This window comes from Leuresthes tenuis, unplaced genomic scaffold (assembly GCF_036924035.1).
Source record: "Leuresthes tenuis unplaced genomic scaffold, fLeuTen1.0.hap1 SCAF_5, whole genome shotgun sequence".
Taxonomy (NCBI): domain Eukaryota; kingdom Metazoa; phylum Chordata; class Actinopteri; order Atheriniformes; family Atherinopsidae; genus Leuresthes; species Leuresthes tenuis.
The window spans coordinates 17,762,844-17,823,791 of record NW_027325359.1 but is presented as its reverse complement, the minus strand read 5'-3'; the positions used below and the strand labels follow the sequence as shown (position 1 = coordinate 17,823,791).

Here is a 60,948-nt window from a genome sequence, read left to right as displayed (position 1 = left end):
GATAACAAAAACCCTTTCGCAGTGAGCCCAGGAGATACTCTCACCCTCAGTACCTGTACCCGGAACACTCATGGGGCATCAGATCCCATGGGCCTGAGTCCACAGCTTGCGCCCAGCGTCAGTGCCAACTCTGGGTTTGATGAAGCCACCATCAAGTCAACTCCAAGCACAATTAGCGGCTGGGGTTTGGGCAGAGCAATGGGGTGGCTCCAAAATTTTGGATCCAACCAAACTTCAGACCAAAAGTAAAAGGACGAGTCAGTGACCTCTGCTGCATCAAGTAAATCACTGTAATACAGCCCGCAAATACTGATTAATAATGAATTCATGAATGGAAAAATCTTGCATGTTTTGTGTTGTTACCATCAAAGTCAATACCAGCAGAACCGAGCAAACAATAAACAATATTTTTCTTGTTTTACCCTCTCTGATAGTTTAATTGATCAGGCTTCCTTAAAAACCAAAACATGTTCCTGTGGTTTATCTACATTAAAGCCGAACTGATCTGCAGAACACTTTAGCTTCTTTCTGCTCATTGTCTTGATTTTGTGCTTTGATAAATAAAATAGATCATAAAAACTGAAGAGATGAAAATGACTTTGAGTTTTGAATTTTAAAAAAGCGAGCAGTGAAGTGAAAAATGGAGAAGATCAGTTGTGAAGTAATCTGATTCATGTAAAGCTAATTTGATATAAGAAATTAAGAAAACCATGTCACATCATTTGATACAATATCTCCAACATATCCTTTCAGCATCCTTTATATTGTATCACTCTGTTCCTCAATCTAGATAATTTTTTTACTTCCATTTTATAATTAAATTTCTCACACTTCCATCCGTCTCAAGTCTGAGTCCTCTATTCATGTTTATTAGACTTACAGTTAGTAGATGACCAGAAATACTGATGAGTGCTTTTTTTTTTAGTTACTGCTTGTTATACTGCCCCCAAGTGGCCAAAATATAAAGAAACAAATCGTTAAAAAATGTACATTTTAAATTTGTTTATATGTCAAACATAAGTCAAGTTCTTTAACATTTAAGCAAATTAGTTAAAAAAATCTTGGAACTGAAGTCTTTATGAGGGCTTGGTAGTATACTAAAAACATTTATGTTGATAGAATTGTTACTTGTTCAAAGTGTCAAGTTGTTAAAGTATTACAGATGGGCAATACACAGCAGGAATGAAAAAGTAAACAGAAACTGAAGTAAAAGTTGAAAGAAGACAGAAATATTGAACTCCTAATTTACTATCACCACACATTGTGCAAAGCTATTTACTGCTGCCACGAGCCAATCAGAAATGCTCAGTTTAACCCGTGGCCTGACCACACTGCTGTGCATACTACAGTCACATGTCACACAGCTTGTTTAATTGTAGTGAGATGACTCGCATTTTTTAAAATGATTTTATTTTCTATTCACAACTTACGAAGATGAAAATATCAGAGAGGAGAACTTGAGTCTTAATTACTCCCAAAGTTGATAGAAACTTCTGAAAGGATGCACAACAGGGTAGAGGAGTGGAACATCGCTTTCACAGGTTGTGGATTCAGGAGTATTTACTATGTGGGATCTCTGAGCTGTATCCTCGAGAGGCTCCCACAGCTGGTTCACAGGGCTTCTAAAATTGGGGGAGCTTCATCTGGCTGTCTCGTGGCAGCACCTCTGACACTTGGGATTCCCATGGGTGAGTTACATTTACGTACATTCCAGGTTAGAGATGGTGGAGCTCATTAAGAGCTCCCTTGAATGTTTATATGTATCAGAATGATCTGCTAATGCATGGAAAGTTTTATGTCCCATGAAAACATTCTACTATCTAATGAAATCAGGTACCTGACCCATGTTTTTCTATTTTGGGCTACTTTGCCATTCATAAAGGTCAGGGATATGCTATCTTAGAACAGTTGATCTGATTGATACGTGGAGTAAACATTGTACTCTGCAGGTTCACTGACACACACTGAGTTCATGCAATACTGAGAGCAAATTCCATAGGTCACATTATATTCAAAGTGAGTGAGCACAAAACATCTGCTAAGCGTTGTATTGCTGCAGCACAACAAAACAGTAAGGCCATGACACAGTTCATGTACTTGCTTAAGCATTTTTCCAGTATTTTGATAGTGACACCATTGTAAATAAGTCCCAACAGAAGAAGGGGTAGAAAGTTAGCTTCTTCAAAACAATCAAAATAAGTCAAATAGTTCAAATTGTGGCTTTAATCAACTGACTAATTAATCTATTTCCTTTTTTAAGGGAGTAGATACATTTTCCCTTCTATTCGCGTAAAAAGCAACTGTAATATATCACTTCGCCAAACCTTGATTTTCTGCTGTCAACCCTCAGAACAGCTCTGTTTCAAGATTTTAACCATGGCAAAAGAAGCCAGAAAACACACTCTGGGTGTTTTTCACCCGACCTTCAGTTTGCTGCAAACAGTCCGACACTATCTGCTGGAAAACCTTCCAGAAGACGCCCACCTCCGGGCCACTGGAAAGCTCTGTGTGTCCCTCACCAGACTGGCTGATGGGGAAAATGTTTTGGTGTCAGAGTTTGCCAGCAGAGATGAACTCATTCAGGTAGAACAGAGTGCTGATATCACGGCATTTGCAAAATATCAGAGGCTGGGGCTCTGATCTGTTAAATTCTGATGATTTAACCTGTTTTGTGTTCAATTTACAGGTTCTCATATGCAGCTGCTTTTTCCCTGTTTACTGTGGTTTCATCCCACCTTCATACCGTGGAGTGGTGAGTGGATGCCCAGTGCAATTATTTAGTTAGATTCGAGTAAAACAATTATTAGAAAAGGTGCTTTGTAGTGGGTTACGGTTTGCTTTACATTACCTTTAAATCAGAAATGATAAAATAGGTCAAGGTAAAATGTATTTATGGAGCATTTAAAGTTGACCAGAGACATTTACAGTCAAATTGATCAAGTATTTCTTTTTCAATTTAACTGCAAAACATAACAGAACAGCACATGGGAACAAAGGTTACAGAACTCTGAAATGATAACAAAGCAAACATGGAAGATAAAGTTGTGGTGAGTGCAGTTCTTGCTCATCCAAAGAGGTAATATACCATCTTTCCGAGTAATATAATATAATATAATATAATATAATATAATATAATATAATATAATATAATATAATATAATATAATATAATATAATATAATATAATATAATGGGTATACAATTATACTAATGACAACATTGCTAATAATTATAATATTGCTAAAAGGTTACAAAGCCTCAAATCATATCATTATATTTCCAAAAAGGTCTGTGACAATATTGATGACAATAGTCATGACAGTGATAATATGACGATATGGAGGATAATTTTGTCAATATAAAAAGGTAGGAAGAAGAAGAAAAAAAACATAAAGAATGGATAAATACACTGCGTAAAATGTAAATTGCAAATCTAAAAGCCCAATATTTTATTCTCAAAAGGAAATAGAAAGCATGTCAGATGTTGAAAGTTATCATTTTGTTATTCCATGAATAATAAGTTTGTCTTGACATTGATGGGAGCAACACATCTCAAAAAAGTTGGTACCGGGCAGCAAAGGGCTCGAAAACAGAAGTTCTTAAAATAAACAGCTGTAGAACATGCTGCAGCTCATTAGGTTGATTGGAAACATGAACTCTGGCACCTTAGTGAGGCAGAGTCTCTGGGGTAAAGATGGGCATAGGTTCAGCCATCTGAAAAATAAAAAACATCTACAAATTGTAGAGCAATTTCAGAAAAATGTTAATCACAAACACCCACCCACAGTATATAATACCATCTAAAGATCCAGAGAATCTGGAAACATCTCTGTGCACAAGGGACACAGCTGAAGATCGCTACTGGATGTCCGAGAACATGGGGCCCTCAGGCAGCACTGCATTAAAAACAGATATGATTCTGTCATGGAAATCACTGCAAGGGCGCAGGAACACTTCCAGAAATCATTGTTTGTGAACCGTTCACCACATGTGAATACGATCCAACAAAGGTGTAGTTTTCTCTATGGTTAATTTAAAATGGGGTGAGACAAAGTGGAAAAACTGTTCGGTGGTCAGACAAACCACATTTTTTTAATTTTTCATGGAAATTATGGACGCCGCATCATCTGGAGTCTAGACTAAAGAGGAGAAAGACCACCTGGCTTATTATCAGCATTTAGTTCAAAAGCCTTTTTCTCTGATGGAAATATGGTGCATTAGAGCATTTTCTTTTTTTAGACATGTTGCTGGCATCAAATTTGAGATGAGCTAGTCTTAGTTATGACACTGTAGGATGTCTCACTTTCAACATTGAATGTTTTCTGTGTTCTATTGTGAATACAATGTCGGTTCATGGGATTATGAGGTTTGCAAATGGTCGTGTTCTGTTTTTGTTTTACGTTTTATACAGCGCCCCAACTTTTTTTGGAATCAGGGTTGTAGGATAAGAGTGCAACACAACACAAATGATCTACATAGGCCGCATACTCTATTTGAATCCAAATCAAGGAAGAAGTAGTGAAACTTGTGTCGCGATTTGATTATTTCCAAAGTCTGAGTGGTGCATGTTAGGACAGGTAGATTGTGCAAAACATTTGGGGCAACCACTGTAAAGGTTTGATCTCCTCATGTTTCAGTCTAGATTTCGTAACATCCAAGAGCATCCAGCTGACACCAGTGTGGATTAGAAGAAGCTTTCTTAAATAAGATGATGCCGATCCATTTAGAGCTTTAAAATGCAGCATTACAGGAGAGACTAGGATTACGTGTTCATGCTTTTTTTTGTCCCAGTTAAAAGATGAGCTGCCATGTTTTGAACTTAAGTATTTGCAAACAATACAGGGAAGGCTTGATCTAGATCCAACGTAAAAAATTTGTAGCCGTCTTCAAGGGAGAGATAAGGCTTCACCTTGGCACCCTCAGTCAGAGAGAGCTTGATTTGGAAACTGTTGATTGTTAATAGCAGAGTGACTGTGTGGAGCAAAAGGGCCAATAGTGCCAGATTTTCCAAACCAAAGGCCTGTAGTTTTATTTTCATTAGGATGAGAAAATTAAGCTTCATCCAGACTTCAGACTCACTTAATGGGCAAATAGACCTAGATATCACCATCAAAGCAAAATAAAGGAATAGTCTATTTCCTAAAAAAAAGACCCTAAAGGCAACATATGCATAAACTTTATAAGACTGTCGGACCTGAAATTGGATCTAGAGTAACCCACAAGTGAAAGGGGGGCTGCAGACAAGAAACATTCCAGAGTGATAACAAAAACTTCTCTTTTTCAGATATCACTAAGTCAGAACCTTTGATATCAACAAACTATTCAGAATGTTATAACCCACCATTTCAAAGGCAGCAAATAAATTTGAACAGACCAAAAATTTCCCTGCATAGTTTCCTTCATTCCTTATCGTTGGCAAGAACAGTTGGCTCAGTTTATTTTCTCTTTTTGATAGCAAATACCATTCCACTGTAATTAAAAACCACAGGTATTTTTTTTAGTTTTAAACTGTTCAGATTCAAACTTTAGGTGCCATTCAGAAACAGAGAGCTGCCATTCCACGTTTCACACTTTATTTCTTTAAATTGCAGTATGAATCCCAGATTTGATCTGTGTTGCATCTTTGCAGTCTGGCTTCTCCATTCCTTCCATTCCTCTTTCCTCTCAGCGCTACATGGACGGGGCGCTAAGCAACAACATGCCTCTGTTCGAGCACAGAAACACCATCACTATGGCCCCTTTCTCAGGCGAGAGTGACATCTGCCCCAGAGAGGCTACCTTCAACTTCCTTGAGTCCCACTACGGCAATGTTAGCATTCAGGTCAACACTGGCAACGTGTATCGTGTCTGTACATCCTTCTTTCCTCCTAAACTGGAGGTGAATCACTGTCCAAAATTCTTGGATGTAAAGTTGGTTGAAATTAAACAGGATTTTAAAGTGAGAGCTAAAATTTCCACGACTTCTCTTTCCTTCTCTTTCTTTTTTTTTTCATGGTTTTGGATAGAAGCTCGCTGAGATCTGCCACATTGGCTACATGGATGCTCTTTCTTTCCTAAAAAAAAGAGCTGAGTACCTTAATCTCCTTGCTCCCAAGTCAATCATTTTCCTGTTTTACTCTATGGTGTCATCAGTCGACTATTCGTTCATTTAGATCTGCTAAGTGCCGAGTATAATCCCCGCTGCGTGCTGGTGGATGTGAGCAGGATCACACCTGCTTGTTGTGAGCTGGTGAAAACAGTGGCTCAAGCACACGAGGGGAGTAAGAGGGAGATGCTGCTGAATGGAAAGCCCCAGACGGAAGATCATTGGTGGCTAGAAAACAAAGTCATGAAGAATCTTCCAGTGGATATCACGAAAGGTAAGGAGGTTCATTTTAAGTTTATTTAGTTAAGATGTAATTAAACTCCCTGTGATGAATAAATAGTGATGTTAATGTTTATCCCAATCACAAAATCTCCTTCTGGCCATATGATACGGACTCGAGAGCTCATCTTTGTATTTCTGTGTTAGTGCTATGTGAGGCTTGCAGGAATACTCATGACGCGGGCATGTGGGGGTCACAGATCGCTGACTTCCATCCAGTGAAGCTCATCTTGTATCTGCTGACCCTCCTCCTCCACCTCATCCAGCTGACCTAGTTACTTACCAAAAAGTAAAGCGCTTTCGTCGAGCTATCATGCACGAATCTAACTATTACTTCAATGGGAAATAACTATGTAGTAACAACATCTGACACTTGAATTATTGTACAACATAGTCTGTGACATATTTGAGTTTTTATTCTAACTTTATGGGTATCAGGTTGTGCAGCGGCAGGTCTCTGCAGGCGCAGGTGGTGCATCAGAGGTGACGACCCCAATAAGTGAGTGGATTTGCATTTTGACAGTTGGCCATTCGACTCTCATTTGTCTCTATCTCCTGAAACAGAGCAGCTGCTGTTAAACAAGAGATTCTAAGGAGATAACATCACTGCAAAACACATGCTGACTATGATGCTCATTTTTACCTTTATCTCATTGCATCTTGAAAAAAAAGCACTGCAGCAACAATTCCTCTGACGCAGACCTCAGTGATCTGACATTAGATTAGACGAAAGATGCAGCCGTTAACCTCAGCAGCGGAGATTACCTTAAGACCTTTTCCACAACCCCGTTCCAATAAAAGTTGGGGTGATAAATGTCAATGAAAACAGAATATATTGTTTTGGAAATAATTTGAATTCTTTCTGTCATTCTTAATAGTGCAAAGACGGCATCAAATGTTAAAATACAGATGCCAGAATCAGGTTTTAAGAAGGTGGGATGAGGACAACACTACTTTCAAAAGGTTTGTATGATATCAAAGAAAAAAAAAACCTCCCGGACACCTGATGGAACATCCATTGGAGGCTGATTCTGTGGTAAAGGTTTAACACAGTGTTCGCGACTGGAAAGTATGACAGAGGAAAATGGGGGAAAACATTCGACTTTGGTAACTCCAACAGTTAGTCTGCTGAGTTTACAAATGATCAGTGTTGGTGAAAGAATGCAACATGGTGGTAAAAGAACAGTGACTACATCCCAGTCCCAACTGAAAAAAAACAAGAAAATTAACAAATATTCAAAATAAAAGATTTTCTGATATTAAAAAATTTGATGCGTCGTCTTTGTTCTACTTCTACTTAAAGATAGTTTAAATTATTTCTATAGTTTTATATTCACAGCATCTCACCCCCAAAACGTCTGAATTTCACTGAGTCAATGGGACCGTGTAGACCTCCTTCCTGGAATTCCTGAGGATACCTTACTTTTGAAAACAATTAATTTCATCAGTTCTCATGAAGGGTTATCAGGTACATGCAGCCATTAACAATAATTTTTCAAAATCTGCGTATGAAACGGAGTTTCCGGCCTTTTCCAGAGTACAGAGTACTATTAGAAGTTCTCTGCTTCAGGTTACGAGGATGCGGAATTCTTCACCAGCAAGAAGGCTCCATTCAGTATTGAATTTTTTTCCAAGTTGTATTCCATCTCCAAAAAACTAAATGAAGACACAAAGTTGTCGTATCTACTAATTGTGTATGTAAATGAAGAGCAACCAAAAATGTATAAAAAGCATAATCAGGACATTTTAATAGACAAGTGTTTCATAAAATTCCTTGTGAGTGAAATTTTTATAAACTCCTAAAAGAAAAAAAAAAAACAACAAAAATCAAAAGGAAAAACATTTTGAGTTGTGTAACATTACATTGAAAGGCCAGAAGTTTCCCCCGGTGGGATGTCAGACATCCATGAGTCTGCTTTTATCGAGCGATCATTTTGCATCTCATCAGTTCATAGCACCATAATTGTAAAAACAGTAATGCTAGTTAAATCCTCAGTGCAAACAGAGGATCGTACAGGCTCACACTGATCCGTCAAGAACAGAAAATAACCAGTTTGATCTACTGTCCAAGCAGTAGACATGAATATTGACACTTACTGCAGCACAGTGCAGTACAGTACAGTAGAGTAGAGTACAAGGACAGAAAAAAAACTGTTTAAATACATGACCTTCTCCAAAGACAGTCAGTCATCAGTGTCCCTGATTTCACATATTCAAAGACTGCCGTGAAGACAATCGTCATGTTTAAAAGACCACAGGCAAAATAAAATGTGCAGAGAGAACGTTCTGCAAAATTTCTAACGAGTTCTAAATGTGGTCATACTCCACTCAGACACTACTAAAAAGGAAAAATCTAAAACATGACAAAATGAGGTAAAAGACTGAGATGGCTGCCGTCTCTGCGACACGCAGACACCTTTTCCTCATATGCTGCCGTCTTTTGGTCCACCACCGATGTCTGGAATCTGATCAGCAAAGGACTGAGTCATCCACTGTCCGTCAGGGAGCTGGCCTTCTGCTGACAGGGACACGGTCGTCTCCTGTGCTCCCTCTGAAGATGGAGAACACATGAGTGGAGTCGCTGAACTAGTGATGTTGTTCTGTTACACCAATGATCTCTCTAGGACAGTTTGTTTGGATGTGTACGAAGTCCAAGTACAGATTCAACTTCTTGCTCAAAATCTTTGTTCCAACTTTGGAACCAAATTTGCCACCATTCTAACCCAAACTATCAGGAAAGTGAAAGTAATAGTTAGTGTTAGTCCTCAGTTTGTAGGAAATGCCACTGTTGGCTTATTTTACCAGTCAAATTAATGGAGCACGTTACATCTATGAGACATCTGAGCGTTTTTCAGCTCTATTTTCCTGAGTTCACCACACATCCAAAAGAAGGATGTGACTGTGAGTCTGGCATGGCCTCGGGCTCATGTGTCTGTTCAAGGTTACCTGTGTTTTCAGCTGAAGAGAATGTACAGAGACCGTTGGTCTGGCCCTCAGCCTGGCCTTCTTCAGGTCCTCTCGGCACATATGCTCCACCATAAGCATCTTCATAACCGGGATCATACTGCTCCTCCTTTATTGCCAGCCTCTTGGCGTCCTCTGTTGGCATAACAAGGGAAGAAATAAGCTACATACCAAATGGGATACTTTTTGGATCTGCACACAACAAACTGTAGGTATTTAATATCATTAATGTTGTTTAAAGTAAATGATGCAACAACCCTCAGTGGCTGTAAGAGTGTCTAAAACGGTTTTATTATCCGAGCAGTGGGGAGAGCACTTATTTAGACTTATTGTTACATCACACTTTAAAAATGAAATTTTCAGCTCCTTAAATACACTTAATCAGCCATGATCAAGCTTACCCTTAGCCAGCTTGAGGTCAAATGAGTACTCAACCTCCTGGACCTCGGTGCTTTTTTGGACGCCCTTGAGCTGATCTCTGAGTTCTCTCAGCTTGATGTAGAAGTGAACTTTGTCCTGAGCACGAGGGAACTGGGCGCATCGAGCGCTGGATGAAGGCATCAGATACAGAGCCTGTATAGGCAGAACGGCTGTTAAGTCACCTCTTGTTAACACGTACATACGATGACCGTATGGTGTTTTTTTTTTGTTTTTTTTACATTCAGAGACACACATCACGGGTAACTAAAAAAAGAAACAGTCAGTGACATGGCTGGGTGTGTCTTTCTTGAAACTGCAGTTCACCAATGAAGAGAAGAACTTGTGGGGATCAGGATTGAGGTTTATCCAATATTAGTGGCACATTTTTAAGTGTTCGCCACTTGCGTAATTAAGAGCTTTGTGTTAAGTTGAGGGTGGAGTTCGAAGCTGGGCTCATTAAAAGAGGCAAACTTAGAATTTTACTAGCCATTTACAAAAACAATAGAACTGACGTAATTCCATTCAACAAAAATCTGTGGTTTTGGTTGTTTTCATTTTCTAAACCTGGCTGTGATTTCCTTCTCACTGTTTAACCAACAGTACAGTTACTTGACTAAAAAGCAGAGATTCAGCATTCAGCTTGGGGGTCACTCAACAGACTCTGTTTCAGTCAGTTAATGTGTGGGTTTCATAAAAGCCTTAACACAACAAAAAGGTTGAAGCCAGCAGAAATTACACGGATGTGTAATTTCAGCCTGTTTGGGAACGTGTTCATTCCATTAATAAGGGACGGAGTCGGGCTCTTACCACATCACAGTCTGGGATCTTGTGTGGCTGCAAACCAAAGTCAAGCTTTTGGGGTTTTTTGCCAAATAGCTCTCTGCAGAACATTTCATAGATACCTGGGGGGAAAAAAAGAGAAAAAAATCCTACATTAATTTGGTGAATCGGGGCGTTTTGTTGGAACCGTTTCTCTGTAGAAGGTGAAAGCTTACATTTTCCGTTAAACACAGCAATAAGTGGTTTGTATTTTTTCAACTTCTCCACGAGAATTTTGCCTCCTTCGCGTAATTCTTTACTGGGGAGAAGAAAACAAACAAAAAAGGGCTACAATACAGCATTTGGGCAAAATTCTGACTGTAAAAGCAACTGAAATCTCAGCATTTCATTGTCAGCTATTATGCTTTTTTTTTTTTTGTTTAACTTAACAACACTGATGCATTTCATTTTGCCCAAAGTCTAGAGGCTTACCTTGAGAGGTCTTTGCTCCCTGGTGTTGCTCTGGCCACCATGTTGGTGAAGCCCATTTTGTACTTGACAGGCAGGTCTGTGTCATGCATGTGATTGAGTTGTTCATCGGTAAATCCTGACAGAAACAGGCATTTCCCTGGAATCAAAGGGTTTCCTTGTTAGTCATCCCAGTAGATAACAAAAACAAGTGCCTTTCTTTCAAATAAATTAAGTTGGAAAAAATGTCATTAACTCTTGATTCAATTCTGATAAATGTGCTGTGTGCTTTGATTTCACTTAACAGTCCACAGTATAGAGGTCTAAAACTCAACAGGGTTTTACAAAGACAGCACAGGATGGCATACTTTTGTATGACTGTCTAAAATCTTTTACTGGTTAGTTTATGTTTCAGTTGAACGAAAACTGCTGAACAAGACGTCTGCAACAAAGAAAAACATCAAAACTTTACTGCGAGGCAGCCGCATTGGGAACTTTTTAGTCTTAGAGGCATGACCCTTATAAACTGGGAACTGTGAGCATTCTTACATCCTTTGAATATTTTATTCCCGAATCGTAACTTACAAAAATGATTTCCAGGACCCGGAAACCACCGTCCGATGAAAGCTGCCATCAGTCCCGGATTGATACCAATCTGAGAAACAAACAAGATATTTCTTAAGCTGACAAACTCAAATTATTACCCAATAGAGTTAACCGTTAACCAGCTATAAAGTGAATCTCACAATGACGTAGTCCAGGTTGTAATCCAGCAGGTCTGGCAGAGTCTTTTTCATGACTTCCTCCTCTGACATCCCTTTGAATCGGTCCACTTTCCTCTTCACCTTCTTAAAGCTCTCATCAATCTTCTCCTGTTTTCCGTCGGCCTGAGCCTCAGCAGCCTTCTTAGGCTTCGGACCTGGCTTTGCTTTGGGTGCATTTGGGTCTTTGGGTGGCTTTGGTGGCTTTGGTGCCTTTGGTGCCTTGGGGACTTTTGGTGGTTTGGGTGCACGCGGTTCCTTGGGTTGTGCCGGTCTGCCTCTCTTTTTGGCTGGGGCTACAAGATCAAGAAAAAGCCAAGTCATGAAGAGAAACGTTAGAGCCTTTACTGTGGAGAGTTACTTTTTTTTGCCTGCCTCATGTATCAATACATCAAGCTAAACACAGTAACACTTAAAACAATTTCAGAATGCCAAATATATTTGGTGTAATCCTGTAGACCAAGAGTTGATAGTCCTAAATTAGCTCTATATACTGTGAAGATGCTTATTCAAAAGGCGTCACAGTACGTTTTGCCAGGTTAGCAGGCTCCAGCTGATCTGTCATGGGTTCTGGTATCGCCATGTGCTCCATGGCTGCCTCTCCAGTCGTACCCTCTGGGTAGTGAAACTGATGGTTATGGTTGAAGTTCGAGTATTGTGCTTGGAGAGCTTGAAACTGCTGGGCGGACCGCACCCTATTGTGGAATAATAACAATAATAATAAAGTATTAACACATCAAGCCAAATTAGAGTGGGATGTGCTGTGGATGGTGAGCCGAGTTAAACCTGTTTGCCATGTTATCTTTTAACTTTTCTGTGTGTTTTTAATCATAATCAGAAACTTCCAATCAGCACTGCAAAAACAAATGTTACATATGTGCAATAAAGCTGTAGTCTGCTGCATCGGGCAACATTCAGTGAAGCTACTGCAGGAAGAAGTAATGAGAATCTGCATACATCCACAAATAACAGAGGAGAATATAAATATAATTCTAGCAGTGGCAGAGTTACTTGCAACTCATTTTTAGGCTGCATGACAAAGCTGGACTTTAACTTGACAGTCAGCAAATGGTTAGTGAATCAATGCTTCTCGTCTTGTAAAGGGAAAAGACCAAGTGCATTTCTTTGGTTCCCCCAGTATTGATACAGATTATTACACAGCAGGACAAAAACAGAGCAAAATGTACAGCTGCGAGAATCGTCGTTTATGGTTCACATCCCAAATATGAAAATGATGAGGGGAAAACAAAGACAAAAGGGCAAATAGATGCACATGCTTTCATTTCATTTCATCACACTTTGCCATTTAGAGGTCTGTTTACAAAATCTGACCACACTCTGGTCACACTGTGGTGAGGAGAAAGACTCACCACTGATGAAGATACTCCGGGGAGACAACAGGCAGTGATCCATTCAGCTTTTCTTCCATCTTTTGGGTGGTTTGACTTTATCAAATAAATTAACATGTATGTTGAAGGACACACAGCCTGGGGTTGTACATGTGGTTTAGCATACAAGACTATGGCATAGTATGAAACTGAATGCATGTGCTAACGCCTTGTAATCAGAATGAGGAGGTGCAAGAAAACATAAAACTGAACATAAACAAAAACAACAAAGGGACATTTAAATGATAATGACAGAATAAAACGAAGTTATATTATTACTTACTGATCCAGTAAGATAGAACTTTCATATTAGTTGGTATCGTAAATACTAGTTTCAGCAACACACCTGCTAAAATTCTTCTTCTTTAATAAAAGACTTTGCTAATTGACAAGCTAACCCGCCTGAAACCGGTTTCCCCCAACTACCGTACAACGGGATTGCAATACAATGTAAGCAATAAACGGTACCAGTTTGGGCCTTTGCCAGTTAAAATAAATATTTTTCATATTCAGGGTGATAGAATTAACTTCACTGTTAAAAACTCCTTAGTTACAGTGCCACAAGTACAGCTAATGTTAGCCAACAGCTAGTTAGCCGGCTAACTTAGCATGGATGAATGGTTTCGCGTCCACTGCGTTTTCCCCAAAATAAAGTGTATATAATTAACAGCGATTTATAAACTTAACATACCTGTTGTGGGTAAGGTTTGAATTGGTCTCTTACGTTAAGATAACTGCTATTTTTCCATCTATTCCACACTTCAATTCACAAAATCTACAGCGCTACAGAGGCAACAAAGACATGACAACACTGTCAACTTTGACACGGGAAGATCCCAAGTTTAAGAAAGAGGGGCAACTCGAACAATCGCCTTCCCTATTTTAAATAAAATTGACTTGACAAACGAATTTCGACGACTGAATATTTAAAACATTCGTTTTCAATTCTGTTTTATAATGTAAACTTTACGACAACTTCGTCAACAAATAAAACACGAGACCACCTCTGTTATCTTTGGTATGAGCTGCTCGACTTTAAAACACCGCGAGGTTCTTTACAATTGGCTGATTGTCGTGTTTAAAGGGCTAAGTTTGCAGTTGGGTGAAGTATTTTTCAGCTTTTATTTAAACTAATACGATACACGAGTAAAATATGTATTACTAAATACCTACTACAGAGTCTCATATAAAGCAAAAATCACAGTTTAATTGGAATTTTTACCGAATAGTGATAATAATGTGGGTTTTGTTTGAGTCTTTCAGCAATGATGTCTACACGACACAGCTTAACATATGTAACGTTAGAATTTAATTGTCTCATGATTAACAAAGTCTATCAGTAAAACTCAATAAGGTATAATAAAGGAAAGCAGAATCTTCCTGCTTTCTCTACAGAGCTTTGTAAATGGCTTTCCACTCAAAAATATGCATTAGAAATTTCTTCGAGATGCTTGTTTCTGCATTCTCTCACATTAGAGATAAGACTGTATAACACAGCTTCCTGTAAATGACTCAAACAACCAGACAATAAACATGGCAGCTTTAGAGATTTAATAAAGCTGTACTTACAAATGAGAAATTACAAATGAGCCCAATTACATTTTTTACACAACAGATAAATGATAAAATACCAGTTTATCAAAGTAGAAAATAAGTAGCTGGAATCAAATATACAAAATGCAATAAATAATAATAAAAAGTAACATAAAACACATGTGCATGACTGAGTGTTAAATATAACAGTGTGGGCTCTTTATCTCTTGTGCATCCCATGGCACTGCCTCACGAACAGCACGGCCCCTCTTCTCTCGTGGTGTCGTTTCATATTCTCACTCATGTGCCTTGCTACAAGTTCAGCTGATATTTGGTTATCTGTTGAGCAAACAACCCCAGCTGTGGTGGTCCTTTGTCATGTTGTCCGCCGGCTGGCCTACAGTGCTCATTTCTGCAAATGAACACAACACAGATGGATTATACTGCTTTCATAAGTCATTTATGAGTCAGTAATTACACCAATTACACTACCTGAGTGCTACAGCAGACATGCCTGCTTTTCCTCCTCTCCTCCATCTTAGCTGCTTTGCTTCACTTCATCGCGCAGACCACCACAGCTTTCATACTCTGGATCCACTTGCTCTTCTTTGATTGCAATCCTCTTTGCATCCTCTGCAGAACAAAGACATGTTAAAAAAAAAAACAGCAAAGATATGCCCGCTTATGCAAATCCCCAACAAGCAGGTTTGTTTTCCAGCTGTTCCCAGTAACTGCGGGGAGTTGTGCCATTTACCTTTAGCTAGCTGCAGGTCAAAAGAGTATTCCGTCTCTACCACCTCGTGGCCAGTTGCCGAGCCTTTCATCTGGTCTCGCAGTTCCTTCAGCTTGATGTAGAAATGCACTTTGTCTTGTGCACGCGGAAACTGGGCACAGCGGGGGCTTGATGATGGCATTAAGTAGCACACCTAAGACACGTGAGATATGTTTATTGTAAGTATTCTTATAGAATACTGACAGTATATCTCAAGAGTCACTGTTTCCACATACTGTTTCAGTCTCTGGGATTTTGTAGGGCTGTAGGCCAAACTCGAGATTCTTGGCCTTCACGCCGAAGGTTTCTTTGCAAAAGATTTCATAAATACCTAAAAAAAGAAAAAAAAAATTGTTATTTCTTAACCTAACCAGTGTTATTTAAAATAAATGTATAAAACACCTCAAACACAGACAAAATGTGGTTGTTTCAGTGTTGAAATAATTCTACCTTTGCCATTAAAAGCTGCTATTAATGGCTTGTATTTCTTCAGCTTGTCAAGTAGCTGTCGGCCTCCTTCACGAATCTCCTTACTGGGTGGGAAGAAAAAAAACAAAACAAGTTACAGACAGCAGACAACTATTCTATGTTTATTATATTATTATAATATGTTTATTTTTTTTCCCATACACAGCATTCTGTACTGATGACCCTGGAATTTTGCCACAGTCTACTAATACCAATACATTTTGCGCCCTGAAATGATTTATCAGTTCTTTCCGTAAGGTGATCTCCATCGTTGGTTTATCTTTAGTCTAATGCCAGCGCGTTGACGTTGGTCTTGGTGCGGGATGCTCTTTGCCAGTGCCCATCGAGCTTTAACTGAAATGACATTCTTATAGACTGTTTCCGCTGTTGTGGGTTTTTTTTTTCTCCCCCCTCCTCACCTGGAGAGATCTTTGCTACCAGGTGTGGTCCTCTCTACCATGTTAGTGAAGCCAATGCTGTATTTCTCTGGCAGACTCTGGTCGTATGTGAAATTGAGCTGCTGGTCAGTCAAACCGGACAGAAACAGACATTTCCCTGGCAAGAAAGAACAGTTAAGCATTAAATCCATGAAGCATTCAATTTCATGACGAGGCTGTTTCACTGCTGAACATCACAAAGAAGAAAGGTCATACAAAGATGTTGAGGAACTAGAGGTAAAAAAAACCTCTCATTTTCAAACGTGACAGGTGAAACTTAAACCTCAAGGGGTGACTATTCTGAAAAATCTTAATATCTCCCTTTGATGACCTAACAGTTTTAACACCGCACAACTGTGCCATGCACCGAGCATGTCTGCTTGTCACGATTTCTGTGCCGATTGAACATTTCAAGCCAAAACCACAATTTTTGTGTCAACATACAGAAATGGTTGCCAGGATTCGGATAATGATGTCCTTTGAAGGCTGACAATAGTCCTGGGTTAATTCCAATCTGAGGAGAAACGTGAAAGCTGTTACCATAACAACACACCTGAAAACCTAAACCATAACTCATCCATTCCCAGCAACTAACTCACGATCAAAATGTCAAGATTGTAGGTGATGATGTCGGGCAGGGTTTTGGCCATAACTTCAGCCACCGACATGCCGTTGAAACGATTGAGAGCCCTCTTGGCTTTTTTCGCTGCCTCAGTTTCATCTTCCTCCTCCTGCGTCTCACCGTCCTCCGCCTGCTGTTTAGGAGGTCGTCCTCTCTTCTTCTTCACTGGTGTCACAGCTGGGATAGCAAGGAGAAAGTGGCTGAGGTAAGACAGTGAATCGAAAAAAAATAATCTACATAAAAACATAAGAAGCCCACAGCAGAATAAGACATTAGGATTGGCATTTCATGATTTCTCCTCATTCAAGTTATTCAAACATTCCACAGAGTAGAGAACCATTTGGCAAGTTCCTCAGCACAGGGAGAGCAAACTAAACATAGGGTGGATTTCACAAAGGAAGAGAATTACTCTAATCAATAACCTCTTCCTTTACCTTGAGGCGGGCCAGGAGGCTGAGGCTGGAGCTGAATACTTGTCTCCTGCTGCTGTGTCGTATGTTGATGCTGAGGGGGGTGCAGGACCGTAGGATGCTGCTGGTGCTGATGCTCCCTGAAACTCTGCTGGCACGCCTGCTCCTGGTAGGGGTTTGGGGCCGGGGGGCAGCTGTGGTAAAAAGATTCCTGGTAAAGCGCTGGGTCCCGGTGGACGGACAGCTCGGTCATGACGGGTTCTTCCTCAATGGCACCATCGCTGTAATGGCCCATGTTGTGATACGGCATCACATGCTGCACTTGAGGGTGCTGCTGACTAGACTGGTACCTAGAAAAGAGGAGGAAGAGGGAGGAGGAGGAGGAGGAGGAGAGAGGAAGGACAGAGAAGGTGAGTAAAAACAGAAGATATCGGATCTGCAGACGGCGAGAAAAGCCAAATTATGTCTTGTGTTCAATGGAGTATGTGAGGAAGTGGGTGTGAGGAAAACTTGCACACAGTTACACAAGACAAAGTGCTTACAAACATACATGCACATGATGTACACCACTCTGTACGCTGTGCATTATATTCAATCCTTTAATGCATTTCATGTATGTTGGAGTACCAAATTATCTCCCTTGTCTTGAGCGTATATCTGTCTGTCTCCAGATGTTCCATCATGCTTTTTGAATGAAATTACACAACGTGACTATGCAAGCACAAGTTGATGATTTAGTGTCAACTACATCTCGAACATAAGCACTTTATCTTACTATATCCACTCTAAGCTTGAAAGAACGGTCTGAGGAAAAAGTTTTTTGCATGGTGTGTATATATTTTTAAAGTTCTTAGCAAACACTCTGCAATAGGTGACAAATGGGGAAATGTTGCTTTGACTGTTAAGTGGCCCAACATTATGTAACTTTCTGCGCACACGCTGCCTCTCTCTGCCCAGCAAGACTTTCAGATCCTTTCTTAAAACTTAAAAGCTGTTGGAAATGTTTGATGTGTTTCTCCAACTACTTATTCACATTTAATATAGCACTGACAATCAATAATTGTACTACAGCATCTTCTTTTATATGCAGTGTCCTCTGGCCTTGCACTTTTACCAGATGTGCAGCATTTAGTTCTTCAATCACTGTTTGCAAAACACTTTTTAAGGTTGTGAATGCAAGTGCCACACAACATTTATTATATGATTGTTACTATTATGCCCTATAGAATTGACCAAAGAGGCTATAATTCATGGCCAATTCTAACATTTACTGCTGCATACTAAAATTGTAACTCAACTATTTTAGTTCTAACAAGCAACAACGTCTAAAAAGCTATAATCCATCATAATTACACTGTGAAAAAACTAAGAGCATACATGTAAAATGTACAGATACGTATGATGTCGTTCCTCTGATGATAGCTGTTTTTTCTCCATCATGCATGAAAATGAAGACGTCGAGGTGCCCCCCACACCTCCCCCAGCCCAATCCTACCAGCTCCGACTCAAACTCACCACTGCTGAAAATAATCCGAGGGAACCGTCAATGATGTAAACTGGTTTTCCTCCATCTTAACTGTCGACTTATTTCAATACATTAACATCCATTCTACTGTCAAAAGGTCCTTATTAAAAGCCGGAAAGTTTAACAGTATTCCACTTACGACTGTATTGCATTGCGGGGCACAAAGACGAATGGACGCCACTGCAGGAAGATTTAGCTAATAGTATGCTAACAACATTACCGAATTCCACAGCCGTCTTTAATCTGCAAGTGACCTATACATTAACGAAACAGAAATGCATTTGAATATAGTGACATACCTGTCGTACATTTTTTCTTAAGGTTTAAATTAAGGAAACGGGGGACTCCCAAAACAAAGACCATTTAAACGCTCAACATCGCGTTTAAAGCAGGCTTACTGAACGCCTTCTGCCACCTTGTGGTAATGAGCTGTATTACATGGCTCATAGTCAAAAACATTTTTAAATGCCTAACTCTATTGAGCAACATCAACATATACACGACTTTTAAAGACTAATCAAAACAGTATATGTTATTTAGTAATTCAAACATGGGAGAACACACGAGGAATTATACGGCCGACTACATGGACTGCATGAATTCAAACAGCCTACCACTAGACGGCGAAATATATATAATTCATGAATGCACCAATGTGAATTCGTGACGGAGAAGAAGGTCATAGACAAAGATAGTATATTTTTGAACACCAATCACCCTACAGGAAATAATAGAGCCTGTACAAATTCGGTGTAACTAGTTGACACTCCAAATCTGAGTCTTTTCATTCAAGTGATTTGAGGTTAGTTCACACTTCTCCGGTGTATCAATCTTACAATTTTATATGAAAGGTAAATTATCACATTAATATGCAGCCACTGCTCGTAGCTTTACATATATATACATATAAAAGGCAAGTACACTCTATGTCACCAGGCATTGATAAATGCGGAGTGAGAACTCTTCATATTTTAAAATCATGTTTTTGTTAGCTTCACAGTGTGACCTGCCTGTGTGTCCCAATGACAGACGCTGTGGTTTGAGATCGTAGAAACAGTTTAACATCGCGCCTATTAACCTGTTTGTTGATGAAGTAGACAAGGTAAGATTTACAAGCTTCTCTTCAGGTCAGTTTATGTGTGGTTCTTTATTAAGTATCTCTGCACTCGTGGCTATTACATCATGAGTAATCGCTGATGGTAGTCTTCCTGTGAAGTAAACAGCAGCCTGTTACAGCACATGCACTTATGAGTAGATGTATGTCAGACATACATTGTGTGAAAACTTTACATCATTAGAAAACCCGGCTTGATAACCCATGTCCATAACATACCAGTTTTCATTGTGGTTTATGGCAGCTGTGGTTCAATTGTAAGTTAGTAAGTAAGTATAATGTATTCATAAAACACATTTATACTTCACCCTGACCACAGTGCCATGGAAAGGGTTATAAGCAGTTAATCAAGTAAAGGTATGATAACATGAGACTTGTAGCTAATTTGCAAATGGATCCATGCAAATGGATTATATTATTATGATAGCAATTATTAGATTTGATTCTTTCTTTCTTTCATTCTTTCTTTCTTCTTTTTGTCAGTTTCATCTCTCCTCCAGGCTGAATCAGATCTCATAAGTCTGTAAGATGCCAGCTGGTGTGTCGTGGCCTCGGTACCTTAGGATGATGGGAGCTTGTATTCTGGCCATGTTTGCAGGAGCACAGGTCGTCCACCAGTACTACCTGCCCGATCTGGTGAGGAAACCAAAATCTCTTTTCACTGTAAATGGTCTCTGGTTTTTTTTTGTCTGCAAAATGTTTGGATGTAAAGGAAGAAAGTGGCTTAAGTGGCTCAAACTGTTTATTTTTATTTTTTATTAATTGTTATATTAGACTTCATCAATACTTGACCAATCATGAACAGAGATGAAAAATATCGAACAAACATGTTTCATAATTTGTGAATCGGTGCTTGCTGTTTTTCCATATTTCAGAGTATACCAGAAGTTCCTCCAAAGCCTGGTGAACTTCGGACAGAACTACGGGGCTACAAAGTTAGAGAGGAGGCTGTCGCCACCATAGAGCAACTGAAAAAGGGACAAAATGCGGACTGATGTGGAATTATATTTCCTCTGCATGGACAGTCTGTGGAGTGATAAAGCTATATGCTGCAATGTACCTGGAAACAATCATTTTTGGGATTTCTGCAAAAAAAAAAAATTGATAATTTCTTCGGATGGAATAGGCAAGGATTGTGGCCATGTAGATTCTCAGTCATCCAGGTCATGGTAATCCGAAAAGAGTTGTCCTTATTATGATCCTTGTTTATCCATCGTCATCCTTTTTGAATGTGTCTTCTGGAGGAGTAAAAGGAAGAATAAAACAGCGACAGAAAGCTTCATGAACACATGTAACCAAGGAGTGGGTGGTTCTCACAAAGATGGTGAAATACATTTTTAATAAAATATATTAAACTAGAATTTTGGCAGTAATTGGAGGCAAATGTCTGTGTTTTTCAAATTATTATTAGATGGCTGATTATTTAAAGTTTCACTCTAAGCCATCCTTCTTAAAAATTATTTATGTCAATCAAAATGCAAAATATGCACACATTAGAGCCGTTATTATGCGAACATTTTCTTTGTATTGTATCACTGCAATCGTGTCACTGCACGTTATCTTAAGCAACCTCACACCTTTATCATCAGTTTGTCCCTGGGACAATTTACTTACAGTTACTTTTCATGTTATTGGTTGGTCGTTTGTGTTAATATTGACGGAAAGCGGTGACGCGCGGTATAAACGACGGTTTGAGCGCGCGTGACTCGGTATCATAGCAACAAGTTTAAACAGAAGTGGAAAATATGGCGACTCAGCGAGAGAAAGATGCTGCAGAATATCTCAAAAAACACAAAATTATCGAGCTGATGGACAACCTGACCAGCATGCTTTTCTTTTACAGACCTGGTTGGAGCTCATTTCGTCTCTACAGATAAAACATTCTACTGTTATGGAATTGGAAAATGTTTTGCTATAGCTAGCAAGCTAGCAAAGATGCTCGCTTTAAAATGATGGAGGCTGGTGGTTAGCTGTTCTGTAACTAACTACCTAATTTAGGCTGGTGTTACATTAAACACTTCTGGTGATAGATGCTAAGGAAGAGAGCTATCACTGGATAAACTGCTTGGCCAGTTAAAACTATTTCACTATTAAATTTTGAAGCAAAGTTTTTTTCCTAATGGCTGTTAACACTAATTATTTGATGGTTTTAAACCGCGTTAGAAAGGTATAGAATGAACTTTGTTCTCATTTTTGTAGTTTGCAGTACTATTCTTGCTATAGCAGCTGTTTTAAGCAGCTATACCTCATCATATGTCAGTCGCATACAGCTCGCTTAGCTTTAATCAGCTAAATAATGAATTGGCTAAATAAGAGTCTTTACCCTTGACTGTTTTCAAAAAAAGTTGTAAACATGTCTTAAAGAAATGTCACCTCTTGTTAACTACAGAGCCGTTCCTTCCCTAGTGTACTGATACTGGTTGTGTCATGCAGAAAATCCCAGAGAGTTTCTTATCGAACAGCTGGGGCAGCTCAAAGATTCCCAACAAAGTGGTGTGAAAGGCCCAAATGTGTTCAATAACTCTGACCTGGATGCAGTCTTCGGGATACTGGACCCCGCCAATAAAAAAAACATTAGTTTTGCACAGTACAAGCATGGTGAGTACCGGTCACCTTTAGTACTGTTCATTCTGTCTGTGAAACAAATAATAGTTCAAATGTGCTGTTGTGCCAAAAAAAAAAAAAAATCTTTCCAAATACCTTTTATCCCCACAGCTCTGACCACACTGGGCATAAAAGATATCAATGAATGTCCTGAAGGTGTAAATGAAGACAGAATATCGCATGAGACGTTCAAAACAGAAGCGTAAGAGCAGCTTGTAAAATTGAACCTGAATGCCGTAGCTTTTGTTCAGCATATTGTGAATGTAACGTTGATCTCATTTTCCCGTTTACAGGATGCAAGGGCTTCGGAGATATTCGGCTACATATACACAGCTTTGAACCTTGATGTTTTATTCCACTCTTTTAAAGCTGTTCTGTTATGTCACTTGGATCTCTGCTGAGTAAAATGAGATTGTAAAATGAGTAGAATTGTAGCCATTAAATTGATTTAGATTCTGGCATCGGGCTTTTTACAAAGTCAAAACAGAAGGCATCCTTTCTCACCGTTGCAGCTCTGTTAGAGGATTTTTGAATTCTTATTCTAATACTGAAATAAAACAAAAAACGTAAATGGACTATCTATCCTGGTCAAGTTGTCATTGAAAAGCTGTTCTGTTACTGGTTTAAACAGTTATAGCTTCCTGGGAGTTATGCTCACAGGAGACCTTCTATGGTCTCTTTACCCTGGTTAAAAAAAGGACATGGAAATCTAGAAGGCTAAATTCCAGTGCCAGGGTCTTGGTAATCTTTTTACAAAAGAAATAGAAATATCAGACAGTGCTCTCCCTGGTCACAGTTTATGACCCTTCTGTTGTGATTTGGTTATTAACATATATGTAACTTTGTTTTTGTGAATAAACGGACAACAACTGCAATTTTGTGATGAAGTTGCATCACATGTCCAGAAAAGGAATGCCAAAAATAAAGCACTAATGTAGATCCTGTTATACACAGTATAATCTCTATATGAACATCTATGTTGCTGTGTAGAATTGTTCTTATTGTTTAGGATAATAGGAATTCTGTAACATAACCATTACAGTAGAGGTATAAACGGTGGAATACATCTAACTATTGAATAAAAATCCCTCTAACTTTCTCCTTTGTGCAGCCTCGGTGTGTTGAATGCGCACCAGCAGAGGGCGTGGTCAGGAAGTGACATGGCCGCCTCCTTATACGGAGCTTCCTCGCCACTCTCCGGTGACTTGTAGGTTAAATTAGTTTGCCCTGTTTCTACGCAAAGTTCCCCTAATACTTTCCGGGACAGCGCAGTGCGGAGCTCAGCATGGGCACCGTCCATGCCAGGGTAAGAAAAAGTCCGGTGACCGTGTTAACTGTGACTTTGACCTCTCTGAATGCTCAGCGTGAGATGTCTGACAGGGCGCCTGCTGTACTGCAAGGAAAGGCCCAGCACTGCTTTCAACGAGACACAACTGGGCTTAGGCGTTCAGCTCTCTAACAACAAAGACTTCCAGCTCATATTTGTGTCAAATCTAACGTAAATACGCAATGTTTAGACTCGAGTCAAATAGTATTTGATGGAAGCTAACGTGTTGGCGCCTCGCCGGTGCTGCAGTCATCACACTGTATAAGCAACTTGTGTTTACCGCATTCAATAGTTTATTGTGGTCTAGTCTGTTGTGCCATTATCTTGTACCAGGCTGTCCACAGGCTCCTGAGCTCATACAACTGGACACACAAGTGCTATTGTATATAAAGAATAAATTATATTTGTAAATTATATTATTAGTATATAATATTGTCCTCTTCACTCTTTTTCTGGAAACATGTTAGATGAATAACCTAATCCTAATTTGTGTTTCACCGTTTACTAATGTTTAGCCTATAGCCAGGAGACGGGCATGTCATATTACATTTAAAACTGAAATGAAGTTAATTTAATCGGAATCAGAAACCAGTGTTATCTCTGTTTTTGTTCCTTTGGTCCATGAGATATTCCCCTACTTTAGTCCTGTTAAAACTTCTGTAATTACATTCAACATCCCTTCCTCTTTGCTTTGTAAAACACTCCATGTGGCATTTGGCATTTTAAAATGCCCTTTTCTTGTTTTGTATTGCAGAGCCTGGACCCTCTGCCCATGCACGGGCCAGAATTAGGAGTTCAAGCAGATGACATCGAAGCTCCAGGGATTGAGCAGGAGTCGAAGCAAGAAGTTCTTGAAAACAAAGATGTAATATTTATGTTGTTTCAGACATATATTAGCTGAATGTTGTTGTTTTTTGTCTTTTCTTCTATGAAATAAACACTTGTTTTATTTGAGCGTTCATAATGTCTCTAGCGCTGTGTTTTCCTCTTGTTTTTCAGGTTGTAGTTCAACGAGTGCACATAGACGGACTCGGAAGGACCAAGGAAGACCTGCTGACTTATGAAATCGCGGAAGTGTTCAGAGCAAAAAACTTGATTGACGTAAGCGTAAATGAATTTGCCTGCACCGATTAATGCTTTTTCAGTGCCTTCTTGTGGAAGGCCTCGACTGGCAACAACACATTGATTATTTTATTGTACAGGTAATGCGGAAGTCCCACGAAGCCCGGCAGAAGCTGCTGCGTCTTGGTATCTTCAGAAAGGTTGAAGTTGTTATTGACACCTCACGAGGTACGGTCAGTCACTGCGCCATCTGGGAACTTTGTTGGTCCACCTTTAGCTTTGATTACAGCAGTGTTTCTCTGCCCTGCACGTTTTCGGTGTTTCCCTCCTTCACCACACCTGATTCAAATGATCAGCTCGTCGTCAAGCTCTGCAGTGGCCTGATAAGGAGCCATTCATTTGAATCAGGTGTGGTGGAGGAGGGAAACATCGAAAACGTGCAGGGCAGTGGGTCATGAGGACCGGAATTGAGAAACACTGGATTACAGTATGCATTCACTGTGACATTGTTCCAAAAGGTTATCAGTGTCATAAGTTTCTTTATTAATGATGGGAATGTCGGACATCTGTAAAGTCTTCTCCAGTCCATCCCAAAGATTCTGAATGGGGTTAAGGTCCAGTGGTGGCCAGTCCACGTATAAGGCATGTTTCATGCTTCTTGAATGACTCGTTTACAATTTGAAACTAATGAATCTTGGCTTTGTCATTTTGGAATATGCCCATATCGTCAGAAAAAAAAAAAAGAATCTTTTGATGAAAAAAAAAGCAAAGCAACTGGTCATTCATTATATTCAAGTAGCACGCTGACCTAATTTCATAATGACCAGGCAATGAACTTCTTTAGACTGTGCAGGTTATTAATTTTCTGCATTCACATTCTATTGGTTTGTTTTCTGTTGTCTTTAGGTAAAGATGCTCTTCCTAACGGGCTTGACGTGACCTTTGAGGTCACTGAGCTGAGACGTATGACGGGCAGCTACAACACTATGGTTGGAAATAATGAAGGAAGCATGGTGAGTGCTGTGAAGGGTCCTGCTTCAACAGACTGTTCTTCTTTTCAGATCCTTTCCTTTTAGTTTTTTTCTTTTTAGAACCCACAACAATTTTTTTCCCAGTGTTTTTCATACATATGTTGCATTAGTTTGGTTACCTCTAAATGAAAATGTAATATTTGGGATTGCCAGATCAGTTCTGATTCTCTTTCATCACAGGTACTCGGCTTAAAGCTACCTAATACTTTTGGTCGGGCAGAAAAACTGACATTCCAGTTCTCTTATGGAACCAAAGAGACATCCTATGGCTTGTCCCTCTTTAAACCCCAACCAGGAAACTTTGAACGAAAGTAAGATGATAACAGCATCATTAAACAGATTTGTTTTTGACGTCGAATGAAATCTAGACACACATTCCCCATATGTATACAGGTGATAGTCTAATGCTGCCACTGCTATCCACAAAGGTTTTGATCCTGATTAGCAATAATGTAGAAAAATGGCAGAAATTTGTAGTGCAAGCAAGAAATCCTCATTTATATGAAGTTGTCATAAGGCTTCCTCTTTTGCCTAATGGGTGAAGTCGGCACTTTTGATACTTTAGGTTCTACCCTTAATGTTTGATCAATCTATGCAGAAACTATCAAGGGTGTATCTTGAAATTACAAAGGAATCCTAGCAGTAAACCTGTCTTTCCTCTTCTTTTTGCTTTCAGTGTCTCCGTCAATATGTACAAAGTAACAGGTCAGTTTCCATGGAGCTCACTGAGAGAGACGGATCGAGGCATCTCTGCAGAGCTGAGTGTAAATGCTTTTTTAAGTCCCATTGTTTCCACTTTTTGTGCATTTAAATTAGTGTCCGTAAAGAAAATATCTTCTGTCATTATCCTCTTTGTGTTCTGACATGAGTGGGGGGTGGAAATGAGTAGAAAAGAATCCTAACCTCATGCTTGAAAAGGTTCTGTTGTGTGACATGAAGTCCAGCTCCAAGCTGGAGTTCCTCAGAAACAAAGAGTTTGGAGTTAGTATTAGACTTGCTGTTGTGTGCCAATATTTACTAATCTGGCATTGTTGGGACTATCGTTACTAAAAGAAGCCCTTCAAAGACTTTGACAGAACCATTGGTCTTCCTGTATCGTAAGGGAGATCATTTCTCATCACCCTTTGTATGTCATATACATATTTACTGCTTGAGATCTGTAACAACTTTCTGTCTTAATGAAATTTATCAACCACAGTTCCCTGTGTGGAAGACCAGCCAAACCCTGAAGTGGGAAGGAGTATGGAGAGAGTTGGGCTGTCTGGCCAACACTGCCTCTTTTGCCGTCCGTGAGGAGAGCGGCCATTCGCTTAAGTCCTCCCTCTCGGTATTTGTCCTCTATTTTACACAGGATATTTTACATTGAGCTCTGAAATTGCCATGCAGTTTAATGATGTCATCTGTCAGGGAATTGAAATGACAAAGCTAGTATTAATTTTTTTTTACACAGCAAATTTTGATATCCTGTGGACAGATGGCAAATGGTTAATTTTGATTAAGTTGAAAATTGGTAAAAGACTAAATCTTCAAAAAGACGCCCACAAGCATTTACCAATATTTAGTGTGTCGTTTTGTCTTTCAGCATGCCATGGTCATCGATACCAGAAACTCTTCCATCCTTCCCAGGAAAGGTGGTTTATTGAAGATTCATCAGGTATGTTTACAAAAAAAAGAAGAAAATTGGGATTTTTTTTATATAAGATACCTAGAAAAGCTGACACTTGTGTTTATGTAGGAACTTGCTGGCTACACCGGGGGTGATGCTAGTTTCCTGAAGGAGGATTTTGAGATGCAACTCAACAAAACGCTCTTCTGGGACTCGGTGAGTTTTTCTGTGTCATTAAAAAGCACTTTCATTATTTAATAAAGGTATATTGGGCCAGAGTGTGATTATCAATGAGAGGATATAGAAATGTTCTGTTTTGTACGAATAGAAATGTAACCATATGCTATTATTGCTTTTTAATGTTAAAAAAAGTAATGTATTTTTATTTGGTATGTTTTGTTATCAGTCTGTACACAAGTCAACATTAAAACCTTTATCTTTTTCCTACAGATCCTTTCTGCCTCAATGTGGGGTGGCTTGCTTCTACCTCTTGGTGAAAAGCCAACATGCATAGCAGACAGGTACAGAAATGCACTGCACCGGACTATAAACTTTACTAATGTAGAGGCCACCTTGATTTTAATGGGATAAGTACACTAGAGGTTTTCACACAAAATCAACACCACTTTAGTCTGCTTTTTTGCCCAAAGTTAAATTTTTTTAGCAAATTTGCCAGTTGTTATGTATTTTCGATTTAGTATTTGCACTTTCTACACACTCAAGTGGATTTAAAGATGGATAAAATTGTGTTATCTGGGCACTGACAAACAGTTTCTAAGGCAAGTTCTGTTTTAACCGAATTTCAAGCATCTTTTTGCTTTGACATGTATGATGAGGCATTCACTTACTGTGGACATGGAGGGTAGTGTCATTAGAGAGTGAAAGTCACCAAGTATGAACATATTTATATCATAAACATGTTTGTCAGCAAATTCAATTGATGCATGCTGCTGATATCAGTGGTGCAGCGCTTAGAGCATTTCTCTGTCTTTTCTGATTTATTTCTTACTGGTAGCTGATGTTGCACCCAGATAACTTCATCATTTACGCTGTTATGTAGCTCGACTAATATAGAGCCAGTGGTATGTATCTGCAGACACCATGCATTGTCAAACTAGACACGTCCCCTGACATGCAACACACCATGCTTCAGGATTTCCCTTTATACTGTCCTATTAAAGAAGAATGCCACCCAGCGTGCTAAAAGGAATTTGACTATACAAAACTATCAAATATTCTCTCAGAGTTCTAATTCATATTAGACAGAATTAATGTGCATCAAATAATTTCCATTTAATTGTCTTTAGGTGCACCTTACAATTTGAAAAGCAGTTGATTGTAGTCATAAAACAAGAAAAACAAAACAAAAGCAGCACTAATTGAATAAAAGGCTCTGAACTGTATTGTTTGGTATCTTTGTCGAACTTGCAGGTTCTATCTTGGTGGCCCCACCAGTATCAGGGGATTCAGTATGTACAGTATGGGCCCGCAGAGTGATGGTGAGACATGACTTTGGATAAGTAATTCTATTGAAGTTTGGTCATTTATCGAAAGGCTTTGATATTGACAGTACTTGCATGGCAGGTGACTACCTTGGAGGAGAGGCCTACTGGGCTGGAGGGCTCCACCTCTACACACCTCTGCCCTTCAGACCAGGCAGGTCAGGCTTTGGTGACCTCTTCAGAACCCATTTCTTCCTCAATGCGGGAAACCTTTGTAACCTCAACTACGGTGAGAAGTTGAGAACATAAAGAGCACTAATTATAGATTATAGGTTTCGTGGATCGTGTCTCGACAGTTAAATCTAATTAAAATAATGTAGCCCGAGTTCACGTTTGGAAGATTTATGTTTATTGGACAAAGCAAATCTCAAATCATGCACACAGACATCTGGCCTTGTTTTCTGTTTGGATGTGCTGACATGAGGTTTTTCCCCAGGTGAGGGTCCTCATGCACATTTGAAGAAACTGGCAGAATGCATCCGTTGGTCATATGGACTGGGCATTGTACTGCGTTTGGGGAACATTGCCAGACTGGAACTCAATTACTGCATTCCCATGGGAGTCCAGAGTGGAGACAGGTATTGGTGGTTGGGTTACCCAGTGTCAACTAAGCAGATTGTGAATTACACACATTAGATCTATCTTTAAGCAATAATAAAGTTACAATTGAAGATGAATAAATTGTTAGAAATGTATCTTAGCAGTTCCAGATGTGATAAATAACCAGCGTCTGTGTGTTTCTTAATCAAAACTGATAAGCGTGACATTTGATATACACTTTGTATTTATAATCATGAAGATGCAAATGATAATGGAACTTATGTACTCTCAGACTATTCCTTATATAGAGTTCCAGTAAAAATCTTTGACACACATACTCGTTGAAAGTAAATGGATAGGAGGGTCAGATAATTTGAGCTATTAGCTGATTCTTGGCTCGCTTTGATTTTGATTTCAGAAATATTGTCTATTTCTCTTGCAGGATATGTGATGGGGTCCAGTTTGGAGCAGGAATCCGATTCTTGTGAAATCCCGTTTCTGTTACCCATATTATTGGAAGAGGAAATTGTACAGAGTTGTTGTTGAAACATGTTCATTCAATAAAAGCCAGTCAGCCAGGTTACGATTGTGATGCTTCTTTCTTATCATTTTCTGTGAAGGTGAAGGCATTGAGTCTGCCACCAGATGGGTACTTATTTAACACTGGTATGCGTTCAAAATACTGTATCAGGAACATTATAAATATGAAGAACGATGCTCTGAATGTAAAGACTGATGTTTTAAAAGTTGATCAATAACTTTGTCCTAATCCAGATTGAACCCAGGAAATATAATTGTGTGTATGCATATTGTTTATATGATTTTTTTTTTGTTTGTCATTGTATGATAGAATTTTAACTTTTATTTGTGGATGTATTCCTGAGCCCATGAGGTCATTTCCACTACAGGAGTATTTCTATTACCATTCCACGTCAGGTACCTAAGATCTGAGACAGTTGTTGTTTTTCTGTTTTCTATCTTTAAATGATATTAGGTACCGAGGATAATGAAAACATTAAGTGAATAGTGTCATTCATACAATGTTGAACTAGTTGCTCAACTTGCAGTCTTTAGTAGAGTTGGGAATTCTTGCAAGACAACCTTTCTGGGTTTACTTTGTTGTTTTTACACCTGGTGTTATTTTGTGCATGACAAAAGTAATTTGTTGGCTTAGTCAATGCATTTTTTTGAGTGTCATTCATGATTAACATATCTTTTTCGAAGGGGTCGAGAGGTCTGTCTAAAATATTATTGAGATTGTGCAGAGTTAAATTTGAGTTGGCTTTGGTTCACATATATTGGCTTCTTTTTTAGTACAGCAAAGCAAAAACATGACTATGAGTGATTATATGAACATGTAGGGGGCTGAAAATGTGATAGAATACAAATTAGTATAGAAGGCTACAGTAATTTTAAGCATTTGCAAGCACACGCATCTGTGAGCACGTCGCTTTTAACGGTCTTCATTGTCTCACTGCGCATCAATCAGGCGCACGCTGGAGTCACGTGCACCGTGACTCTCCGCTCGATTGACTAAACAAGCGCATGCTCAGTGCACATTGTTCCGTAGCATCGTAGCCTGCACGCCAGGTAACATTGCGGGAAAACGGAGCGCAAGAGCTGTTCATTCACTGGCTTTTCGAAATTGCATCTCCCCGTCCCCTTTACACACAACATAGTACTTGATAACACAGTGTTGTTCGTTCTGTCGTCGTGTGAAGCTGAATCAAAGCGAGCAGACAGGGGATTCCTTCTGAGGTTCAATCAGCGGTCTTCTCTGAGAGCGGCAGGCACTTGGACACACGCTGATGGCGGTCACCATCGAGGATCTCTATCGAAGCTACGGGGTCCTTGCTGATGCTAAGGACAACCTCAGCCAGGTAAAGAAAGACCAGCTTGCTCCGTTTTAAACGCGGTTTAAATGTGAACGTTGTTTATATTGGCCTCAGTAACATACTTTACTTTTAACAAATCTGATTTCATAACATTGTGCGTGCAAGGCTAGCTGCAGCTAGCTACAGTAGTGGAAAGGCTAATGTTGATAGCCTCGGTATGGCGACCCTAACGACAGACGGTACAGAGTGAACCCGTGAGATTATTTTTTTTAAATTTAAACCACGCAAGTAACTATTTGTTTAATTTGGTTTTGCTTGTTTTATGAAACCCACCGCGACAATTTTCATTGAAGATGTCCTACTTGCAATGGAAACATTTGGAGTGATCAACTCGTTAGTTCGCGGTGCATTACAAATATGACAGACTTTACCTCACATCTCACTCTCGGATGAGTTGCAGTTAACACTTGCAAGTTGTAAGCAGTGCTAGTCAAGGTATTGTTTAAAATAAAAACGACCCCCCCACCTTTAGTTTCGGCTTGGTAAGACGATCTGGAACATTTTTCACGGTTTTATCAATTATCAGCCTTGATACTTTAATGATTTGTAAAGGAATTAAAAATGCACACATTCTTTTCGTGTTGAGTTTTTAAGCTCAAATAATAAAATCGATAATGAAACTGATCATGAGATATTTTCTTTTAATCTGTTTTATGCTGCTTTCAGAAGCAGACAGGACAGGATACAGCTGTTTTTCACTTTCTTATAAATATTCTCCACAATTATCAACCTGACACTTATCTGCAAATTAACTGCATTGGACTGAGTTTTCTACATAAATAGATCTACTGATGTAAACCTGTTGTTTGGTCTACAAGTTTACATTTGTTGCTACAAGATATATTCCATATTATCATGTGAGCTCCAGGTCCAGCATATAATGCCAAACGTCCTCACTGTTTTGCTTCCCCTTTATTCTGCAGCACAAAGATGCCTACCAAGTAATCCTGAATGGCGTGAAGGGTGGTCCGAAGGAGAAGCGACTGGCAGCGCAGTTTATTCCTAAATTCTTCAGCAGCTTTCCAGAACTGGCTGATTTAGCCATTAATGCCCAGCTTGATCTCTGTGAGGACGAAGATGTGTCTGTAAGTACCAAACAAAACTGATGTTCCTAGGTGCTTAACCATTGTCAGTGGCAGTTTGACTGTTTCATTAGGCTTGTCAGGGTTGAATTAAAGGTTCTAGATTAACGGTGCGCTGATCTGATTGAAGCTGGTTCTGTCGATACTGACCACACAGCCTCTGATTTGTCATATAATGATGTTTCTAAATTTACTCATCTTTTTGACAATATAACATATATTTAAGAGTTTAGTGAAATAATGAGAATGTATCATAATTTGACACCTGATATCTTCTACATTATATTCCTCTCTTAAACCACAGCAGCCTGTGCTTACTTTTTTTGGAATAGCTTAGATGTCATATGTAGTTTCCTCTGTCACAGTTTAAGAATTACAACAAAATTTATATGTGCGCAACACACCAAGTTAACAAATTTTGCTGAGACAATAACATGTGGGGAGGTGTGCAGGTGAGAGTTTGTCTTTTCTGCTGATGCTGCTGACCACTCGCTCCCTGCTAATCATATGGACCCAGTGAGGAACCTCATCTGCTATTCTCAACACAGTGTAACATGTACTGTCTCCTGTGCACTCTGGACACACATTCTCCTGAGCCCCCTCCCTTGCATTCCCTGCTGGGAGGGCGCATCTTCAGCAGAAAGCCTCCCACTGATGTGCTCGTGTGAACAGCAGCTGCGGAAAAAAGATTAGGTCAAATTTTCTGCACATTTTCCCGAACATCTTTGGTGGTCATGTGTGATGACTGTAGTAGTGATCTAGAGCAGCATCTGAGTGTTAACAAGTGACCTTTCCTGCTAACAGCAAAGCTTCTGGCATCCTTGGACACTGTATGCAGATTGAAGACAAATGTGTTTAATTTAAAAGGGGTCGGATGTTTAAGTTCCATGTCTCATCATCGCTCATTTTATACATTGAGAAACGGTTATTGAGCTTGTGGCAACTCGGGCTGCCACAAACGATTATTTTAGTAGTCGACTAATCACCGTTTTTTTTTTTTTTTTTCGATTAGTCGACTAATCGGATCATACGTATATTGAATGTAAAACATACAGATTATTGCATCAGGATGCAGCTGCTCTTATATAACCATCGTTAGCTTTCAGCTTGGAGTGTTTTAGGTATATGCTAACTAAAAAAAAAAAGACAATTAATATCATAGTTATCATTAACCCTTTGATGAAATATGCAGCTTGTTGCAACAAAACAATTATTTAACTGTGTAGCAAACACACAAAAATAAATACTTATGGTTTTTGTTTATTTTTTAGGTTTTTCTTTCCTTCATTTGTCTCTGGCATCAAACATAGCTGCATTTAAATCAAATGAGCACCTGAAACTAAGGAATTATTCACAAAAAGTTTTGTTCTCATTGACTCAACTATAACACCAACATGTTCAGTATGGACTCAGTCAGGACATTTGCTTGCTGAGGTGTGCATGTCGCTAGCTTTATAACAAAGCCGTCCATTGAAGATGAACATACTTTTTTAGCACTGAAATATAATGTTAGAGAACATTAGCATTTCTATTCAAACACATCACTGTTATAACGTTACAGGAAACATGAAATATGTGTGCTAAGGCTAATTAATCCAATCATAAATTGCTAATGTTAACGTTTACAGCTATCAATATGAGTAAGTAGCAAGTTAACTCTCTGTTTTTACACTAATTTTAGCAGCTAACTAGCCAGTTAGCTTACCAAGATGACAGTCCCTCTTCACAATCAGTCACAACAACATGCTTCCTTTTCAGGTGCTTGTGCATCGTCGTTGTGCTGCCGTGGAAGGCTAATTCTGCTTTACAGATATTGCAATTTAATAGTCAACCTATTCGTGGCAGCCCTTGTGGCAACACGACAAGTTGTTGGGATGAGTTTGTTTATGATTTTCCTACCTGTGATGTAACCCACAAGTCCTTTTTTATTTCTTCATAAAATGCTCTCTGTGTTTCTTTGTCTAGATTCGACGACAGGCCATTAAGGAGCTTCCACGGTTTGCAACTGGTGAGAACATCTGCAGGGTTGCAGATATTCTCACCCAGCTCCTTCAGACAGGTATTAAACGTTTTGGCTCCCATATATCATTCGGTGGGTCACATGGCTGATGGCTGAGCAGTAGTAGTTATTTCTGGATATGGTTGTGTTTCCAGATGATACGGCAGAGTTCAACCAAGTTAATGTAGCACTGATTTCTATCTTCAAGATGGATGCCAAGGGTAAGTGTTGCTTCCCCCTCCTGTTGATGTTTTGCATGTTTGTTTTTTTGTGAAAGAAATAATTACTTTGCCTAATATTTTATCCATCACAGAGCTATATTTGGAAGATTTATTTAATTAAAGAAGTTATCCAATCTACCTTTTTTAATTCTTTTATTAATCCAGGTACTCTTGGAGGCCTGTTCTCTCAGATCCTCCAGGGTGAAGACATTGTGCGAGAAAGGGCCATCAAGTTTCTTTCCACCAAGCTGAAAACTCTAACGGAGGATGTCATGACAAAGGAGGTGGATGAGTACGTCTTCACAGAGACGAAGAAGGTTTGTAAATGGGGTAGAATTTATTAGTGATCTTTGATAATAGATTTAATTGGTGTACATTTATTTTGAGTGAATTATACTGGGTGAAACTCAAACGGCCTGGTGCTGCCCTTTAAGAAAAAAGCCGACTTTGCCACAGTGGACTAAGAGAGGTCTGCATTTGGTGGATGTTGGTCTATGTGTGCAAGCACAGACAAGAGCCCAGATTGATAGAGAATTCCTCTCCCCTGTTGCCTCATCAGGTGATGGAGGATGTGACCGGAGAGGAGTTTGTGCTTCTGATGCGTGTGGTGTCGGGTTTGCGGGTGCTGCAGACCGTAAATGGGCGACAGCAGCTTGTGGAGCTTGTGGTGGAGCAGGCTGACCTGGAGCAAGCCCTCAACCCAGCAGACCCAGACACTGTGGACCGCCTCCTGCAGTGCACACGCCAAGCCCTGCCGCTGTTCTCTGTGAGTAGAGCCAGATACGCCCAACTAATAATAATAATGTTTAAAGGCACAATTGAAGCTTAGTTGGGAGTTACATGTTGTAAAAAGACTGTAATGATGAGAGATAAGCACGTGTAAGCTTGGATGAAACACGGTTGTCTCTGTTTTGTAGAAAAATGTCCATTCCACCCGTTTCGTCTCCTACTTCTGTGAACACGTCCTGCCCAACCTCAGCACCCTGACAAGTCCTGTGGCTGAGCTGGACATTCAGTTGGAGGTGAGTTACCCTTTTCACAGTAGATGACTGGCTTGTAAAGGCCCTTGCTCTTTAAACAAGTTTAGATTGTAAGATCAGTTCTATCCATTGAACTATCGTGTCTGCTATAACGTGCAGTTGTTATAAGATTTAATGCCATTTTTAGTGTTTTTCCATTTTTCCACAGTTAACTCTTATTATGGTTTCTGTTCCTTTTTTTTAGAATTCCACCTCTGTGTGCCTCCTGCCACATTGTAGTTTATCTCATTTTCAGTGTCTGTTTATTGATGCTAAAGAGAAATTTTAGTGAGATGTTGCCCCGTATATGTTATTTAGCTGAAGAGAAGAATTTGTCTCCACTTAATTTGTATCCTACTGAAAATGTTATAAAAAAAACTTCCACAAAAACAGCTTTTGAGTAATGCACATGAGGGGTCCACTAACCTGACGTGCTGGGTGAAATCCAGTCATTACCCAAGCAATGCTTCTTTCACATTCACGATTCTTTAGTTGAATGTGGTGCACATCTTGTCTGTCAATTAATTTTTTCTCATCTGATAATATTAGCACTTAATACACAGTGATGATAAAGGTTAGATTATTATATGTGTACTGACTCAAAGACTTCAGCTAGACTGTAATCGATGTAGGCTGCTTCTAGTGATCAGTTCTAATTGGAACATCCTCTATTGTATACTCTACATCAACAATTACCAGCAAGTATGCCATTACAAAAAATAAATAAATAAAATTGGATTTATTCTGCCTGACTCAGCACTGAGAGGCTTGAGAAGTATGGCTACTAGTATGAGGTCGGTACTCCTAATGTGTGACATTTGGTGAGCGGTTCTAGTAGTAAACAGAGTCAGCGTGGCAGCCACCTGTCAGCGGCGCAAGCCAAATGCATGTTGTTAACGGGTTTGTAAGTCAGCACCATGTAACGCAGTTTCTCCTTCGCAAGATGCATTATATACTCTACTTCCCAAAAAGATCTGCTAAGATGTGCATGTGTCTGTTTGTAGGTGCTGAAGCTGCTGGCTGAGATGAGTCCGTTCTGTGGAGACATGGACAAGCTCGAGTCCAACCTCACCATGATGTTCACCAAGCTGCTGGTAAGCAAGCTGTAAAAAAAAAAATCAAGATTGATAGTTAGAGATTTTGTTGCTTCGGGGTTTTACTTGCATGTTTACAGATATCCCCTTCTAGCATCAAAATAGGGGGGATTTAGAGTAATGAGAATATGTCATGGGCTGGCTCTTTTATTTACTGTATATATTAAATGTTTTGTTTTTTGTTTCTTCTTCCGGTTTAGGAGTTCATGCCACTGCCTCCAGAGGAGGTTGAAAATGGTGAGAATTCAGCAAGTGAGGAGCCCAAACTGCAGTTCAGCTATGTAGAGTGTCTCCTATTCAGCTTCCACCAGCTTGGCAAGAAGCTGCCAGACTTCCTGCTCGACAAAGTGGATGCCGAGCGCGTCAAGGACTTTAAGATCAGGTGAGTGATTATGACAATGAGTGAATCAAACTTTGATTTATTCTTTTTGTGTGTTTTGAAATGCGACATCAGATCTTGGTCTTCAGAAAAGATTACATTAGTCGTTTTGTCTGAAAGTGGCCACTTAATGTGGAATTGGATGTGCTTTGGGTTCAAACAGGCTACAGTATTTTGCCAGAGGCCTACAGGTTTACATCAGACAACTGCGAGTCGCACTGCAAGGAAAGACCGGAGATGCTCTCAAGACCGAAGAGGTAAACGACTGCTGATGACATATTGCTCAGCTAAAGCAGAGACTTCACTGATCATTCTGTTCATTTTAAACACGTCCAACATGTCTTCTCTATCTAAACAGAACAAGATCAAAGTGGTGGCCCTCAAGATCACAAACAACATCAACATCCTCATCAAGGTAAGGACCTTGGAAAGGGACCAGGCACAAAATAGGAATATTTCTTTTCTTAACAATGGTCACCGGTATAATTTTGTCTTAAATAAACACAAAATATGAGCTATATGAATACATATAGTTGCCATTAAGTTGGTTGGCAACTGTTAGGTTAAATGGAAGCCTGACTGAAATTACTTGTAGCTAATTAGATTAGCATTGGCTTTCACAATATGTAGTTGTGCTGTTGAAAAAAGTTAACTCTTATTTATTTTTTTTAAATAGTACTGGAGAAAAATCTTTCACCTGTACTCCGTCACTATTGTTTACGTTGCGTATTAGTGACGTTAGATGGGTCCTCCTCCCCCAAATAGCTCATTACAGTATAACTTCCATTCAACGTTTTTCAGTTTGAACCTGAAGGCAGCAAAGAGGTGAAGAAAAGATTAAGGGGAAAAAGGGAATGGACACAACTGCTACAGATGTTTTGTGTCAAACATGACTTTCAGTCAGTCGGCTAGCTCTCAGACTGCTCATGGCTAGCAGTGAGCAAAGTCATGGTCATTTAAAAAAAAAAAAAGGGGGATACTCTTGGGATACAACAAGGAGCTGCTGTGTATGCTTGAGCTCCTGTTCCCATGGGGAGCGATGATGGCATGATGTGTAGTTGTAGACTCGTAACAACAAGCAACATGTGTGAACTCTTTCCTTTTAACACAAGTTAAATAAGGTATCAAATAAATCAGGAAAGACATGGTGAAAGAACAACTGTGGTTAGTCAGAAAGCTTTATTTGCTCCATCTGTTATTTAGGAAAGCTGCGGTGTATCGTTTACTTCCTCTGTTGCCTATTAAATGTCATATGTATTTCATATATTTACAACATATTTTGTATCAAAGGGTAATTACAACATATTAAAGCCTATAAGTCTTATCAGCTGGGACTCCTTTTAAAATGCATTGCTCTGGCCAGTTTTCAGCCACTCGAAACTAATAGGGCGCTCGCACCAAAAGTGACTTGAGCCACCGCGGCGGCCAGCTGCCATTCATTTTCAAAGTACGATGAACAACTTGACCGAGGCGTCGACAGTTGAGAGAGACTTTATGCAAATGAGCAGTGGCGCGATGGCGGCGACAGCCAATTGTGGCCCGATCTGGATTCCAAAGGCAGAAAGAGAGGAAAACAATGGAGGAGGAATTAATCATTGCAGTCTCCGGTTTCCCAGAGCTGTGTGATACAAGCCTGTTTGTCTACAGAGACGATAAAAAAAAAAAAAGATGCTTGATAGCACCAATAGCGCTGGAACCAAACATCATCAAAGCAGAGCTCCTGAATGAGCCGGAGAAATTCTCCGTGGAGAGGACTGTTTCTCAGGACGTTATGGACCCAGATGGACCGACTGCAACGGGCCCTGAGTTTCCATCGCAAATATGCAGATGCAACACAAAGAGGGCTGCCCAGAGTGCGGTCCATGGTGAAAGAGGGAACCGATGTATAGATGGATTATTATATATGCCCGCTGTTTGAATGACCCGCCCCTTTGGTCGCTCAAGTCGCTTTTGGTGTGAGCGACCACAAGCGATTTTGTTGCTTTTGACGTGAGCGCCCAGTAACAGTTAAAGGCGGCTTTCTTATGTTCTGAGAGATCCCTTAAAGCTAAGTCATGGTTTCCTGTGTGAATTGAACTTCATCATCATAGGCACTCCTCAAGAGTGCACTGGGTTCCTCTGCGACCCACCGCGCACATCCCTAATATTCGTAACTGTGTGGACTGAACGTCTGTGCTTATATATTAGCTGTCCGTGAGTACATCCTTCTGTAAATATAATTATTCCGGCTCTCTCCATTCGCCATGGCGCTCCGATTCGATGCAGAAGATGTCAGTGGGCAGTGATCTTTCAGGGTGCGCTGTTGTTCATCCAAAACAAACTTATTTCTCCGTTGCCTGCGTGTATTTCCATTATAGCGCGTTTCAGCAGCGAAGCTGGAATAAAAGCAAATTAAAACAAACAAACAAAAAAGTAGCCGATGGTGATTAACATGACGTTTACGAAAGCTACAGCAATAGTGGCGTCCTTAGTAACCACCATAGCAACGATCTAAACAAAAATAAACTTTACAGGTTAATAACTAACAAACTAAAGCTTGCATACATTCCCTGAAGGAAGATTGTAAAAATAAAAAGTAAAATTTTCGCTTTCAACAATGTATTATAATGTCGAAACTATTTTAAAATGTTTATATTCCCTCTGTGAATAAACTGAATTATTTATGTTTTCACATTTATTTTCACTTCAGGATCTCTTCCACAACCCTCCATCATACAAGAGCACAGTCACTCTGTCCTGGAAACCTGTCCAGAAGACGGAGGCAGTCGCGTAAGTCAGCTCCCACTTTTCACCAGTTTTCCCCTCTGTTTGGAGGAGATGAAAAGTCCTTAACTTAGCAGCCAGGCACCATTCAGTTGCTCTCTGCATTCGCTTATTGGTCTTTACCAACTTTTGTTTGTAGGCCCAAGCGTCCATCAGGTGAAGAGATGGGATCCAGTGGAAGCACAAAAAAACAGATCCCTGCTTTGCCCCGAAGGGACGCACGACAAATTTACAATCCCCCCAGTGGAAAGTACAGCGCCTCCATAGGCAACTTTAACTACGGTAAGGATACGGTGGCGCCTTTTTCTGTTTATTGTCATCTTTTAATTCCTAATTTCATAATCCACATCAGACTTTCACTCATCTTTAATTTGGTCAATACCATCAGAAGTTACAGTGGGTTTGAATTCAGTTAAATGGTTACAAATGGCAGCTCTAATCTCTACATCTCCGTTTTGTACACCTTTGCTCTGTAGGATTATTGAACACATCACGTTGCCAGATAGATATTTACAGGTGAGGGTGATGAAATGCGATTGTGGCGATAGAAAAGTCAGGTTCACTGAGTCCTCCTGATTCATGATCTGACATTACAAAGGAATGACTGGTCATGTCAAACTGACTTTACTGGATTGAATGATAAATTATTCTTCGAGTGAAATTCTAGTATTGCAGTACAAATAAATAAGTCAATTGTGATTATAAATGGTCATTGCTTGGGCTATTGTTGTGGGCAGGACTGATCTCCTGGTCTGTTCCTTATTTCAGTGAAGCTGAAGAAACCAGAACAAGACACTTGAGTGTCGTGTAGAGGCTGTGTTGTCTTTTGTCCTACAACATGAACATTCATTGAACTCAACCTTCCTTCTTTATTGCAGTTTGTTCACTCCAGAGCACTTATTACAGCACTTGTTTGTCAGCTGCAGCACAGTCTCTACAGGATACCACTTTTTTTTTCTTTTTTTTTTTTACAATACAAGTCTGACATATTTTTTACTAAATTTTGCCAATTTGTCTCCTCAGAGCAGCGCGGAGGCTTCAGGGGCGGCCGAGGACGAGGCTTCGGCACCAGGGGCAACAGGAGCAGAGGCCGAATCTACTGAAACACAGTAGTGTACATATTGCTCATCGAACTGCATCACACCAGGATATTTTCCTCACTGAGATGGACTATTTGTCATCTACTTTTTTTTTTTTTTTTTTTTTTGTAAACCAACTACTTACACTTGCACAAAAAGATTTTACTTTTTGTTTGTGTTTTGGGGGTGAAAGTTTGATTTCCTGTCGTCAGAATATCAAACAGGCGTCAACTTTTCTACCGGCCATTTCAATATTTACTCTGTGTTCCTCTCAGCCAAGGTGATAGCTAATATAAATGTGTGTTGCTGTTTTTTTTTGGTTTAACCTTTGAAATTTTAAACGATTCTGTGTATTTTTGTGGAAGAAAAAAACCCGCCATGTTGTAACTGATATTTTCGTCAGATAGCTGTAGGAAAAGATGAAGATCCTCTTGTTTTGCAACATGTTTATTAATGCACCCATTTCTACCTTTTTATTTAATCTTGTCGTTTTTTTTTTTTTTAGGTTTTTTTTTTATCTGAGCTTAATTTGAATTGGCTGACTATGCTACTTTGTATGAATCAATGATACTGTTTCATTGGATTTTTATCATAAACTTGTCTGGAAGGAGAATCTTTTGTCTCTTACTGGTTTGTGTACAACTTCCATCCGGGATCAACATCCCACAGCTCGACTTTGTTGCTGTTTCTACTTTCCTTTCAATCTTGACACAAAACCTGACTCCGACATCGAAAACATTTTCTAAATTTGCCTATTTCCCGTTCAGTCCCTCACCCACATGTTAATTCCATTCGTCATAGTTATCTTCCTGTATTTCCTTTCCAATTTTTCTATATAAACTCCCCTGTATGTGTGCCATACCAGAGTGGAGAAAGGATCATTTTAGCTCACAACATGGCATCTACATTTAGAATACACACAAGCGTGCATACACGACTGCATTAGTCTTCCCATCCTCTGTCTAAGGAGGAGGGTGTGTGTGTGTTTTTTTTGCTTTGAAGTGATGAGGGGTAGAATGGAGCTCTCAGTTATTGAAAGACCTATAAACCGTTCCTGCCATGTTTAGCACACACTTTATTTCACACACCCTTGTGGTAGAGGCTCCTGTTGTCCGGGGGTCAAATGTTGAGTCGTGCACTTCACACAAACATGAGTCCCAGTGAGGACTTTCCATCAGCTACATTTAGTACACTTGGAGACTTGACCCAGTAGGCTCAACTCACACACTTGCCAAAGAATTTTTCTGAAGCTCTATTCCCAAAATCTACATTTATATCAACTGTGTTTTGAAGCACTACAGGAACTTCATGAATGAGCTTATAATATTTTAGGATTGGCCTGTAATAAACTTTCCTAGCTCAGTGATGACCTGAATAGCAAATATGGATTGTTACCATCAAATCAAAGATGACGGGTTCCACACACTAAAGCAATCCTTTGTACACCAGTTAGTTCTAACACTGAATGGGATGCTTGATTCTAGATCAAAAGCAGCCTGGAAGGCATTGAATGGGGTGTTTGTGTGTGTGACATTACAAATAAACGTCAGATTTATCTGACAATAAAATATCATCATAGACTTATTCATTCTTAGTAGTCGTATGGATCCACAACGTGCATCAGTGCAAAATGTTTTGAATTCGATTTGATTTGGAATCCAAACTTGCTCGCAATCTGGAAACACGCGAGTATCGTCTTTACACCAGAACCTCAGCGAATACTAACCGCTAAAATGAATCTCGAGAACAAAGGTCTCAAACTGTTTCAAATTAGACTAAAGGCAGCGAGGAACACATTTGCACTCACACAGCGAGCTCAGTGGATGCAACAGGTCTGCGTGTAAAGACACGTGTGCTATTGTGTGTAGGTGGATGCTTCGGGGGAGGAGGCGCTTTAACTCAATTTTCTCAATCGACTGTGGCAGATTTTTTACAGTGCGACAGCTAGGCTAATTCTTAATGGTCTTAACTGGGAAAAACAAAAAAAGCTCCACATCGTTGACACAGGTTAGCCTACATATTTTACAAGGGAGCGCAAACGCACTTAGTATGAGGCTACGGTCGATGTTCCTGTTTGGGAAGCGATGAAAGAGAGTACTTTATTTAAATCCACCAGCGTCAGTTTGGCACGTTAAAAAAAGAGAGAAAAAAAGAATCACGAGCTCAGTTTACACCTGGCTGGAAAATGGGGACGACTATGGTAATAAACTGCTATTCCGTCCACTGCATTGTTATTGATCAAGTTAAATACTTAAGAAAGAAAATTATTCATAATGTAATTGTGGTATCTTTGATCTTCATCCGCGGTGACTTCATGACACCGAGAGACACTTTAGTGAAGCTTCAGCCGAAAATAAAAGAAATGAATTAAAACGAAGTTGGATCACACGGTGTCTTTTGTCTTGGCAGAGTCTCCCCTGAAGAGGGCGATCTCGACCAGGGCTTTCCTCTGAGAAGCAGCAAGTCTATTTTTATCCCCACCGAACGAGTCACTTAAAGCTTTCATGATGTCTTTTTGTCTCTTTGTATTTCTGTTCGGGTTAAGGCGCACTGAGGATCACTGCGCTCCGAACCGGCAGTGCAGAGAAGAAGTAAACCACCCTGCCTCCTTTTTCTGACCCACAGTGATATATCAAACCTTATGTGTTTCTGAGTCATTGGTCATTATCAATGATGCTGTGATCCGAAAACACAACACAATACAAATGAGAGGGTTTAATTAAATGGAATGCTTTTTCGTTGTCTATACCGCTCTAAATTTATTTATTCATTGTGTATCACAGTAGGCAACTGTTTTCTCCATTTTCTCTAACGTGACACCTCGTCTTTCATAATTCACTGTCAAATAATGTATTTTCTTTCTCTGATACTGTACAGTTCTTGGCACAGGCAAGTCGTGTTGCTCTTCATGTCTGAGTTGAAATTCTCATTTCGGGACAGTAGAGGGAGCCATGACACCAAAATAAGCCATTTCCTCGTTGATCGTGACCAGGTATTTCCCAAACCAGCCTGCCACCCAGTCAGGCAGCAAACGCCTGGCACATACGTTTGCGAGCGCATGCACGCGCACACAACGACGGAGCTGAAAATAATCAAATGGTGGTGGACGAGTGGGCGGCAGCAGCCGCGGAGAAGAAGTGAAGACGACCCTCAGAGAGAAAGAGAGAAGGGAAGTACGACTGTAGCAGCCCATGAGAGAGTACAAGTGAAGGTAAATCAATAGTCCTGAAGCACTTGGTGGAACTCGATGGGTTTCCTCACTTTATTAACAACCTCTATTTGGGGGGTACAGTTTTTGGTGATGGAATAATGCCTTCATACTGTGCCCAAACAGACCCGAGGCAGAATTTACAATAACCGTGAATGGGTGCAAGTTTCAATGAGCCCATTTATTTATTCATTTTTATTGCCCTTAGATATCAGTTCATATGATTTGCTGACTGTAGTAAGGTGAAGTAGTTACCTCTGTTAACCCGTTAATGACACCGTGTTAGCTGGACAAACACTCCATAGCAACCAAGATTGGTGTCCTGAAAAGTATGACGTGACTTTGGCTGACGAGCAGATTTAATGGTTTCAGTATCACCCGAGTCCTGTTGGAGTCTTTACAGTAAAGTCGCCAATGAAGCGTGCACGCGTTTGAGTTTGTCAAAAGTGCATCGTGCGTGGGATAAATAGTAACGAGAGGATATTTCAACCTACATCTAAACATAACGAGGTGCAGCTGCCCTTGAAGATGGGCAGTAAGGAAATGTCAGTCGAAAGGTGGTCATTTGGAAAATGAGCAGTTCACAGGCCCTCCTTTGTGCATTTTTATTATCTGTAACACAGCAGGTTTGAATCTGCGTGTTTAAAGAGATTAAGTGTTGAATTCCTAAAGAACTCTAACCAAAACCGTTGATGACAGATGCACTTTGGCTCTCTTTACTGACCATCACAGTCTCGTGAGACTAGCACTACAAATCATTAGGGACGCTTTTTGATGAAGCACCTATGGCTGAGACAAACCGAAGGATGTTGACAAGGAAGGGTTTTATCTGAGTGGCGTCTATAGTGCTATAAAGACCATGGGTCTCACATGTGCACTGTGTTAAATTCTGTAGCGAAAATGATTTTCATTTATTTGGTTTAGAATAATAGTTGTCTTTTCTCAGTTTCCCAGATTTAGGAGGCGTGGCCTGTTAGGAGCTGTCGATGGTGCTGAACTTCTTTGCCTTTGACTGAAATCCATTTGGGATATGTCCCTGGAAAATACTATAGACTTGAAAGGGCCAAGGCGGTTTTTTGTGATTCGTGTCTAACTTAACTTTGGAAAAACTTACAGAAAGGCTTGACAAATTCGTTGCTCTTATAGGCTACGCCTTTCTGCAGACTCGTGCGAATAAGACGTGAGAATGACGTTGTATACCTTTATTGGTCTTTCTCATCAATCACAACTTTTGATTCTTTCGCCATGCAGTCTTGGATTCGTGACAGCCTTAACTGCAATGTCCCTGAACTAATTTGGTGTCAGTGGCAGATAGCAGGTCGGAATGTTCGTGCAAAAATAAATCAGTTGTGAAAAGGAACTTTTTCTTCCCTTTTATAAAAAGAAAAAAAAGAAAGAAAAGGAAAAAAGCCGCACCATCCGCCCCCTCATGTACAATGCTGGGAATAGTAACAGCACTGTGAGGCTGGGCTAAATATAGCAGCCAGTGAGTGTTAACATGTCAACTTCAGCAGGAGTGCAGGGAAGCGGCTGCGGCACGTGTGGCCGCTGTGGATGTACACAGTTTCGCTATAAATAATAACCAGCTCTTATCTCTGCAAACGCACCCCAAACCGGGATTAGTTTGTTTATAAAAAACCCTGAAAACGCTTGAAATGCGGAGGTTGCGCAAGAAAAACACAAACGGCCAGGTATAAACGGTCGATTTCTTCGGTAAAGGCAACGGAGACATTCGTTTTTTTAATATTTGAAGAAAAGCTAGATACCCTCCTCCTCCTCCTCCTCATCCTCCACTGAAAAGCAATGACTTTAAATAAATGTACCTGATCTATTTATGCCGTGTTAAGGTGAGGTTCAGGGAAATCACGATTGACCCTCACTGCCCGTGTAGCCTGCACTATGATGGCTCGCATCATCTCCTGTCTTCCCTGATGAGAGTTTACAATATTCCGTTCACGAGGACCAGGTTTGAAATTCGGCTTTTCCGACAACGGATGGTGGGTTTTAGGAAGTGAAGTGGAGTGGGGTGGGGTGTGGGAGGGTATTTTATTTTTATCACGGAATGCCTTTCGAAAATAGAAGGTACAGTCTAAAAAAATGTAACTCATGATTCCCATTTATTTATTTATTTTTATCAAAGATGATTTTGCAGCAAAGACATGCATTTATTTATCATGGACGGAGACAATGAGCATACACACAAACACACACGATCACACGCTTCCTCCATCTACTTTACGTAATCTAGCATGTGAATGTCAAGAAAGAACGACTCGTGGAGAGTGAGGGGGTATTTCGCCTATGCACACAGCTCCCAAAACTCAAATCCAAGGAACACTGTGTACTCTGTTGTCCCGCGAGACTTAACACGCTAACACCCACCCCCCAACTTCCAAACCCACGACCAAATATTTTTTTTCACTTACAAGCATGCGCGCGCACGCAATTTCATGCGAATAAATTGTTGATTCCAATTTACCTGCAGAAAACGTATAGAAAACAAACCAAGAAACCAGTACAACAGCTCTAGTGCGCCAGCTGAACTGGTGGCTTCCCGCTTTCAGCCCATTTGTCCGTCCATTCACAGGCTCTGCGGGAGAAATTGTGTGAATGAGTGAGTGGGAAAGGGATGAATGAATGACTGCACGAGGTAAGTGAATGAAGAGCAGCGGCAAAAGAAGAATAAGAACGCAGGGGGGCGCGCATCGCTCATGTCCCTGCCAATGGGTATTTTTCCCCCACTATTTTTTTTTTACCTTCTCCTGCGGAAGGGAAGTACGGCTGCACGGGCAATAACCAAGCACGAAGAGCAAACACATACAGTACACACACTCGTGATGCTAAGGATGGTTTGTGTGTGTGTGTTAGGATAGGGATGTAAGTGATGGTGCTGTGTGTATTTGTGTTTGCGTGTGGCTGGGGGGGGGGGGGCGGGGGGGGGGGGGGGGGGTGGTTGTTCTAAAAATAGCACTATAGCTCTGCTTCCATTGACATCATTTAGGCAGGAGAGATGGAAAAATAAATAGGTGGAGGGGAGGGAGGAGAGGGCGCAGGGTTCCTTAATCTGGGCTTGAAATTCAAACAAAACCTGTTCAGCCATCCCTCTGTACACACTCTCAACAAAAATGGTTCTACACAGAGAACATGGTAATGGTGATTAGCAACTTTGTTTTTGAGTTAGTTTCCATTATTTTGTAAATTGTTACATACAGCATCCCTTAAAACATAAGTCTGCAAAGGATGAATGAAAATTCTGAAGCTTGTTTTCTGATTCAGCTTAATTTAGATTTATATTTTGTTTAGACTTTTATTCAAATGTCAAGCTTTTTTCCTCACATGAAACTAAGCAAAACCCTTTAAAATATGGCACTACTGCAGTGTTAAACCGCTCTTGGGTGCTTGTAGCTGTAATAGTTCAATATTTAAGGGGATCCCGTGTCAAAGGACCCTTTGAATCCTTCTTTTTTCAGTGTGTATGCTTCCCTTGTTCTCAAGGGCCCAATAGTAAACATCAGACCAAAACACCCACTATTTCCTAGAAAGATGAAGCCTACAAGTCGGAACGGAAAGCCACAAGGCAAATGGGAGGGGACATCAAACAAATTAACAAGGACCTGTGTGTATACAACAAAAACACAACCACATACACACAAGCAGAGATCCAAGTGGAAAAGACAGGGGCCATCAAGGCCAGTGTTTTAGAAGGTATCATTATTCTATTGAGATGTTTCAAAAAGGACCAAGACAGAGGGTTTAAGCTTAACAGAAATGCAGCAATATTTTAATTTCCTTATCAAGACCCATATTTCCTCTTAAACAGCCCAACTTGTGTGTTTGTTATTATGAAGGAGACAGCACACTGTTTTTCCATGATTGGAGTGTCTTAGTCACACCCAGGATCTCTGTCTATTTCTCCAACTCTGTCGTCAGCCTTGGCACTGACCCCTGAATGCTGCGTGACTTTCACTGGTGCTGATGACGTCTCCTGTGATACATTTCTCCCCATGTTTGTTTTCCACCATGTCCTGTGATCACACATCTCTCAGTCCTACACCCTTTACCTGCAGAAATGCTTGTTTTCTTGTTATTGTTTAACAAAATCCTCATGGATTCATCACTGATTTCCGTGCAAAAACTCTTCACTCAGACATAGGTCAGCATTGGCTACAGCTGCCGCACCTCCAAAGCTGGGCATTTCTTAAGGGCTCTTCAGCAGGCTTAGATATTTGCTTGAGCCCACGTTGACACCTTCTGGTTCAGTCTATCATCTTTTTCTTTTTGTATTTCGGTACAGATAGAGAATCTGTCCTCTCTGTTGTTTATCACACACTCCACTTCCACCTCCGTAACAGCACTCACACCCTCTTTAAAAAAATGTTTTGTACACTTTTCTTACAGCAAAAACCTGAAAGGGGTACTGCTGAATAGCTACCAGACGTGAGATGAAGCATCCTTCGACATTTGAAATGTGTGGTTATGAATCATAAGGCCTAATTCAGTACTAATTGTGAGGGTTTTTTTTTGCCTCAGTCTCTGTGCTTAGTCCCCCCTCCCCAGTGTAAAATGTTATCTAGATTTCCGGATTTGGTTAAACGATAGGAAAAGCGGAAAACGTTCAGGTTTTCTTTTTTAAATGACATTTCAGCACCACGGACAGTCCCCGACAGTGAACACCGTCTACAAAGAACTGTCCCAGCCTTCTTTCACAAAAAATGTTCCAAAGCACCATTTACTATTTATTTGTATGACTTACTCCAGGGTAATATCAGAGTTCTATATTTCTCGGTGTATAATAGTTGTACACAAATTTCAGTGTACCCACAGACTTACACTCCTCGTTTCTCTGGGTGACCTGTCTGTCTGTTCTGGCTTCCTTGGTTAAAGGGACTTCGGGTTAAATGAGGAAAATGGTTTCAGCGTAGTCAGCTAGAGGCTGGAATATATTTTTAGACTGGAGGAGCTAGTGAGAGAGAGGGAGACAGAAACAGAAAGACACAAACCTATTTTGACTAGTTTGACCCCATTACCGATGCTGCCGAGACTACTTGTTATTGTTTATCGGCGTCTTAATCGTGTTTGCTTTATTAATGATGTAGTTGTTCACCCTCTTGTCTATATATATTTGGCCACAGTGACTAATATGCATATGTGAAGTTCGGTTAGAATTTGAGCTATTTTTGTGTTTCTCCCTCTCCAGCGGGGCTCCACATTGAGCCATTAGTGGTTCGCACAGGGATATCGATGTGTCTGCTCGAGCGCTTCACTCCAGTTAAACTGGAAATGGTGGTGAATGGAGGTAAAAAAAAAAAAAAAAACACAATAAAACACGCCACCACAGCTACTCATAAACCACAGTCAACCCGAAAGTCCCTACCCTAAGTACTAATAAGCCCCACCCCTCTCTTCTTGCCAGCTGAATTAATTTGATACTATTTTTGAAAGTCAGTGTTTCTAAGGGATACCTAATGACGCAATGACGTCAATGCAGGTCAATAGCACACTGCTGGAGAAGAGGGCCAGTGAGAGAGAGAGAGAGAGAGAGAGAGAGAGAGAGAGAGAGAAACACAGAGATAGAAGGGATAGAGGGAAAGAAAGATGATCGCAAATCAAGTCGTCGAGGCACCCAAAGTATTTCCTTGTGTTGTAACATGAATGTTCTTCTCCTCCAGGAGGTTTCTTTTAGGAGAATTCCAACAATAGCCCGGTCTCTGAATAAATAAGTAAATAAATAAATGCCCGGACTCTGAGTCCCGCGTCGACCAACCCATTCATGCTTTCCATCTCTATGTGGAAGTCATTCACACACATGCAGACTGAAGTGCGCACAGACGGTGAGCAAAGAGTGCGAGTCTATGCAGTGTGGTGAATAGTGTATGCGCATCGCCACAAACGTAAAGTCCCCCTGATTTTTCGGGCTGTCTCGATCAATGGTCTCACATTTGTATTTCATATTTGTATTGTATTTCTCTCTGCTTCTGTCCAACAACCATCGCCACCTTTCAACTCCCAAACCCTTCGCCCCTCCTCTCCTACCCACCTTTCCTTTGAATCCTAAATGGCAACTACAAATACTTCACTCTCCGAAAGAGCAGGGAGACGACACACATCGGACTTTCTCCCTTCTGACGCTGAATGGGGGAGCGGGCACCAGGCACCGTAGGCTGCTCTGCTTTGCCCCGTCTCTTTCCGTCTCACCCTGCACAAATCCGTCCTTTTACAGAGTTTTAAAAGAAAAAAGATCTAATTGAAAAAGGTAAGTGTATTTGTTTGTAGGTGGCACGAATCCTGGAGTCAGCTGTAGTCAGGGAAATTTACGGTTTGAGTATTTACCGATTGATCTGAGGAATGAATGTGGTAGTACTCATAAGTCGGAATGTAGTGGCGTGGGACGCCATTCAGTCTTGGTACCTGAATCATTTAAAGTGTTCATTTTTACTGACATTTTGCTTACATAAGTCAATGCATCAGAGAATTTATTTTGTGCAAAATAGACTTTTGTGTGTGTTACTTGTATTTTTGATAGCTGTTAACTTCAATTACTTATCAAAATATGATGCTAAAACAGCAGTAGATGTGTACTCTGGAAGTTTTCATGGTTTATTGTGTGTTCGTCCATTGACAGCAGGTATTAGGCAGTCATTTAAATGAGCGGGCTCCTGTGATACGTAGGTGTATTCACGTGTTGGGTATTCTGTTCTGCTGAGGTGATTAGAAACAACTAACAGATGAAAACAAAGAGGGGGACTTTGTCAAAATCCACGTTTTTTTATTTAGTTTCTTGAGTTTGTTTGCACAGTGACATGATATGTTTTACTGATGGCCATAACATTCACCATAGTGTAAGTAAAGCTAACTGAGCGACCGTGATAATCCATCATCCATAATAGTTAAAGAAAGCTCAGATTAAGGACATGGTGCCTTAAACAACTTCACACCGCGGAATTATTGTCATATGACTGTCTTTACTAAACATGAATGCTCTTAAACTGACACTTAGTATGGAGCAACGCTCAACATCTCCAAATTAAAAGTATCCAAGTGCGTCGTGTACAACACTGGATCTGTGTAGCAGTACTCAGGTTGTGGGTCCTTGGAGAAACATCACACCAGACAGACTGAGCAGTCCTCCGCCGTGGATCAACACCAAGTTATCAACACATCTTCGTCTAAATAGCAACGAAAGTGGTCAGCACCATGGACAACACCCAGATCACGTTTTATTTTATCTCCAAACTTCACTTGTTTTAGACTGTCATATATTCAGAAGATTAATATCTTGAGGACGCACATTGGGTTAGAGGGGAAAATGTTTCATGCATTAAAGTGAGTATGCTTTCAAAATCATCTTTGCAAATTTGTTCATTAACTTCTTGGACGATAATTTATCCTAAAAACAGCACCCAATTCTCCCAGGTACCCTTACACAGAATCTAATCTGGGCACAGAACAGCTCCTCTTTAGGTTTGTAAAATGTAATCCATTTGAGTGCCTCGAACTTTTGCACAGAAGTGTACATCGGCCTCAGTGTTTTTTCAAAGTGAGTGCTTTGAATATAAGCAGTCCACATGAGTTGGGGTGTTAGTATATTGCAGGGGAAAACTCGATTTGCGAAAAGCCGCGTGCGATTGAAGAAAGGGCCCTCCTGACGAGTCTTTGAGAGCTGCAGCCTGCTCTGCATCTTTTCGTTGTGAGATGAAGTCGGACAGAGGAGGGGGCGGAGGGTGTCTGCTGTTGCTGCGACTAGAAACTTGCTGGAGTGCATACTTTTTTTAGGAGGGTCGGGGGTCGGGGTTTGAAGGCGTGGTTAGAATTAAGAGGATCTCGAGCTAATTTTGTCGACACCATGCGGTGAACTTAGCGCACTACAATGAGGAACCTAAGCTTCATCTCCCATTGATACTGCTCACTGAATCTTCGTGGACTACTGGGAAGTATGCTTGTGCGTGTACATGAGCGTCTGTGTATGTAGCTTTTGATGGAGATTTTGTGTGTAGTTGTGTGTTTACCGATTGTATATATTTTTTTGCTTTCACTTGATTTGAAAAAAAGAAAAAAGTCACACGGTAACAGATATAATATCTTAGTTTCTTCTTATTATGTCCTCTTTTGTTAACTTTGTAACATGTTAGGGTTATTCTGATTGTGTCCCCATCCATACATACACTCGCCAGTAGTTACTGACATACAGTTGGCCTACAGGCAGGGATAAAAATAGCACAAACCGATGCGACGGGCGCAGCCCTTTTCCCTTCTCAGAGCCGAGTTTTCTAGGCTGACACTCGCCATTTACTCGAAATTCGCCACCTCAGTTTCTAACCCGCCTTTATAGTTCTCTTAATCCCACCCTGTCTCATTCTCTTTAGATGGACGGAGCGCGGTGCGTGGGGAAGCTCTTGCAGTGAATTTAATATTCAAGGGTGGGGTAAAAGACCGAGCATACAGTGGAGGTTTATGGACAAATATGCGCTCCCCGTGGGTCTGATGCGTGGGTAAGAGAAGTATGATGCACGATCAGTGAATATGGAAGACAGAGTTGGCAGCAGCAGCTCAGCTCGCTATGTTTTCCTCGCGTTTTGCCCGCCAAATGCACTGTATGCTGGGATATATATTCTCCAGGACCAAAACAGCACCAACACTTGGTGGGGTGATATATCGAGACACTGTTGGGAGGGAGAGAGGCGGGAGGGGGGCAGCAGAGGGAGGACTGGCTGGAAACCCAGATGCTCCAGCGTTAGGGGAAGGTTTTTACTTGGAAATAACCGGCTCCAAAGCTGCAGTTTCCACGAGTCCATGCAACATTAGCCACCTGTACGTTCATGACTTTATTTTTTTTTTCCATGGCAAATTTTCGAAGGGCTGATCGCAGAGCGGCAGTGTTTAATCAGACTATACGGGCTGTAAAGTGAGAGAATCTAAACGTGACGTCAATGCCTAGTAACTGACGCAGCCCTTCAACATAAAATGGCTTTTTATTTATTTTTTTCCTCTGCTCGTCAGCAAAGCTCAATTATTAAATATTACAGTGCTCCGTCGACTAAAAAGAAAAAAGAAAATCCCGCAGCGCCGGGTAGTTCGTGTTCATCAGTATTTGGACATATTTAGCATTCATGAGTTTCAGCTGATGAAGTGATACTGGGACGAGAAGCTTCTGAAGAGGGCGACAAGACATCAAATATTATTGATAAAAATGGCAGCGTCGACGAGTTCCAGATTTTAGTTGTTAAAAAGGGAAAGTAGTGTATTTAAAGGATGAGAAGGACGCGGTGGTGATGTTGAAGGCACGTTGGGTAAAAAAAAAAAAAATCACTGCAATGATGCAACGGAGGGGAATCGAGGATCTTGAGCACAGTTGGAGAAGCGAAAAGCAAAATTAATTTACATCACATGCACTTCACGTAACGATTCCAAGTGATGCTTTTGTGAGTGTTTTCTTTTTTTTTTCATTTTCGTCCTCATACTGTGACCTAAAAATAGCATCATAGTTTTGATCGTGCGCCAGAAATAGACAGCTGGGTATCACTTGTATAAAAAGGAGGCGATCCTGAGTAAACTTGAACGTGCCACTGTAAGGCTACATAATAACAAATGGAGGACTTAATCTGTTGCATTTCTGTCAGACTCTTGCTGCGGCTTTTCACTAAACTCTTAATCTGTCTCTATGCTTCTCTCTCTGGAATTTGGAACAGGGACGTATCGGAACCTCGGTGAGTAAAACATTTGCACATGCAGTGTTTAATCCCATGCAATCTTATGGATTTGGTAGTGCATGTTGCCCTTTGCCCGTGCAGTTTATCTTCTCCAAATTTTTGCCTTCCCCTCTGTCTAATGCACGCAAGAATACGAATAAGAATTCGAACAGTCGTGAGCATGGATTTTTTTAAATGTTGACATGCTTTTCGAGCCATGTTTAATTGTAGAGCCGATGAGCCTTTCCTGCGGAGTAGGAATCACCCCTTTTCGTAAACAAGATATGTGCACAAACTCCCTTTGTCTGTTGGCGCTGTTGAGTCTCTATTTATTTATTTTTTCCCTCCCATCTCTATGCTTAGCCGCAAATGCGAGGGGAACCCTTCTCTGATGAGCGCCAAAGGACGCTTTTGCCACCGTTTTCTTGTTTTTAAGAGGAGTCCTACTGATAAAAAAAAGCGGCGATGGAGGAAGAAGAGGAGGAGAGGAGGGAGTGAAGTGAAGGAGCTGTTGCTGCAGCAGAGACCAGGCGCACCGCATGGGGAAACCCGGGAGCTGTCCAGCAGTAATGGTGCTGAAACCACACCAAGTGGCAGTAGTGGGCTGTTGCTGTGCATGTGTATACGTGTGTGTGTTGTATGCATGTATGTGTGTACGGGGCTGGTTCGTGTTGTTTCTGGCAGCCAAAAGCTTTATTTACTCCTACTTGGAAACCAGCAACCTCAAAACTTAGCGAATCTTATTTCCTGAAGTGACAACGCCTCTTTAAAGTGTCCTGCGCCCACTAATGGGAGGCATTTGGCACGAAAAAAAATGTTATAACAGAGCTTTTCCCGCCTGAATAGTTTGAACGGCCTCATCGGACGCCATAGGCAGACGGGGATGGAAAGACGGGGCAAGATAAAAAGAAAGAGCAAGCAACCAGGACGACTTGGATAGGTTCCGTGATTTCTTCCCCCAAAGAAAACAATCTGATTTCCTCACCAATCCAACGTTCTCAAGTGAAGCAGCGTTGCCGCGGCGTTAGAATTAACAGGAGTTGTACAGATGGTGACGAGTTTGGAATGTGCATATGAAAAAAGAGGCGAGAAGAGTTTAGATGTGTCTCAGTGCTGTTATTTGTTTATCAAAGAGCTCTCTTCACAATATGTTTGCTTCCCCGCGGAGAGGAGGGCTCACACGCTGCGAAATTAGCCTTCCTATCATGGACTAAGAGTTTTGAAGGAATCACCCTTTCAATTAAGCCATCAGCGTTGAACAGAGAGATGATGAAAAGGCTACAGGCGGCTGCACTGTTCTGCAGTCCGACTGGGTGAAAAGAAGCGCACTCGCCCCAATCCCATCCCAGTCATTACACGACTTTGGCCAAATTTCCCAGATCAACCGCCTGTCTTTGTCATGCTAAATCCGCTTCAGACGTCACCTGCGATCCGTCCCACCTATTCAAATACAAAAAAGCAACAACTCTGGGATTCTTCGTCGGTTGCAACGCACCAATACCGACTCGAGGGACCAAATCTCGCTCAATAATGCAATACCGAGCGTATAATTTCGGTGGAAACAACACGGATTCCCGAGTCGTGACTGCTGAAGTGAGTCATGTGCGTGTTGGCTGCGTCAGGAGAGGCAGTCACTGTGCAGTGCAGACGGTGGGGGAGAATCGTGACTGACTAGATTGCAAGTGAAACGACCACCCCAATAAAAGAAGGAAAAAAATCCTCACCCTATAAGCGGGGGGCGGGGGGGGGGGGGGGGGGGGGGTAACGAAGATGGGGGAATTGCGGGAGGGAAAGGGCTAAGGGGTCTGGGGTGGGCTTTACATTAACCATTTCGCTCGCCCTCCCCATCTACCCCATTCAGCCTCAAATATCCCCTTTCTCCCCCAAGCTTGTTTTTAGTGTGAGCCTTGCTGCTTGTTGGCATGCTGGCAGCCTACTTGAATGCAGACTAGTTTCATCAGTGATAGTGGGGCAGTGTAGATTGAGAGAGAAGCAGAGACAGAGATAAAGACGAGGATGAGGAAAAGGAGGGGAGGAGGCGGGTGTTAGTTTGGGATCAAACCTGATACAAACAGGTGGCGGGGGGTGGGGTGGGGGGTGGGGGGTGGTGGGTGGAATGGACCCGGGTCCAAATCGTGACCCGATCTCCACTTCGGTACGCTAACTTGCAGTTCTCTTTAGGGGCTGTTCATGGTTGCTTAGGGAGCAGTGGGGGTGGAGGAATTGCAGCGACACTTGAAAAACTAATGGAGCATTTGCAAAGGTGGGGAGGTGAGGAGGTAAGTTATTATTTTCATTTCACTATTTCTTTGCTAACTTAAGCAAAGCCTACAAACAAAACCCATTAAAGATGGTTTGAACTGTGAGAATGTGTGGCTTACGGTCGCGATCAACTCTTAAACTGTGGATGCGATGTTCGGGGACGTGTTGTTGGTTTGCCAAGTTATTCACTGTTGCTGCATGAGCTGTGGGCTCTTGCAGTGTATCGCAGCGGTGATACGTTTATTATGATGCTTTGTTCCAACCCCAATAACGCTGTAAACGACTGAACCAAATATGTCCGGACTTGTAGCTTGGAGACCCCCGTGTCCTTTTTGCAGTGGTATCCTCCGGTGAACCCTATAGGTGACCATGAGTCGCCTCAGATGCGTCTTGCTATGTTGTGATTCAAAGCGGAGCACCATGGAAATCATCTCACACTTGGTCGACACCCAGTTGTTCTTAATAATTTCCATAATTTCGCTTGTTTACATTTCCCAGTATTTGTTGTTGTTTGTTGCTGGCTCGTGAGGAAAGGAAATGAAAGGAAAGGGAAGGGATGGAAAGGAAAGGAAAGGAAAGGAAAGGAAAGGAAAGGAAAGGAAAGGAAAGGAAAGGAAAGGAAAGGAAAGGAAAGGAAAGGAAAGGAAAGGAAATTAAATGGGGCACTACTTATGATGAGGTGGAAATAGCTCACTGCTGTCACATATTCTATTATTATCATTATCAATACAATATTTTGCTGTCTCTTATCACGATATAAAGCCTTCAGTGTGTCAGTTTGGCAGCTTCAGGCGCTCTGCAAACGCAAACAAAAAAATGCGGAAAAATAAAATACTATTCATATTTCCATCAAACATATCCCTATATCAATGCATACAGCTTAAGTATACTTTTTCTGGTATAGATCACAATTTGGTTAGCCGTCTTTTTTTTTCTTTTCGTTTTTTCCCCTTTTTTTTCAAAAAGGGGGGTCCCTATATGAGCGAGACACCGATTGGTTGATGACGAGGTTTGGTTTGCTCCAATAAGATCCCTCCCTGCTCTCTATTTATTGCCAGCATTTTACAGCCTTGCTCCCTCCTCACCCAGAGCTCTGGAGCGGCTGCAGACAGCCAGCGCTTTACTACAGGGGGACACACCACGGAGCAGAGAATATAATACAGAGGGAGAGAGAGCGCTGACAACAAAACGCATCGATGCACAGCTTCCAGTGATCACACGGGCCTTGCACATCCTAGCGTTTGGATGAGAAAAAAAAAAGATAAGCAAGGCGAGGGAAATATGCGGGAGAGTCAGAGTAGAGGAGGAAGGGGAGCGGAGAAGGGATGGTTGAGGGAGGAGAAACGAGAGGGGAGATAGAGGAGAATTTAAACTGGAGAAGGAGTGGGGAATGAGAGCGCAAGGACCTTGGACAGCTCTCAGTTGCAGCAGCAGCAACAAGACACCCCTCTTCTTTTCCTTTTGGTCTTTCTTCTATCTGTTCTCTTCTCTTCCTAGTGTGAGTCTATGTTGGAGGAACACACTTGCCTCGGATTGCCGAAGGCTGGAGATATAATCGACCGAGCCGGGATGGGAGATAAATTCACGGAAGCGAAAAGAGAGCAGGCTACTCTGGTGTCACGGAGTCTCCGTCGGACGGCAGCAGCAGCAGCAGATAATGTCCTTCACGAATCTTTTTGCGGTCTGGGCTTGCTGTTCATAACTATTAATCTGGGAAGCCCTTACCCCAAAAAGCATTTGCGGAGGGCGCAATCGCCGCACCGAGACATCGACAAACAGAAGACGGCTCCACTCTTGGAATTTTACAGTCTTATTGTTTTTTTTAAAGGACTTCTCTCTTTTTTTCAGCTCAAATTTTCCTTTTGCATAATTTTTGTCCTTATTTATTCTTCTTATTTTCGTCATTGCCATAGCAGTGACGTTTTTGTCGTAGTTGTTTTTTGCAGCCCTACGTGTGTCAACTCAACCCCCCCACCACCAAAACCCCCCACCACCACCACCCCCCACCCCCAAGTCTCAACAGTTTTCTTCTTTGTTAGACATTGTGGCGAAGCTCTGCAGCCACGTCGCAGACAAGTTTTGCTGAAACTCTTGCGGTCTTCGGTGTCCATGAGAACACTGTTTGGGTGGTATCTGTCAACAAGCATGTCGTTGGACCCTAAACTTTGGGCCGTGTAACACTAAGTCATTCTTTTCTTCAACCAAACACACCCCTTACTCCTAAACTCCCAAACTAAGTGACAGCGGGGCCCAACAGAGCAAAGTGTAAACACAGGCAGACCTTTGCAAGTTGCACGTGGAGGGTCGTGTGTGTCTATGTTTCGGAGGGTGGGGTGCCACTTTCCTTTACGTCACCCCCCGCCCCCTCCCCCGTTCAAAAAAATGTGGGAAACATGCACATACACACAATCTCTCTCTCTCTCTCTCTCTCTCTCTCTCTCTCTCTCTCTCTCTCTCTCTCTCTCTCTCTCTCACACACACACACACACACACACACACAAACACCTACACACGCACACCTGTAAGTAAAGTGAGTACAGTGCATACTGCAAGGGATTCCCCAATAAGACCACCGTAACATGGGGAGAAGCCCAAATTGGCAGAGGGAGAGGAATAAGGAGCAGCTGCAGTTCCTTGTTCATACACTCACCCTGTAGTTATTACTTTGTGTGTGCCCGTGTGTCTGTCTGTGCGTGAGTGCAGCCACCGTGCGAACATCCACGCAGACCTTCCCTGAACACACACTCTGTAAACGCACACGTGTCTCCCTCCCGGTTTTGTGAATAGCAGCTAATCCACTTCAAGCATCACCCACTACTGTTCCCTGTCAACGTTAAAGAGCATACCGAGAACCGAGCACGGCCCTACAGCTTGACCCTCAGATAAAAAAAAATAATATATAAAAGAATAAAATAACAATAGATTATCACTCCAAAAATTTCTACAGCTTAATAACCCGATCAATACGATCTCAAGTGATTCAGCAGGCTTCTAAAGCTACAGGGGAAGTCTGAATGACGTGTGCACGCAAAGTCATCACACCGGTGAAAACAAAAGCCGGAGACGAACATTTACTCTCTCAACAGACAAAGTAAAATAAACAAAAGAAGATTTCATTCAGTTTAGACCAGAGAAGAAGGACACGTGCAACTTTACATTCAGTCTTTTCTTTACTGTCCCGTCACTGTTTAAGGAGGTGTTGCAGTACAAAATCACGTAGCAGCCATGTGTAGAACCATTTTGAAGAAGTATAGAAGTATAGATCATAAATTCATAAATCATATGAATTATTATGAGATAATATCACCCCTTTATGCTGCGTGACCTGTAAGTTAAAGAAGGCGGGACACTTTGCAAGGCAATAAACTATCATGTGTAGAAATGTGTACGCCAGAGAACAGAAAGATACATTTTTGAAGTAGCAACTAACATGCTTGCTTTTGTCTTTTGGCCGTAGCGGCGAAAAAGTTAAACTGTTAGACCGACGTACAAAAAAACAGTCCCTGCGCTGTAAGGAAGATCAAGAAAAGAAAAGAAAATGAAAAAAGGCTAAAACACCCAGCAAGTGTGTCTACAATTTACCAGAGTGACATTCGCCCAACTCCAGAGCAGACCCTAGACCCGATGGGGTCCTTGTGAACTAGAAAATGTTGCGCCGACGACGCATTTTTAGGAGCGCACTTTGTTCCTCTGTGTCTACCTCAAGCAGGTTAACTACAATATCTGAGGCGTAAATTAGAGCAGGGCTCATGTGCGTTAATGAAGTGAACAACTGAATAATTTAATTGAACAACAACACGACATCACAGAAATATATAACTTGTTTCATCATCAAGAAAACAGTTTGACCTCTGACCTATCTTACTTTTCTCGGCGTCTTTGGCAACAATAACGACAAAAGACACAATCGTGTACAAGATGCATGATGTTGGCTACGTGTAACGTTTCGTGTTGAGATGTGACTAACAGTAACTTATTTGTCATTTACATGTAGCGCAATTGTCCTGTTTGAATGTGTGGATTTCTGTCAGTTGTGTGCGTAAAAACAAAATATTCTGGATCCGTGGGGCCGTCTCTAAACCAAAGGCTGAAGGTCATTAGACTGCCCCCGTCCCCTCAATATTCCGTGCATCTCTCCCATATCAGTGTAGGCCTGCATGCACGACTTCATGCAGACAGTTACCATGCTTCTCTCTTTGTCTTGTAGGAAAGGACAGTAACATCAAGAACACGAGTTAAGATGAAAACGAGGTGACTCGCGTGGTCCCTGCTGCTGCGGCTCCTGTAGTTGGAGCCCCCCAGCTGTGCGGCGGAGAGGAAAGGTGCCCCACGTTTTGGACGTTTGCACCAAAGAGCGACTGAAAGACACACCGAGAGACCTCCCCCCCCCTTCTTCTCCCCCCCTGTCGTCTTCATCCAGAGAAAGGTAATAGAACGGGCTGAGATGTGTTTGAGAATGACGTCAAACCCAAATCACCCTTTAAATTGTGTTTTGCGTAAGGCTCGTAATTACTGCTCGGTGCATGCGAGCTGGAGTTGTGACTGCAGAGGCTCTTGCTCTGCTGGCTTTTCATCCCTCCCTCTC

The 60,948-nt window shown here is 41.0% G+C and overlaps 7 protein-coding genes across 12 annotated transcripts; 5 read left to right on the top strand and 2 right to left on the bottom strand.

Annotated features, from left to right (window-relative positions):
• The first annotated feature begins 1,344 nt into the window (after positions 1-1,344).
• LOC140307458 (patatin-like phospholipase domain-containing protein 2) lies at positions 1,345-6,888 on the top strand. 2 transcript variants are annotated; one of them, XM_072386357.1, is made up of 6 exons: positions 1,345-1,688; positions 2,351-2,583; positions 2,687-2,752; positions 5,668-5,877; positions 6,008-6,358; positions 6,511-6,888. In XM_072386357.1, exons 1-5 carry the CDS (start codon positions 1,502-1,504, stop codon positions 6,149-6,151), a joined length of 840 nt encoding a protein of 279 aa, XP_072242458.1. In that variant the 5' UTR covers positions 1,345-1,501; the 3' UTR covers positions 6,152-6,358; positions 6,511-6,888. The 2 variants fall into 2 exon arrangements, with proteins under 2 accessions (XP_072242458.1, XP_072242457.1); XM_072386356.1 differs by having other exon boundaries at positions 6,005-6,358.
• Positions 6,889-8,087: 1,199 nt separating this feature from the next.
• On the bottom strand, positions 8,088-13,948 carry tdg.1 (thymine DNA glycosylase, tandem duplicate 1). 2 transcript variants are annotated; one of them, XM_072386354.1, is made up of 11 exons: positions 13,815-13,948; positions 13,106-13,180; positions 12,264-12,430; positions 11,721-12,031; positions 11,560-11,629; positions 10,999-11,134; positions 10,743-10,825; positions 10,555-10,649; positions 9,729-9,900; positions 9,310-9,462; positions 8,088-8,914 (listed from the first exon to the last, which is right to left on the bottom strand). In XM_072386354.1, exons 2-11 carry the CDS (start codon positions 13,162-13,164, stop codon positions 8,787-8,789), a joined length of 1,374 nt encoding a protein of 457 aa, XP_072242455.1. In that variant the 5' UTR covers positions 13,165-13,180; positions 13,815-13,948; the 3' UTR covers positions 8,088-8,786. The 2 variants fall into 2 exon arrangements, with proteins under 2 accessions (XP_072242455.1, XP_072242456.1); XM_072386355.1 differs by lacking the exon at positions 13,106-13,180.
• Positions 13,949-14,664: 716 nt separating this feature from the next.
• tdg.2 (thymine DNA glycosylase, tandem duplicate 2) lies at positions 14,665-19,293 on the bottom strand. 4 transcript variants are annotated; one of them, XM_072386350.1, is made up of 10 exons: positions 18,881-19,293; positions 17,390-17,715; positions 16,933-17,132; positions 16,778-16,847; positions 16,316-16,451; positions 15,879-15,961; positions 15,665-15,759; positions 15,411-15,582; positions 15,149-15,289; positions 14,665-15,068 (listed from the first exon to the last, which is right to left on the bottom strand). In XM_072386350.1, exons 1-9 carry the CDS (start codon positions 18,934-18,936, stop codon positions 15,195-15,197), a joined length of 1,233 nt encoding a protein of 410 aa, XP_072242451.1. In that variant the 5' UTR covers positions 18,937-19,293; the 3' UTR covers positions 14,665-15,068; positions 15,149-15,194. The 4 variants fall into 4 exon arrangements, with proteins under 4 accessions (XP_072242451.1, XP_072242454.1, XP_072242453.1 ...); XM_072386353.1 differs by having other exon boundaries at positions 19,030-19,293; XM_072386352.1 differs by having other exon boundaries at positions 19,199-19,293.
• Positions 19,294-19,879: 586 nt separating this feature from the next.
• On the top strand, positions 19,880-21,300 carry uqcc6 (ubiquinol-cytochrome c reductase complex assembly factor 6). The gene is made up of 3 exons (XM_072386349.1): positions 19,880-19,992; positions 20,488-20,640; positions 20,880-21,300. Exons 2-3 carry the CDS (start codon positions 20,533-20,535, stop codon positions 20,997-20,999), a joined length of 228 nt encoding a protein of 75 aa, XP_072242450.1. The 5' UTR covers positions 19,880-19,992; positions 20,488-20,532; the 3' UTR covers positions 21,000-21,300.
• A 131-nt stretch (positions 21,301-21,431) lies between these two features.
• On the top strand, positions 21,432-23,669 carry efcab10 (EF-hand calcium binding domain 10). Its single transcript, XM_072386348.1, has 4 exons — positions 21,432-21,852; positions 22,438-22,602; positions 22,720-22,810; positions 22,902-23,669. Exons 1-4 carry the CDS (start codon positions 21,750-21,752, stop codon positions 22,945-22,947), a joined length of 405 nt encoding a protein of 134 aa, XP_072242449.1. The 5' UTR covers positions 21,432-21,749; the 3' UTR covers positions 22,948-23,669.
• A 107-nt stretch (positions 23,670-23,776) lies between these two features.
• On the top strand, positions 23,777-30,255 carry samm50 (SAMM50 sorting and assembly machinery component). Its single transcript, XM_072386347.1, has 15 exons — positions 23,777-23,914; positions 24,690-24,800; positions 24,935-25,036; positions 25,138-25,225; positions 25,904-26,010; positions 26,209-26,339; positions 26,705-26,792; positions 27,227-27,355; positions 27,611-27,682; positions 27,764-27,850; positions 28,085-28,155; positions 29,066-29,133; positions 29,219-29,365; positions 29,573-29,714; positions 30,119-30,255. The coding sequence occupies exons 1-15, from the start codon at positions 23,894-23,896 to the stop codon at positions 30,162-30,164; spliced, it is 1,410 nt and encodes a 469-aa protein (XP_072242448.1). The 5' UTR covers positions 23,777-23,893; the 3' UTR covers positions 30,165-30,255.
• A 984-nt stretch (positions 30,256-31,239) lies between these two features.
• On the top strand, positions 31,240-41,820 carry api5 (apoptosis inhibitor 5). Its single transcript, XM_072386346.1, has 14 exons — positions 31,240-31,556; positions 32,495-32,656; positions 34,619-34,712; positions 34,808-34,873; positions 35,039-35,190; positions 35,433-35,639; positions 35,791-35,895; positions 36,897-36,986; positions 37,187-37,368; positions 37,529-37,622; positions 37,724-37,780; positions 40,055-40,134; positions 40,268-40,410; positions 41,152-41,820. Exons 1-14 carry the CDS (start codon positions 31,485-31,487, stop codon positions 41,229-41,231), a joined length of 1,584 nt encoding a protein of 527 aa, XP_072242447.1. The 5' UTR covers positions 31,240-31,484; the 3' UTR covers positions 41,232-41,820.
• The last annotated feature ends 19,128 nt before the right edge of the window (positions 41,821-60,948 follow it).

What these genes read in the sequence shown, in the direction of transcription:
- LOC140307458 (XM_072386356.1), top strand. Translation starts at nt 1,502, where the DNA reads ATGCACAACAGGGTAGAGGAGTGGAACATCGCTTTCACAGGTTGTGGA. An exon ending in GACACTTGGGATTCCCATGG is followed by an intron (nt 1,689 to 2,350) that starts GTGAGTTACATT and finishes GTCAACCCTCAG; the next exon opens with AACAGCTCTGTTTCAAGATT. An exon ending in CACCTTCATACCGTGGAGTG is followed by an intron (nt 2,753 to 5,667) that starts GTGAGTGGATGC and finishes CTTTCCTCTCAG; the next exon opens with CGCTACATGGACGGGGCGCT.
- tdg.1 (XM_072386354.1), bottom strand. Translation starts at nt 13,164, where the DNA reads ATGGAAGAAAAGCTGAATGGATCACTGCCTGTTGTCTCCCCGGAGTAT. An exon ending in GGGTCCTGGAAATCATTTTT is followed by an intron (nt 11,135 to 11,559) that starts GTAAGTTACGAT and finishes CTTTGATTCCAG; the next exon opens with GGAAATGCCTGTTTCTGTCA. An exon ending in CTCTTCAGCTGAAAACACAG is followed by an intron (nt 8,915 to 9,309) that starts GTAACCTTGAAC and finishes CTCCATCTTCAG; the next exon opens with AGGGAGCACAGGAGACGACC.
- tdg.2 (XM_072386350.1), bottom strand. Translation starts at nt 18,936, where the DNA reads ATGGAGGAAAACCAGTTTACATCATTGACGGTTCCCTCGGATTATTTT. An exon ending in GGTAGCAAAGATCTCTCCAG is followed by an intron (nt 15,962 to 16,315) that starts GTGAGGAGGGGG and finishes CTTCCCACCCAG; the next exon opens with TAAGGAGATTCGTGAAGGAG. An exon ending in TGACCTGCAGCTAGCTAAAG is followed by an intron (nt 15,290 to 15,410) that starts GTAAATGGCACA and finishes TTTGTTCTGCAG; the next exon opens with AGGATGCAAAGAGGATTGCA.
- uqcc6 (XM_072386349.1), top strand. Translation starts at nt 20,533, where the DNA reads ATGCCAGCTGGTGTGTCGTGGCCTCGGTACCTTAGGATGATGGGAGCT. An exon ending in AGTACTACCTGCCCGATCTG is followed by an intron (nt 20,641 to 20,879) that starts GTGAGGAAACCA and finishes TCCATATTTCAG; the next exon opens with AGTATACCAGAAGTTCCTCC.
- efcab10 (XM_072386348.1), top strand. Translation starts at nt 21,750, where the DNA reads ATGGCGACTCAGCGAGAGAAAGATGCTGCAGAATATCTCAAAAAACAC. An exon ending in TTTTGCACAGTACAAGCATG is followed by an intron (nt 22,603 to 22,719) that starts GTGAGTACCGGT and finishes TTATCCCCACAG; the next exon opens with CTCTGACCACACTGGGCATA. An exon ending in GAGACGTTCAAAACAGAAGC is followed by an intron (nt 22,811 to 22,901) that starts GTAAGAGCAGCT and finishes TCCCGTTTACAG; the next exon opens with GATGCAAGGGCTTCGGAGAT.
- samm50 (XM_072386347.1), top strand. Translation starts at nt 23,894, where the DNA reads ATGGGCACCGTCCATGCCAGG. An exon ending in TGGGCACCGTCCATGCCAGG is followed by an intron (nt 23,915 to 24,689) that starts GTAAGAAAAAGT and finishes TTTGTATTGCAG; the next exon opens with AGCCTGGACCCTCTGCCCAT. An exon ending in CCTTTGTAACCTCAACTACG is followed by an intron (nt 29,366 to 29,572) that starts GTGAGAAGTTGA and finishes GTTTTTCCCCAG; the next exon opens with GTGAGGGTCCTCATGCACAT.
- api5 (XM_072386346.1), top strand. Translation starts at nt 31,485, where the DNA reads ATGGCGGTCACCATCGAGGATCTCTATCGAAGCTACGGGGTCCTTGCT. An exon ending in GTGAGGACGAAGATGTGTCT is followed by an intron (nt 32,657 to 34,618) that starts GTAAGTACCAAA and finishes TTCTTTGTCTAG; the next exon opens with ATTCGACGACAGGCCATTAA. An exon ending in CATAGGCAACTTTAACTACG is followed by an intron (nt 40,411 to 41,151) that starts GTAAGGATACGG and finishes TTGTCTCCTCAG; the next exon opens with AGCAGCGCGGAGGCTTCAGG.